Source organism: Taudactylus pleione, unplaced genomic scaffold, assembly GCF_031769625.1.
Source record: "Taudactylus pleione unplaced genomic scaffold, aTauple2 ptg000113l, whole genome shotgun sequence".
NCBI classification, from domain to species: domain Eukaryota; kingdom Metazoa; phylum Chordata; class Amphibia; order Anura; family Myobatrachidae; genus Taudactylus; species Taudactylus pleione.
In genome coordinates this window covers 14464906-14519005 of record NW_028284515.1, presented here as the reverse complement: position 1 = coordinate 14519005, position 54100 = coordinate 14464906, and the positions used below count along the sequence as shown (strand labels likewise).

Sequence of the window (54100 nt, the reverse complement as noted above, 5' to 3'; positions counted from 1 at the left end):
CGGCTAACGCTAAGGGCGCCCCGGACTTACCTCTTTCGGGCTGGCATCCTTCGGCGTTCCGGTGTTGGGATTAAGATATTTCGACGCCTATCGTAACTCCCGTGTCGATATTAAGACCAGCGGCATCGCGACCGCCAGTCTCATAACTACACCGCCTTTAATGATATCTTTCAGTGAAGTCATCCTGCCACATCTCTGAACAGGCAATTCTTGACGATATCGTCAGATTGGCCTGCATGTACAGACGACAAAAGACATCGTTAACGACCCACGGGAGCACACATCGTTGGTTGTTCACTGCATACACACTGAACGATATAGTTATCGTCCATATCGTTCATGAAAATCGTCTAGTGTGTATGCAGCTTAAGGATTCAAGGGCATTTATTAAACTTGAGTCATGGTCATCATAATGATATAATTTACATTTATGCTTCCACAATCTTTTGAAGCATATATTTGATAGCCAATATGCATTGAATATTTTACATAAAAAATATGTCTTGGATATCTTTTTTTAAACTTTTGCTTACATCCCTTAATTTTATCTGCATAGAAAACAATAGGCATACCTCCCAATTGTCCAAAATTGAGGACTTTGTCCCTCCTTCCTGATCGGGACAGCTTTGTCCTAATAAGGTTGGAATGTATGTTCTGTTTACTGCACCATCAGTGGTCTGCACAGATTGCAAATTGGATTTTCAGGGGCGATGTTGTATGTCAGGAGTGATGGTCACGCCGCGTGTGACCTCGTCCTTGTGACAGATGGTCATGACCCCTTTAATGTGTACGTGCAGCCTTGTAGCTAAGCACTTCTCCCGATTGCCAACATTAAATGTTGGGAGGTTTGCAATAGGTACTTAGCATCATCCCTAATTAAATGGTAGTGCTTTTTATGGCCTAGGTAGCGTGAGACAAAATGAGTGGACGGATCAAAATATTTCTAAAACTGAGACCTAATTTCTCATGTAGTTTTCATTTAAAAATACATGGGACTTTCAAAATGTTTACTTGAAATATGATTGGACTTGCAGTGTGGATGACCTCGCCTCACAATTAAGAAAGAAAAAATAAATATATATATATATATATATATATATATATATACACACACACACACACAGTCAGATTGCAATAAATATTGGGACATTGACAGAATTTTCATATTTTGGCCTCTATTCACCACCACAATGGCTTTGAAATGAAACAAACAAGATGTGCTTTAACTGCAGACTTTCAGATTTAATTTGAGGGTAATTACATCCAAAGCAGGTGATTGGTGTAGGAATTACTACGGTTTCTATATGTACCTCCCACTTTTTAAGGGGCCAAAAGTAATGGGACTATCAACTCAAAAGCTATTTCATGGACAGGTGTGGGCTATTCCCTCGTTATTTCATTATCAATTAAGCAGGTAAAAGGTCTGGAGTTGATTCTAGGTGTGACATTTGCATTTGGAATCAGTTGCTGTCGACTCTCAATATGAGATCCAAAGAGCTGTCACTATCAGTGAAGCAAGCTATATTAGGCTGAGAAATCAAAACAAACCCATCAGAGAGATAGGAAAAACATTAGGTGTGGCCAAATCAACTGTTTGGAACATTCTTAAAAAGAAAGAACGCACTGGAGAGCTCAGCAACACCAAAATACCCGGAAGACCACGGAAAACAACTGTGGTGGATGAGAGAAGAATTATTTCCATGGTGAAGAAAAACCCCTTCACCACAGTTGGCCAAATCAAGAACACTCTCCAGGAGGTAGGTGTATATGTGTCAAAGTCAATAGTCAAGAGAAGACTTCACAAGAGTGAATATAGAGGGTTCACCACAAGATGGAAACCATTGGTGAGCCACAAAAACAGGAAGACCAGATTAGAGTTTGCCAAACAACATCTAAAAAAGCCATTACAGTTCTGGAACAACATCCTATGGACAGATGAGACAAAGATCAACTTGTACCAGAGTGATGGGAAGAGAAGAGTATGGAGAAGGATAGGAACTACTCATGATCCAAAACATACCACCTCATCAGTGAAGCATGGTGGTGGTAGTGTCATGGCGTGGGCATGTATGGCTGCCAATGGAACTGGTTCCCTTGTATTTATTGATGATGTGACTGCTGACAAAAGCAACAGAATGAATTCTGAAGTGTTTCGGGCAATATTATATGCTCATATTCAGTCAAATGCTTCAGAACTCATTGGACGGCGCTTCACAGTGCAGATGGACAATGACCCGAAGCATACTGCAAAAGCAACCAAAGAGTTTATTAAGGCTAAAAAGTGGAATGTTATGCAATGGCCAAGTCAATCCCCTGACCTGAATCCGATTGAGCATGCATTTCACTTGATGAAGATAAAACTGAAGGGAAAATGCCCCAAGAACAAGCAGGAACTGAAGACATTTGCAGTAGAGGCCTGGCAGAGCATCACCAGGGATGAAACCCAGCGTCTGGTGATGTCTATGCGTTCCAGACTTCAGGCTGTAATTGCCTGCAAAGGATTTGCAACAAAGTATTAAAAAGTGAAAGTTAGATTTAGGATTGTTTCGTTTGTCCCATTACTTTTGGCCCCTTAAAAAGTAGGAGGCACATATAGAAACCGTTGTAATTCCTACACCGTTCACCTGATTTGGATGTAATTACCCTCAAATTAAATGTGAAAGTCTGCAGTTAAAGCACATCTTGTTTGTTTCATTTCAAAGCCATTGTGGTGGTGAATAGATGCCAAAATATAAAAATTCTGTCAATGTCCCAATATTTATGCACCTGACTGTATATAGGGTTATATTGTAAAATACAGTACATTATACTATATACACATATACTCTTCGGCCTAAGTTTGAACACTACATGCTCACACCTCATGTCATCTGTCTATCTCCCCTAGATTGTAAGTTCCTTCTGTTCCCACCGCCCTCTTCTCTAGTACTTCAACTTCAGCCTTCACCTTCTCATTGGCCATTTAGCCCGGAATTCCTCTCACTCATAGCAGTTTGTCTCTTCCAGCAGCTCTACTCCTCCCTTCGCTAATTACTCCTTCGCTCACCTTGCTACCAAGCTGTATTGTGTACTCAGAATTGTGGTGCTAAAGCTGGGTACACATTAGATGATGTGTACCTAGCACAATGTCAGCAGCATGGCATCGCTAGAGACGACCTCAGGTCTTTCTGCATATACAAAAGATCTGAGATTGCGACAGACCCGCAGGAGCGCATCAGCATCGTGTGTACACACTAGACGATATCTTGAACGATTTGACGTTCCGATGCATCGGAGACGGGCCAAATCGTTCAAGATATCGTCTAGTGTGTAAGGGTATTAACTGTAACTTGTGCTCTGTTTATGTTTTGATTACTATATTGTAATGTAATGCTCTGTGTACCCTGTACTGTCCTACTGTTGCTGTATGTACGGCGCTGTGGACCACTTGTGGTGCCTTATGAATAAAATGCAATACATAATAAAAAGTTATTGAGAAGGGTTGTTGAGCCGTTGCAGAACTTCCCATTCTAAGACACCAAAATCCGTTGCGTCTTGTTTTATGTGGTTATTCACTTGCAAGAAGTAACTGGCAGGGTACTTCTCACCACATCATCTTCAGTATGTCTGTTAAGCACTTCTACATGCCATGGTCAGTGCTGCAGTCCAGACACACTGGAGCGCCCTGACTTGGTCCCTTGGTCCTAGGTGTTGAGTTGCAATTTCAACTTTGGCAAGTGAACAAATGAGACATTGTGATGAGGCCCTCATCACAATGTCTCATTTGTCCATCCGCCAAAGTTGAAATTGCAACTCAACACCTGGGACCTAAGGACCAAGTCAGGGCGCTTCAGTGTAATAGATGCCCGGAGTTTCTGAGCCCCTACCAGTTGCCCACCCATACAGGCTGCACTTATAGCTACAAATTTGCAGATTTACCCTTCCCCACACCTATGACCGTCAGGCACCCTCTCCTGACAACTTCCTCTTTTCAGCAGGCCGTGTAGCTCAGCCAGCAGTTTAATCGGTTGGTCACATATCCACTAACTTCATCATGGCGTCATATTTGCAATTGCTCTGCCTATATGAGGCAGCTTTGTGCACAGACCAAGTACGAGATTTACTACCTGTGCTCTAACATTCATTGTTTTCTGTATGCACTTGCTTGTATATTTGATTCGGCTTACTCCTGACATCCCTCGTCTGCTGATTTGGCACCAATAACCATTTGGTTCTAATCTGACTTGTCTTGATGTTTCCTTCTTGCGAAGCTCCTGGCTTAGCCACAGTCTCTTTATGTAATAGACCTGGTTTGACGACCATTCTTTGTTCCTGCATCGGCACACTAGATCTGTAGGCAAGACAGAGGGCTGCGAGCCTACCAGGAGTAAATTTCAAATCCCCTTACAGAGGTCCCTGGGGAAGACCCATCATGAAGGCCATCATAGATTGAATACCTGCAGATTTGTGTCAGTATGTTAAAGTCTAATTTAAAGCAGAATTGTCTCTAAATCCCAGACTAGAACCTTATTTGACATTGCATTTGCATAATCAACTGGGGTGGGTAACTGGATAGATACCCCTAGGGGTTACGGCAAGGCACAGACTCTTTTTGTTTTGGTAGTGGCCGGTTACATGATTGCCGGGAGCTTCATTAGCAAAGAGACAGTGTCACTGGTATCCTTGAGTCTGGGTGCACTACATGCATCTGTTCTGCTACCTCAGTGCATCACATCGTCTTCTGCTGCTCTTTCTGAATCACTACCTTCCATCTCACTGGCTGACTCTGTCCCAGTGCATTGGGCTTAAGAGTAACAGCGCTGCAATCTCTGCAAGATCGCAATTTTCACACAACTCCCAAGTCACCACTGCAAATTATACATTTCTATACTGTATATAACTCACCAGTGTCTTTGTCTCAGTCACTTTGATGAGCAATCTGCTGAGCAATACTCATCACCCCTCACCCATGTAGTAGGGACTAAGGGCCTGATTTAGACGCGCTCGCTGCCGCTGCCCGCACGCTGGGATTGTGGGCATTTTTTTTCTTCTCCGGCCACTTGCAAAGCTGTGGGAGGCCACCCACAGCTTGTGTGAGCAGCCAGGAGAACATCGCGATAATCGACCTTGCGACGAGTCCCTAATGGAACACCTGCTTTTGTCCAGCCACCCCCCCCCCACAAAACAGGGCGAGCTGTCACTCACCATCGACAGCCGCCCCATCTTGTTGTGAGCCTCGTAGCGACTGAACTTCAGTCGCTCGACTGGGCTCGGGCACGCCGGACGCGGCGCATGCGCAGTGCCTAAACATCAGGCCGCTTGCGACCGGGTCTGAATCAGGCCCTAAGCTCAATCTCTTCCAACAGCCTTCACAATTCACTTGTGGCTACTCCTTGCCCCTCTGCATCTTCCTTTTACTGTGTCACAGCCTTTCCTTCCTCGTGGTCGCCACTGGTGAATTGGCTCCAGCACGTCTGTCCAGAACATATACATACCAGCACGTCCAGCCTACAAAGTGCTGGCAAACAAGCCTGGCCACATTTAAGAATGCACACAATGTCATACACATAGGCCTAAAACCATATTAGTGCACACATTCATATATAAGCGGGTCAGCAGGGGGGGGGGTTCCAGTCTAAACTTTTATTCGCAATGCATAACATCCCTAATTTTGCCACATGCAGTACCACCCACTGGCTTAAACCCATCTGTAGTGTAGCTTTTGCAGATTGGACCAAATGAGGATACCAGTGTCTGTTGCATATAATCTTACATCTGCGTCTATTCACTCGCACAAAGCAAGACATCTACTGGCTGCAAATAGATGCATATCTGCTACAGCAAAAGGGTATATTGCAATATACAGTATATGTAAGACGTACTTGTCTACGCTCCCGGAAGTAGTGCGAGACTCCCGATTCTTGGGGTAGTCCCCCACATCCTGCTCACAGTCTAGTGAAGTGGGCAGGGTGGGAAGAGAATACATTATATATATATATATATATATATATATATATATATTTATTTTGGGGGTGGGGATAAAGTAACAGTAATGACAGGAAGATATTGGCCCCACCCCCAAAATAGTCAGCTGCATTTCCTCTCTGGGCTTCTCCCAGAGATGCAACTAAAAGTCGGCAAGTGTGATTTACAAGAACAGGGTTATACAATACATACACATGTAGACATAATCATAGGCCTTTAACAGTATTAATATACAAACTGGTTAGAAGGGTGTGTCCAGCACGCTAAACCTTTATTTACCTTAATACCTTACACCGTTGATCTTGCCAGAAGAGGAACTAAGGGCCTGATTCAAAGATGGTTGTTAATTCAGACACTCACAATAGCAGTTGTGGGAATATGCAAATGCTAATCTCAGCCTTCCCTTTGTGCTCCACTGTGCGATGGGGTGTACGAGCGGCGAGTCACTCACTTTCAGGCTGCGTGCCTTGTGCATTTGCAATGGAGATCGTAAACACTCCAACAACAATGCTTCATCGGTCATACCATCGACATTTGAAGTAGACTAGGGTGTACTCCAGCTACTCTTCTCTGATCCAACTAAACATGGCCTCTGTATTGGATATGCGATTGGGAACACAACAGCATTCCCAGACGCTCACATAACACGCCCATGAAACTGCGGTCACTTGTGGTCACCTCCCTGTCTCCACGCTGACACGCCCAGGAATCGCAAACCCCTTCTAAAGGTGTAGAGATCTCTGTATATAGAGCCGATATCAGGCCAGCAGTGGAGGAGTAACGTAAACACAACATCTCCGTAGGAGTTAGCGGACGGTGGGATAGACTGTTTAACCTTGTTATGGAAGTTCCGGAGTTGTAGGTATTGGTAAAAATGTTTGGAGGGGACATGAAATTTAGATTGGAGTTCAGCAAATGAGGGAAAGGAAGTGTCACGGGTCAAATTATTGATGTATCTGATACCAGCCGTTAGCCAAGGAAGAAATGCTAAAGGAGTCATACCAGGAGGGAATTCTGAGGAGTTAAATAGTGGGATGATTGGAGAGGGAAATGGCGAGAGACCAAATTTCCGAGTAACTATATCCCATAATGACAGTGAGAGATAATAAGATGGTCACGCACTCTTTTAGGACGACGAGCTCTAGGGAGCCATAGGAGGGAAGCAGGGGAAAGCAGTCCCAAAGCCTCCGTCTCAATCTGGACCCAAATTCTATCAGAGCTGTTCCATAAAATACATTGAGCGAGTTGAGCAGAGAAGTAGTAGTATTTAAAATTAGGAATACCCAAACCTCCAGCCCGAGATGATCTCTGGAGAGTTCGGAGACGTACCCGTGGTGGCTTTCCTGACCAGATAAATTTAGTTGTCTGGGATTGGAGAAATTTGAAAACGTAAGGGGGAACATGTATAGGGAGGGACTGGAAAAGATAGAGGTCTAGGAAAAATATTCATTTTAATCGTATTAATACGACCTATCCAGGAGATGAAGTGACGGGACCACGAAGCAAGGTCTAATTTGATTTGGGAGAGAGTGCGGGGAAAAAAGTTGGCTTGGAAGAGTTGATGGTAACGTTTAGTTATAAAAATATCCAGATGTTTAATTTTTTGGAGGTGCCATTTAAATGGAAAGAGTTGTTCCAAGAAGGTTTTATCATTTTGTGGAAGATAAAAGTCAAGGACTTCCGTTTTATCCAAGTTAATTTTATAACCCGAAAAATAACTATAAATTTCAAGTTCAGTCAAAGTAGGGGGAAGCGAAGTGAGCGGGCGCGAAATGGACAACAGGATGTCATCCGCATATAAAGCTAATTTGTGTTCCGTGGACCCGACCAACACTCCGGATATATCTGAGTTTGCACGAATTCTAGCAGCCAGGGGTTCTATTATAAGGGCAAAAATAAGTGGTGAGAGGGGACTGCCCTGACGGGTGCCATTAGATATACTGAATGGGGTTGAAGTAGAGCCATTAGCAGAGATGGTGGCTGAGGGAGAGCGATATAAGGCCGAGAGACCTTGAAGAAATTTGCCAGAGAAGCCCATCGACCCAAGGACACCAAACATGAATGGCCATGAGATGCGGTCGAAGGCCTTCTCGGCATCTAATGACATCAGTAATGAGTAAGTTCTGACCTCATGAATGGTGTGTATTAAGTCGATAGTTCTCCTAAAATTGTCCGGGGCTTGGAGTCCGGGGACAAAACCCACCTGGTCAGGGTGAATTAGGGATGGCAGAAGGGGATTTAATCTAGTGGCCAAAATTTTAGCATACAGTTTTATGTCCACATTGAGTAGAGAGATAGGGCGATAACTAGAGCAAAGTGAGGGGTCTTTCCCGAGTTTTGGTATTACCACAATATTTGCTTGAGTCGTAACGGAGTCGAATGATGCACCACAATACTTTATTAAAGAAGTCTGTTAAATGGGGAGTTAAGTCTTCGGCAAATTTTTTTGCAGTATTGAGCCGAGAAACCGTCGGGGCCAGGGGCAGAGGAGTCTTTGATGGATTTGATGGCTGCCCATACTTCGTCCTGCGTAATGTCAGCATTTAAAGAGGAAAGATGAGGCTGGGACAGCTTAGGGAGAGGGGTGTCAGCTAGGTATGCCTCCAGGTCAGCATATCGGGGAGGGGTGTCTTGAGAAGGGGACGGAAGATTATATAATGAGGTATAGAACTGTCTAAATTCTTTAACAATTGCCAGGGGATCATAAATATCGGAATCAGATCTCTGGGAGTGAATTTTATCAATTAAATTCAGGGCACGTTTCTTTCTTAACTTTCTAGCTAGCATTGAGTCAGCCTTGTCAGCTTTGTCGTAGAAGCGTTGCTGATGTTTTTGTAGGATGGAGGCAGCTTTCCGAGAAAGCAGGGTATTTAGCTGGCCCCGGGTAGAATCAATCTGACGTAGTAAGTCAGAAGTGGGGTTGAGTTTATGAGCATCAAGAAGTGTAGAAAGTGAACAATTTTTAAACAATTGAACGATATAGTTATCGATAGTTAAAAAAAAAAAATTGTTGTGTGTATGCACCTTTAGGGGTATATTTACTAAAGAGAGTGTTTTTAGAACTGTAGATGTTGCCAATGTTTAGTAGAATCTGATTGGTTGCTATGGGCAACATCTTCACTTCTAAAAACTCTCACTTTAGTAAATATACCCCTTAGTGTTCTCTAACTGGTACTCCCGTTGGTGTATGCTGGGCAAACTTTGACCCATGAAGCCTGTTCTGGGACTTTCACTGGATGGATTTGGATAAAAACTTCACAGGGGTGGTAATTGGTGTGATGCCTAATTGAGTGATTGGGGTCCCGTTCGGATCTCACAGCGGAGTGCGCCGAGTAGAACATTCCTCATGGGAGTGTTGGAATAGCTGCTAATTATTTGTAAAAATGTTGACAGTTACATACAACTCATTGATAACTTAATAACTTGAAGATTTAAACCCGGGCAACGCCAGGTACTTAAATTATTAATATACATAAGGTATATGTTCACATGAAACATGTTTAATAAGTATAAGTGAGAATTAATCTAAGATCACTATACATCTTATGGGGATGATATTTCTAGTATATTTTCTTTTTATTTGATCGTACAACTAACTGGTATACCTCTGGTCTTCAGTACCTAACACAAATCACCTGAAGACAAAAGAATAGTGATTATACACAGCCTTTGGGGAATACTAACAAGTATGTGGGAATGCTATTTCTATTGTTTATTATTTTCCCTTGTAGATCACCTTTATGTATGGATGTTGTCATTTGACTGCCATTGAATGCATTAGGTATCACAGAAATCAAGATCCAGAGAGGTTTGTAGGTAGCTCCTCTTAATGTGGGGCTGGGTTCTCATGTGTTTCTTTAGGTTTGATATTTTTTATATTGACTTTTTATAATTAGTCAGTTGGAGAATTCTCAGTGTACACCTCCAATATTATCATCTGTGGCAGAGAATAATTAGCCACGTATAACAGTTAATCCCATAACATACTGTATTGTGGCAGTTATCGCGGCATTAAACTATTGCCCACCTACCGTTACCCTAATACATTTGTGACTATACAACGATTTAGAATTTGTTGACAAGATCAATTAAGATCCATTAGCCATTGTTGGTTTGAGCTGGTTAGGGTAATGTTTACACAAAAGAGGTTATGGCATATACCTGTATCAACCTTTAACGGTTAAGTATTTTTCGGTAGTCTTTATTAGGAATGCTTTTATAACTGACTCATTCTGTGCAACTCTGAGCATCGAGAGGTCTAATACCGTGGGGCTCTATATAGTGGTCGCTTTTTTTTTTCTCCAAACTGAACGGTGGTTTTATCACAGCATTTATACAACATTCGCTGTTCACCATTTATTTGGTATGTAGAGTTCAGTTATTCAACACATCATTCTTTTAACTCTAAGCTACGGAGTCAATTCAATTAGGAACGAGTTTGTATCATGAAACCCGAACACACTGCGTAAATGCGTGCACTACAGAAATGCAAGATTCAATTAGAAATGTTACTTGTGGCGATGTTGCGCTGCTGTCCCCCAAAAGTGCATGAAAAAGAAGGGATGCCATCCTGGACCACAAAAAAAATGCGACAACTGAGATAGCAGGACCATATAGATGGCTATGAGTGGCCATAAGGAAAGTACTGGAGGTTCTTAAATGGCTGTTTTTTGTACTTTATTAATGGTGGAAAAATAAAATTTAAGTACAGAATTTTTTTTATTTACTTACTTTTAGAGATTTTCAGTGTTTTATTACCATTTTGTAAAAACGTGGGGAAAACAGGATTTTGGTACTTACCGATAAATCCCTTTCTCCGATTCCACAGGGGACACTGGAGTTCAAGACAGTGGGGTATAGACGGTGGTAGAGCAGAGCCTGGCACTTTAAATAATTCAGAAGTGTGACTGGCTCCTCCCCCTCTATGCCCCATCAGCCGCAGTTTAGGAACTGAGCCCGAGAAGAGACGGAGGACAACAGGAAAACGAGGAGAAGGAGAAGACCACAGAACGGAACAAGACCGACTGAAGGAGAACCGAGGAACCCACTGCAGGGAACACATGTAGTCACACAACCATATAAGGAACGAAACACAGCAGGTACGCAGCGCTGGGCGGGCGTGCAGTGTCCCCTGTGGAATCGGAGAAAGAGATTTATCGGTAAGTACCAAAATCCTGTTTTCTCCTTCATCCACTAGGGGACACTGGAGTTCAAGACAGTGGGGACGTCCCAAAGCCAACCTCCCGGGTGGGAAGCGCGGAGGACTTGCAGACCCTTTGGCAAAACCGAAAACCAGGATCGCCAAGAACCGTAGGCCCAATGGAAAGGCAAGAGCCGAGGATCAAGTGTCGCAGAGCAGAGGAGACAATCAAAACTCCTTGCTAAACAGCCACAGAAATTCCACAACTTACAGCGTAATGCGAATGGAACAACAGCTAGCGAAAGAACACCCGCAGATGAAAACATCTAAAACAGCGTAAACCCAGCTGAAAACAGACCAAGTCCGAACCATAGTCGAACATAGGAAGCTGTATCAGTCGCCGACAGCAGACCTCCAGCAGTGCTGGACAGAATACATATAGATATACGTATAATAATACCAATTTACAGATACAGAGCTGATCCTGCCACAGACTCCTAACAAGAGTATACAGGGAGGAAAAAGTCAAGACCGAACAGTCGCCCTGGACCATTCTCGAGGCCCAACTACTACAAGGTTGTCAACCAGCAGAAGGAAGTCTCCAACAAATAGAGATCCCACTGGGTATGAGGCAGAGGCGGCTTTTAAAGGAATTGTGGTCTCAATTCTTTCAGAGGGTCAGACAGCAGTACCACCACTCTGAACAGAAAGATCAAACAGCAACGGAAACCCTGCAGTTATAAATCCCCATACCAGACCACTGGCAGAGTGTCTGGCAGCTCATCAGTTGCCTGCCTATAGAGACGTCACTACAGCTTGGGGCGGGTCTCAAACTCGTGTATGGGGCACCTCAGGCGGGGACTATACGGCACACGCCCTGTGCCGGCCTGAAAAGAAAACCACAGCAACGACCCCAAACAACAGACAACGTCCCTCATGATGGAAGTGCGTAGTCAGTACAAACTGCTGGCCCGAACATAGTATGAAAAACAACCCGGAAACCCTGGCAGTTAAAAAGCACGGATGCAACAGCCACCCAGGGAGAGCTACCAATATATATGGAAGCATCCCATACAGCAAGGCTACTAGGACAACCATAAAGGTACCCATCAGATACCTTTCAGTGTGATGAAAATATCCAAAGATACTGAACAGGAACCAGGCTCCCAGTGCAGAACATAATGACCGCACACTTTAATGTAAAGAAGTGCCTTAGTCCATAGAAGTGCTACAGTCCTTTATAACTCCAACAAATTCTAGTAGAATAAAGTGACAATTAAGTATGGAATGCTTCACGAAAATGCGTGTCATCCTTGCAAATCTTCTCTGTATCGTTCCAATCTTTAGAATATGTGCTGTCGAAGCGAGCACTCTCAATGTTGGAACTATGCACCCACACACCAGGAAAGCTCTAAAGTGTAGTAGAGCCAACTGATTACGAGAGCGGATGGCTGCTAGGACTGCAGCTAGGGTGCGGAAGGGAGACTTGTAATGCCAGGTTGCATGAAATAGTAGCCTCTTCTGAGGAATTAGTGAGGTACCGCTTACCTGTGAGTAACCAGAATCCCTCTAGACGCTATGTAGAATGTCACTGACCCTTTCCCTCTCACAGCAACCCGTCACGTCAGGTATAGAGAGTAGTTCAGTGGGCTAAAAACCAATGCTCTACAGCACGGACTTCAGTCTGACGATGTTGTCTTAGGAAATACTGTAGAAAACTAGCAAATTGTTAGTGGAGACAAGAAGGTTGTACAACAGGACTCTAAACCTGAGCTTGTTACATTAGGGATGTGTATACATATAGAGATTATACATATACCCCAAATACGGTCTGCTAGTGTATCAGTACATTCATACTTATAATGGTGAAGTGCATATTAGTTAAAGGCGGATTTATATAAGACCTTGTACCGGTAAAGATACACACAGAAATTTTACATATTTGATGATGGATCCCCACCAGTGACCCTTGAAAGTTATAGTGATCACAACGGGAAGGATTCAAAATTGAACCGCAGGTCCAAGGATTTACTTGATACTCACCCAGCTAATCAAGCCAGGCCTGACCCTGCCTATTCGGCGGGTGGCCCTAGGCCTTCAGGCACAGGAGCAGTAACTGCAGTCTGTTGTCATTTAAACAGTTAGGTCCTGAGGATGGTGTAGAACCTGGATTCCCCATGTACTGATAGGAAGTGTATCTAGGGGCCACTTTATAGCCTCATTTAATTGAGATATTGACAAACAATAATCTTGAGTACTAGAACCTATACTGAGAAAGGCACCTGTACATAGACATAGAGTGCCTTAATTATCCCAAGTAAGAAGGATATATCTGTAGCGATAACCCCATTTAGGGTTAAAAAACAGGTTTTCCCAATCATTAGTAAATATTCATACAAAGAATGTGAATATATCAGTATATATCCACACGTACACCCAGAGACCATAGTTGCATGAGAAGGCAATCTCTTTGAAAGGAAGAGTTAGTACCAATATAGGACACTTGTCAGACTCCTGCACTAGGAGATTATCATGCTATATTATATATACATATATGCACATCTTGCATTCTTAGAGTCCTATAGTTTGCTCCACAATATACAAGTGTGGACATACAAGAAGGCCCCAGGACATGCATAGGGTCCATACTAGAAGCAATGCCTGAGGGAATTGTGATTATCACAATGTAAGCTGCAGAACATGACTCTAGTCTATAGAGCCACCATATTATATATACGGTATATGGATGTAGTTATTGTACCAAACTACCGCATCAGGAGAGTCCAGTCTCCAATCGCAGGATCCTTCTTTTAAAATATGCTAGGTATCAGACAAAACTGCTAACAGATCCTCCTCTGCCTTTACGGTAAGGATAAAAAGCGATACTATACGCGTACCTACATCAAGATCAATAGGTGACAATAATATTTAACATGAGCAACAGGTAGAGCCATGGAATGAACTGAGCCAAGACCTTGGTTGAGCCAAGGACAAACTTCACTCCAGACATGTGTACGTTCTAAAGTAGGGCTTATGTATAAAATACAAATATATACATACATGTGGCTTACCTCCACGCAGGGAGACTGCTCATGTGCCGCGTGTGGCCATCATTCTGCTACGGCGTAAGGGGGCAGGATATTTTAACAGCGTGATGTCCCAGACTGGTTTCGATCCTGGGACCCTTCTGTCACTGGTGTACTCGCCTTATCGGGTGAGCCATTTGAGCTCCAGTTGAACCCGCTTTTTCAAAGTGGGAATCAAAGTGACGACCTCAGTGCAGTATACTGATGTATACAGGTCTATTTGACACAGATATAGATCAATCGGCAGATCATGCGGAGGGTAAGTGACATGGACACAGCCTATGTATTAGGCTGCGGCATGTTCCTCCCTGAGCTAGTGTCAGGGTACCCGGACACTCACTCTATAATAGTGGCGGCAGGACCCATGATATGTAGAGGTGCTGCTCTTTAATATGAGTACTGAGTAAAACTTAATCAAACAGACTCCTGCAGCCATTTTGAGATAGACAATCGTAAAATGGTTATAACTATCCTCTACACAGTAACATCACAATGACGTAGGGCAGCAGTTAGGATAGTTATGGGTCCGACTGTTTTGCAGTGCTCTCTCTAACAATTCATTGTGGAATCTGACCACAATTCAAGTTCTATATGGACCTTGCCGCTGCGTAACTCAGTAAGCAGGAAGACTGCTACACTGCGTGCATAGATTTGTAATTCGCTCAGTATGCCTCAGCATAATCTATTCCAGCAGTATACTATTAGAGACCAAACCAGGTTCTATCTAGATTCTGCCGCTGCCCATATATGCTACTGCTATGCACAGGGGAGTTATACATATATACATTTTGTTATTCCTTTAACAGATTCTACACTGCACAGCGTATTCCGCTGCACCATCAATTCAGTAGACAATACTGGCAATAACAGATTATATATATATATATATATATATATATATACATACATACACACACACAAATACATACCCACACACAAATACATACACATGCAGGAAGGCCCCGCATATACATACATGTATAAACACATACTTGCCCATGTAGGCATGTCATATTACATTAGGCTACCTTGTACTAGCTGCAGTAGCGGAATTGGTATTTAAGGTTACAGTGGGTGTAGCCTCTACAGGGGCCCAAACCTCTCTCTGCACTGCCAAGAGTGTAAACCTGCGCTGTACTGCGCGCCAACTAAGCGAGCGGCTTAGAAGCAATTGCGGCACCTGCTCCCCAGGAGTAGTAATGGCCGCCGGACCTAAGCCACGCCTCCGCACCGCGGGGAATAGCGCTAACTTCGTTACAGTTCCCGCTAATGGCAGGCATTTGGCGCTACACCTCCATCTTCATTTTGGGAGGGCTACTGCGCGCTCGACGGCCTGTCAGCGCTTCATGATCAGCGGTGCAGAGTCTCCTCCTCCACAAGAGGGAGAACATGGCTGTCCAAGCGCGCCCACAACAGCCACGCGGGAGACCAACCCGGCGCCGGCGCTTGCGCAAGCCCTGGCGTAGCGACAACCGACAGCCGCCAAGCAGCCGCCAGACCACAGACAGCCGCGCCGAAGCGGCGTCCAAGCGCGCCCGTCAATGCAGTCGCCGGAGCCTCCACGGCACAAGCCCCGACGCGGCCACAACCACTCCACGCAAAGGCACTCACAGTGACCCACTGCAGACGGTTCTCCCCTCATCAAACAGGAGGGGGCACCAGTGGCCAGCAGAGACCCGGCCGCCGACTACAGAGTGCAGCGGCGGGTCACGCAAGCAGCTCCGACACCGCCAGTTCACCGACAGGGGGAAGGAGGCTGCAACAGCCGCTGCGCTGTTCCTGAGCCCAGCGTTTTTGGCCCACCACTCCAGCTAGTCAGGAGTGGTGGGATATACTTACGGACTGCTGCGGCCGGGATGCTGGGCTGAGGGGGCGGCGAGGAACCCGGACACATGCCGGTGTCAGCAGTGGTGGCCTCGCAGAGTCCGATGACTCAATTTGTTATTGCCCCCTCCTCAGGGTCACCGGACACAGGCTGCAGTAGCCGTGTGGCGCCCTCCCGGCGGCTCCCCCGTAGCAGGCAGACTGCCACAGTAAGCAGCCTGCCTGTCCTCAATGCTTGTTAAATAAACATTAAAAAATATGAAAAAAGGCTGGAGACAGCCTGATGTGCTACCGGCTCTCTCGGGCACATTCTAAAAACTGGGGCTGATGGGGCATAGAGGGGGAGGAGACAGTCACACTTCCGAATTATTTAAAGTGCCAGGCTCTGCTCTACCACCGTCTATACCCCACTGTCTTGAACTCCAGTGTCCCCTAGTGGATGAAGGAGAAAAAAGCTTTTTAGCTCCAACTGCAAATTCTAAAACCACTCTCCCATCAATGCAACACCCTAAATACTTGTCCCACATCATGTACACCTCCAGATACCTGTCCCACATGTACACCTTCACATACAAGCCCAACATCATGTACACCTCCACATACCTGTCCCACATTATTTAACCCAGAAGTTACCAAACTGTCCTCAAAGCACCATAACAGTCCAGGTTTTAAGGATATCCATGCTTGGCCACGGGTGACTTAATACGCCAGTCAATTTGATTTAACTACTCAACCATGGATCTCTCTAAAACTTGAACTGTTGGGTGCCTTGAAGATCGCATTTGGGAACCTCTGACAACCTATTATTGAGCTTTTCAGATAAATTCACATGAACATGTGTTTATTGACCAAAGTATTCTATTTAAACCACTCCAAGTGCATGACTATACATTAGGAGGGGAGTGCCAGAGTTTATGCACCAAGTACAGACATTTGCACCTTAAAATAGTTTCTTTACCTTTTTACCTGCTCAGTGGGGTGTGCACGAAAAAAAAAAAACGGAAGTTTACTCAGTAAAAGCAATGCGCGTTTGGAATTGAATCGCAATACAAGGTATGAGTTTGCAGCGAGAAAGGCTTGCGGGACCCAATTCCCACCCATTAGGAGCGACCCTTATTGACAGAGTAGCCCACAGTGTAACTAGTGCTGATCTAGATAATTTAATTCACACATTTCAGTAGGCAAGCTGGTCAGCTGTGTACCCATACGACTGGACTATAAAGGCTAAAGACTAGCTACAGTACCTACTGAAATGATCTAGGTCAGCGCTAGTTACAATGTGGGCTACCCTGCAAGTCACAGCATAGAGTTAGAGATTTAAATTATACATTTCATAATAGTTAAATGAAACCTGTACAAAACAGGTCTCTGACAAATAGAAATAGCCCAATGCTAGTCAAAAATTATTTATTTGCACATAACAGCTCAACAATTGTAACCAGTCTTACAAAATTTTAAAACATACAATGGTGACAAAATAATTTGGCTATGCCAAGTACTAGAGACTATTTTACCATATTCCAAACAGACTTTACTAAAATAAAAACCAAAGAGATCTGTACATACACCTTTCATTTTCTTATCTAAGTACATTGTCACCCTGAGATGCTGCTCAATCCAGAACCAGAATAAGTGCTCAACATTAACAGCATTTCCTTATGTTGACCCTTAAAAGTAATAAGTCGGGGTAAAACGAAAACGAAAAAAAAAAAAGGAAATTGTGGGGAAATTAAAAACTGTATACCATAGAGGCAAGGATGGGATACTACGGTGGTTCTAAAAATGTATCGCATAAAAGGCTAGCTTTCAGTCATTTATAAAAAAACAAAAAACACAGTAAAATGCAAAGGATAACGCAAAGATGCTGGCATTTATGGCCATAGTGAGAAGTGTTAATTATCTACTGGGATCCAAAATGGTACTCTAGTTTAGCTATAAATGGATTCTTTAAGAAATCTATTTCTCCTAATTAACGTATATGGTGTGGTCATATTAAAGTATTAAAGCACAGGCTAGCAAATAAATGAGGCAAAGATAAGGGGGAAAAAATTAAATTTACAGTTTTATTTGAAGATCTTTGAGCTTACATCTGTTAAATTACCAAATTAGAAAATAATGCAAAAAGTAAAAGGAAAAAAAACAAAAAAAAAAAATTGTGCTTTCCTAAACAATTAGTACCACACTATTGTTAAGGCAGCACCATGTTCATCTACAGTCCACAGACCATTCATTTGTCAACGCCTTTTATCCTTCCTGTCTGATTTACGATCTCGCTCATTTCTTGATGATCTTTTGCCTGACCGGCTACCTTCCGAAACTGTTCTCTTCCGGTCAGACCTGGAAGAGCCTTTGTCCTTGGATCCTTTGGAGTCTCTGCTACTGATTTTCGAAGACTTGTGACTCCTTTCTACGCCCGACGCATCTCTTCGCTTTCGCTCCACACTTCTCCTGCGTTTTTCATCTCGGACATGCCCTCTATTTCTACTGCGGCTGCGACTTTCACTGCTACTACTACTGCTGCTGCTACTGCTGTCCCTGCTGCTGCTCCCACTGCTGCTGCTACTGCTGCTTGAACTGCTGTGACTGCTGCTGCTAGAACTACTTCCACTGCTGCTCGAGCTGGAACTACTGCTAGAACTGCTGCTGCTACTACGGCTCTTGCCCACTTTGTTCTTAGTTCTTCCCCTATTGCCCCTTTTCACTTGCAGTTCTGAGGAGAACATCTGGACCTGAACTAGTTGGGCCTCAGAAGCAGCTACTACTACAGTCTCCTCTTTTTCCATCACCTGCTGCTCTTCCACACGATAGTGTGTTTCCAGCCTTGTCTGAGGCTCGTAATTAGTTGGTGGATGGAACATCAGTTCCGTCAATCGTTCCTTTTCTTGTCTTTCTGTGGATTCAGTTTCTAGGTCAGGATCTGGTTCACTCTTTTGATCTGACTCGTCAAATTTATTTTCAGACTGATCAAAGGCTCTCTCCTCACTCTCCACTTCCTTACTATGGTTTATGTCATCTGCCAATTCAAAGACAATTGGCTGACTGGTATCCATTGCCTGTGGCTGATCCTCATCTACACTATCTTTCCTCTCCTCATCTTCCTTTACATCCTCCTCAACCTCAGCTTCCTGGTCTTCCCACTTACTGACCTGGGGCTCCTCCACCTCTACTCTACCTTCTTCTTCTATCTTTTCCTCAGCCTTAGAGTCTTCAACATCTTCTATAAGTCTACTCTCCTGCACCACTTCTAGGTCTGTTAAACTAACACTCACATCTTTCTCTTCCTCAAAGGTGTCCTCCATCTCTATGTCATTAGGCAGGTTACCTGTCTCCTCCTCTCTCTCATGCCGAGCCACCTTACCATCTTCTCGATCCTCCTTCTGTTCTTCATTTTCATCTTCGTGCTTCTTTTCTTGATCTCGCTCTTTCATGGAATGGCGCCTAGGCCTAGCTTCCATTTTATTTAATTGTTCTGCAAATTCAACGCGTCTACTTTCAAATATACCTGTAGTGGGAAAAAAATAGAATAGAAGTTAACTGGTTTACAAAATTCTAAAAGTTTGCAGAAAATATACGAACCACCACCCATGACAACAAGCAACAAAGGATACATGTGAAACCAAAACATGGTTGCGAAACAAGCGGCTAGAATAATTCTAAGGGGGCAATCCAATTAGGTGCGGAGCTGGCTTGTGTGAGCTGTTTCCAGGGCAAATTTTAAAGCTCTTTTTTTGGGTGCGCATCTCCCCGAGGGAGTGAGATGGTAGGGAAAAACTTTATTTTAAAAGGTAAAAATGTCGGTACAGTGCATAACCCCTTAGACTAACCCCCTAATGATTAGACATTTAGAAGTTTTCAATTAGCTTATTAATTACATGTCATTTTTGGGTGCTAAAAAATAAATTTAAAAAAATGGCTTTAAATTACCCTAAAAACAACTTTATCGTTCGTTTAGGCACACCAAATTTAATTACATTATTCTAATGGTAAGATAGCTTTTTTTTTTTTTAATAAAAAATTTAGATTAAAAAAAAAAAAAAAAAAAAACACCCGTAGTGGCCTTAAAATACTCCAAAAATCACCCTTTCCTATTTTTTTTTTTAAGCATTTCTCATTTAATCCGTTAAATGATTAAGTTTGTCTTTTATAATTTTTATAAATGCATAAATCAGCCATTTGACATTCAAAAACCTCCAGTACTTTCTTTATGCCTACTAACAGCTTCCTATAGGGTCCTGCTAATGAAATTATACATTTTTGGGGGGTCCAGGATACCCTCCCCACTTGTTCATCCACTTCTTCCAAGTAGCATGCTGTACGGAATTCGCACACCATCGCTTATGCTGTGTACACACTGGCCGATAACGTGAACGATTTAGTTCAATCGTTCACAATATCGTCCAGGGTATATTGTTAATGATGCGAGCTCCCGCAAATCGTTAATATCTTTCATTGCCTGAACATGCAGGCCAACCTGTCGATAGTCAGGTTGTGCACGTTCAGGGATACTGCTGGTGATGCGACTGAACGATATCGTTCAGTGTATAAGCTCGATGTCGTTAGACGACATTGAGCCCGGCAAACACTTAACGATATGGCTCATGGAGCCAATCGTTAAGTGTGTATGCGCCTTAAGACTAGTGCGAGTTGCCATTTCTAATTGGATTGCATGATTCTCAGGAGCGAGCATTTATGCGAAGTGTGTGAGTTTCAGGAGACAAACTGGCAGATGCAAACTCGCTATGACTTGGATTGACCCCTAAGTGGTCGTACCAGAGAAAAGCTACCCACCGACATGGATGAAAATTGTGTTCTAGTGCAGGGGTTCTCAACTCCAGCCCAAGCACCAACAGGTCATGTTTTGTGGATTTCTTTCATCGTGCACAGGTGAGTGCATCTATTTTGCTTGGTCAGTAATTATCTCACCTGCTTCCACAGACAGAAATCCTCAATACCTGCTGGAAAACTTGGCTAAGAACCACTGTCCTAGAGAATTGGCAGCCAAACCCCAGACTTTCTCCACCTTCATGCCTCAATACAGACGGCAAGGTTACAACGACTGAGTAACTTATTTTGGCTTTAGAAAAGCACATAGATAACGTTGTACAAAGTAACTTACTATTCATCTTTTTCTGTGAATCCTCTAACAACTTTTGAGTTGGTGGGGACATCCTGCCAGGTGTGTAAAACAGATGGGGTCTTGTTTTGGTCCTTATATACTTGATAATTTTGACATTGTGTTCATTCCACTCTTCTTGCTAGAATGGAGGTACATAACACATTAGAAACGCCACAAGTTGCGCTGCAAATGTTCAGCGTAGATACAGCTACTCACCAAGTGTGCCAGCTCTACTTTCTGCTCCAACAGTCGCAGCTCTGTTTGTTTGGCACGTCTTTCCTCAAATAGTTCTCGCCGCTCGTTTTCCACCTGTTTCTTCTCTTCTTCTGCCTGCACTTCAAGCTTCTGCTCAATTTCTTGCCGCCTCTTTAGCTGAAAGTAGACCATGACATTTTTCTGGTCACTAGGATCATTTTAAATGGAACGCAGTTTGCGTCAGCAGAAAATATGACTATAAAATTAACTATTTCCCAATGAGATGGTCTGTAGTATAAAGGTATTTAGCAATACATCATACATAATTACTTCTCCAAAATAAACAATTATAGTAGCCAATCGCCCAAGATAGTGAAGAATGATTAAGATCTAGCTGGATAAATCTGATAGGCCCAGCTTTACCCTACAGAATACTTGCGAATCAGGCAACTTCTCTTATCTACCATCTAATAAACTTCAGGAAGATATCTAAAATCTGAGCAGATATTAAACTTAATGGAAGTTGTATATGGGCCACTTACAAATATCAATTCAGGGACAAACTAGTTTAAAGCCCTTTGAGAGGAAATAAGCATTAGAACTCAAAGAGTAAAGATGATAAATGCTAATAGCAAACTATGAAACAGAAGCTAGTAATGTGTCTGAAAGAGGAATTTGCACATTCATCTGAATATTTCTATTTGACAAACACAAAGCAAAAATAGAAGGGATAGTGCAGATAGTTTAAATAACTTACTCTTTCTGTAGCAACATTTGATTCTTGCTTAAACTTCTGAAGGGTACCCATCAACAGGCCAAATATACGCCGATTTCTACAGAGGAAAGGGGGAAGAAACAATGTATTAAAGCTTAAGTAACATATGAACAGTTAGACTGATTTGCAAAGCGTGATAAATTGCAGGAATCTAAGGAAGAGTAAACATGAAAAGTGATGGAACGCCCATGCAAGTGTTTTGTAAGCCTTGTTAAAGGGATAATATATTACTGACTACAACAAGGCTGTACACTTTTAGGATAGCACAGAAAGTTCCAAAAGAAACATACGTGCAACGTTTTCAGTCAATGCCTTATCCTGCATTTTACCTGTGCTCATTCAACTGTTTATTAGCGATAGGGATCAAAGATTCTCAATGCATCAGATTGACTTAGTTATTGGTTAATCATTCTATTTAAGTGGGGTACTGATTAGGCCACTTGCTCCCAGAAGGCCTCAAAGTATGCTCTGTTGGATGGACTTGATAAACCCTGGAAGTATTTGTATAGTTATGAGGGGGATCAATAAGTTTCACTGGGCCAAATTCAATTCAATGCGAAGATGAATAGCTGCAGGAGGGAGCTCCCCACAGCTATCCAATACACCACGCTGTTTGGGCGGGCCAAAGGATTTATTCTCGCACCCCCCTGGGTGTGCGAGGAGAAATCCGACAAAAGTTGCGGGCGCACAGCTGTTTGCCGGCTTAGCGCAGTGCTAACAGCCGTGCGGCAGGTACTTTAGTCAGAGAATGCCGGTTCTCGTGACTAAATACCCAGGTTAAGTCGCAAGAACCGGCATTCGCTGACTTAACCAAATCCTGACCAGGCAAACAGCACGGTGTATTGAACAGCTGCGGGAGGTCCCTCCCACGGCTATTCATCATCGCATTGAATTAAATTCAGCCCCTTGATACAATAAACAAGCCGTTTGGGCACCAAAAAGACCGACTTTTTCGCACATTCCGTTTGGGCACCAAAAAGACTGACTTTTTTGCACATTTGAGCTTGCCACATCAGGAGGCTGAGAGCAGAAATGTGGGCACCCGCAAAATTCGTGCCTGGTCTGAGCAACAATCTACTTGCTTGTCAGACTTTCATTACTTAGAGCACCCCAAAGACAATTGAATCCCTCCCACCCCTCCAATATTTGCATTCAGAATAGACAATTATTGACCACTGCTTCTAATAAAAGGGCCCATGGTCTGAATGACAGTGTCTAGTATGGATCTCTTATAATATGAGCCTTTATAATGAGTGTTTAATCGTGAGCTATCCCGGCACAGTGATTTATAAATCTGTTACACTGTACATAATGCATCAATACTAGTGAACTCTGCATTTAGACAATGCACTCACCATCATATGTCAGTATGGGGAGAAATTACCTTTGCTTTCCTTTTTCATCCATGTTCTGATCCTGTATAAGATCTCGGCGTGTACGTTCCTTGGAGGTAGCAACAACTGAGGACTGCAACGCTGGCTGCGTGAAAAAAAAAAAAGCACATTAATTAAAACGCTTAGCTTAAATGTTTACATTTAAATGTTTACACACTCCCAAGGAAACCTAACGTACTTTTTTATCATCCTCCTCCTCAGCGTCGCTTTCCTGGCGTGACTCTCTCCGCTGCCGACGATCCCCACTCAGCCTGAGAAAAAGTAATGGAGGTTACAGAACACTGCACTTTCCTTTTAATGACAGGTAAATCTGGAAACAGTCAAAAACAAAATAAAGAGGAAAAAATTTAACCCAACTCAAAAAGGTCACAAAAAAAAAAAAAAACCTGCAAAACACAAAAACAAAGGGGGTGATTCAATTGTTAGTGCTAGGGGCTGTCTGTGCTGGGCGCCTGATGGAGCACTCATTTGATTTTTTAGCCATGCTAATTAATGGGCGCACGCCCATTAATTATTGTGCTGGTCTCACCCAATTAGACTGGGTTTAGTCAGCATAAAACGGTTAAACTCCATCTAAAGTCCTGGTTATGGCGCCAAAACCACAAACTTATCGCACATTTCTGCTTGCCACCTCAGGAGGCAGTGAGCAGAAGCACCTGCGGCTATTGCGCCCGAACAGAGCACAAATTAAAATTCTCTGTCAAGCAAAAACCATTACATTACCCCCCTAGAAATGAAAAAAATAGCTGCACACAAGCCGACAAACTAGAATACACATTCGCATTTAACTTTAACAAAAAATACTGTATGTGTAATAATTAGGCTAATGCTAAGCAGAACTAAATAAAAGTCCAGTATTTCATAAAACCAGGCTCTTTGGCTGGTAGAAAGTGCAGAAAATCAAATTAAATAGTCTGGACTCATTTTAATTTGGAATTTTACAGCCATAATAAGTTGAATAGCTATTTTATATTAAACTGTGATAAACCAACAAATAGATTAGAACATAAGCCCAATAATCATTATTCACAAAATAAATTAATTCTTCACCTGCTCAGTGCACCTTCAAAGTCCCGCTGTTTGGCTGGGGGTCCTCCTCCACTATCCGAGAGTCCACGCCTAAGGATGAGAAAAAATAATGTAACATGCTACCAGAACTGACAACTGAACTCGCATAACAAAAAAGGTAGACCCTTAAATACCAAGAGAAACATAACAGTAAAATCTTCAACAGATTTAGATACAAGAATTTGCTGTTAACATTGACAATAAAAAACACATACCGTAGCACAATGCCACCACGGCCTCTACCTCCAATTGCATTTGGACCTGAGATGGTCAGTCGTCTTGCCAGTGCAGGCCTGCGACACAAAAGCAAATACATAATGAACTCCATAGTTTCATACAAACATGAAACACAAACTGATAATTTAAAGTAGTGTTCATTCTAGCACCCTGCACCTATTAAAACCTGTGCAGTTCATCTTTCCTGTCTGGGGTGTTGCTCTCTGCTCTGGTGCTTCCAACACAAACTGCTATATTTCAGTACAGACATTCCTCACTTAACCTACTCGTTTAACAACTGTTCGGACTTACGACCAGCACTCTGACCAGCTGGAACCCATAGTACAATGACTAAAATGTTATTCTGAATGTCTTATTTTTTTATAACATTGTACTGTACAGTATGAAAGTTATGCAAAGTAAAACAGTTACAGTATCAAGTTCTTTATTCAGAATACATAAAAATGATTATCTGTATTAAATATATATGGCTCCTCGTTTAGTGACCAATTCGTTTAACGACCTAGTCGTAGGAACGGAACTCAGTCGTTAAGTGAGGAACGTCTGTAGTTTGTTGCATCAGCGGAGTGTGCTAGAAGCACCAGAGCAGAAAACGACACCACAGGCAAGAAAGAGGGACTGCACGGGTTGTGACAGGTGCAGGGTGCTAGAATGAAGACTAATTTAAGTATGTTTTTTCTGTATTTACCCTAGACCAGCACATAAGTGTCAAGTGTACTGGGAAAAAAAATAAGTTTTGCTGCAAAACTTATTTGTCAATGAGCTGCTCGACCCACATATAATATGACCAATTACTAGCGAGAGCGTCTTGTAACAATTTGACTGGCTGCTACAGTTTGTCCTATAAAGCATACACAAGCATTGTATAAAGACACTGATAGGGGAGAGCTTGAATAAGTAACCATTTAGATAGAAGATATAAAAACTTTTACGAGCAGGGAAAACTTGTCAAGTGGAAAACAAACCAATCACTTCTGGCAACAGATCACTTGATAAAATCAGAGACAAAAAAAATAAAAATGTTGATCTGTCTGAAACTGGGTACACACCTATACAATCCTCGGCCCGATCCCCCGATAGCGGGTAATCGGGCAGAGGATTGTATAAGCGAGTATGCAGGACCGTTCACCGACAAATGGTTTAAAATGCTCACTGCAATGGTCGGGATCAGGAGGTCGCATCTTATGTGCTGTGTAATAATTATCGGACTGACCTCACAAGCCCATAGAAGCCTGTACACACTGAGCTATTACTAGCACAGGACTCGCAGTGGGCTCACAGAGGGTCAAGTTGGGGACACATTACGCGGCTGATCGGGAGACTTTACTCAATTAGCCGAGTGATCACTGTGTACTCGCTTTAGGCAGGGGTATTCAACTTGCGACCCTGCAGCTGCTGTGGAAATACAAATGACCTGCACGAGTTTTGCTCTTGGGGAATAAAACAGTAGCAGTTCATGCTGGGATGTGTTGTTCCACAGCAGCTGGAGTGCCGCATGTTGAATATCCCTGGCCTAAGGGCTCATACATACACCACGGTAGCAAAGGTTTGAACTCTCATCACTAACAACAGAGCCTTAGAAGAACCTTCTTAATGGTTCACAGCTGCAAAATGTACCATATGTACCTAATAAGCATTCTCAGATACCTCCATCGTATTTTACCAAGCACTGACAGATCTCTGCACTGCAGGGAACACCAAAATCAATGCTATGTAATGTATACATACGTCAGTGTGTACACAGGTTCACTAGCACTAGATTCATATGTTTTATTGACTTTGAATGTTAAAGCACATTTAATAAGCAAGAGTTTATTGCTACAAATTAGCATCCAGTGTGTATGAGGATTAACTGTGCAAATTGGTTGCTGAAATAAGTGTTGTGTCTACAGACAGGGTTATTTAAATACAGTATTCTCATTAAAACATAAGGAAAGCACATTGCAAGGTGCAGCCATTCATACTATTAAGAGTGATACGTCTGATGGGAGCTTTAAGTGCCTATTTCATATTCTAGCCAATAAACTGGAGCGGTGCTTATACCCCTTTTACACCAAAGTCCCGGGTCTGACCCAGGATTTGGAGCACGTTTCCAACCCGGATCAGACCACCTTTTACACCACGGCGCCAACCCGCTATGCCCAGGTCAGCACCGTTCACAACGGGTCAACACTGACCCAGCTGTCCGGTGCAGGTGAGCAGCGCTTCTTCCCCGCCCTCCCCCTCCATGACCCTTATCTTACTCCGCAGCGGTCCGGAGGGTAGGTGGGGCGCGCTGCTCCGTTCTGGTCGGGACGAAGCTGGCTTCAGTGGACACTAGTATGCGGCGCGACCTGGGTTGTGCAGTTTACACTGCAGGGTGACACGAGAACGGCCCGTGCTCATCCCTGCAAGCAAGCGAGGCCGGATCCCCGGGTCACTGGACTAGGATTTCCCGTTTACAGTAACAAAAATCCCGGGTTGATGCGCGTTCACGTATATCACCCCGGGATTATTCAGTCATTGTAAAAGGGTGAATTACATGGAGCTTTATTCCTTTTTATTTTTGTTACTGCCAAGCCTATACCCGCTACAAAAAGTCCACAAACTAATAAATATGGGCCACAAATATAATAGCTCCTGATCAACACATGAATTGGATTCATAAAGTGTCGACATGTATTACTGACCAACCTATTTGGACGATGTCCTCTTTGAACAGTGTATGGCAGATATCGTCCGACTGTGATAAATGTGCCTTATATGATCTGACCAGGATTAATGTACCTTCTGTGACTTCAGATTAAGGTAACACACGTGTATGGTCAAAACTCATCAACATTAAGCTGCTGTACCCCAACTTCTAATTGCCAGAATCTGACGCAATAAAACTAAAAGGTGCATACACAGTCAGATTTCTTGGTCAATTTAAACGATAACGATATCGCTTGATCGTTTAAATTAACCTTTTTTTTGCCCCCTCATACGACCAAACAATGCGCAGGCACGGATGGTCGATATCGACCATCGTCCGTGCATGCAGGCCAACCTGGTCGATATCTACCAAGTTAGCCCGGTTACTATAGGGACCCTCGATCGAGGGTCATTATAGTAGTTGGGGGAATGGAGCATGTGTTGGATGTTCGATAACTATCATCCAGCACATGCTGGTTGATCAGACAACGATCTCTGATAGCTGTCTGATCTGACCATGTGTACGGTCCATTAGTTTATAGAAGACTGTCTTCTCTACAGAAAATTACCAACTGCTGCTTTCCTTATTCATACATGAGTGATTTGTGAGTATATTTAATAGTATGTTGTATAGACCATAAAGTATACATTATATTTTAACTAAGCAGAATTACCATTTACAATTCATACTTTAAGCCAAGGGTGGAAAAAAAATAAAAAATTTAAAGAGCCAGCATGATCTTGTAAAAACTGCACTACCTTAGAAAACATTCTACATAAAAACCATGTGGATGTAAGGGGATGTAGAAGTATTCACTCTAGGGCTGGAGTGGGGCAGGGCGCCTGTGTGTAAAAAGGGCACTAATGCGCATGCCGAAGACATGTACGCATCCAAAAAGGGGGCGTGTCCACAAGACGCATCCCCTTTTCATCACTGTAGGGGGTGTGCCGAGCACTCAAAGATGCTGGGAAGCCCCAAAGCTATCCCTGCAGTGTCAACAGATGCCGTAAGCATGCGCATGGCACCTATTCACCTGACGGCGATTGTTTCACGGCAACTTTCCCAACCCACAGGTGGGGACAGCAGCTAGCCGGCTGTTTCAGCAGGGAGCCGCCATAAAGGCAGGGTGCATTTTAGAGTTTTAAAATCGGGCAGGGCGTGGCACCCTACTAAAACAGCGGGTGCAGCACAGCTGATGGCAGATATCAGCCAACCGCCCATACACTTGCTTCAGAGGCCACAGGTTACTGATATCACAACTGGACAGGCACATGCAAATGCCTGCGCAGTAGTGACGTCAGGCACGACACATTGGGCGGACGATTGGTAAGTGTATATGCACTTACTATTATTTAGATAGGATGGCAGATTGTCCTAGTGCGTACCCAGCACATCCGTAAAAATAAATTCTAGCTGGTAGTGCAGCTTTTAAGAGGGCAGACCTGTGTAGTCAATAACCAGAGCCAAAAATTTGCACTTGTCCAGACCTATCCGATTTCAATCTGAACCCCTATAACAAATATTGCTGTATGCAGACTTTTCAGCTCATGTTAAGCCAGGGACAAAAAAGCGCCAATAAATTTGAACGTGAAAGTGTTTAAAGTTGCATTGTCACACATTCCTGCAGCGCTCCAATGGTCAGAGGAAGATTGTGATTTTACAATTGGCCCTAAATACTTATCAGTTATTTATAGAGCACACACATTTTACAGAGTGACTATTTCACTTAGATCAGTCTGACCCAGGAGCGCTTACAACCTATATTCCCTACCATACATACATATTACTGTTCATTCTTCTGTCAGAAGCCAAATAACCAACCACAGTGTAAGAGGAAATCCACAGACATGGAGAGAACATACAAATTCCACACAGATAGGTCTGTGGGCAGGAAAAGAACTCGACCTCATGGCTGGAGTGGCGCAATGTTGACCACTACACTAACCGTTCACATTCACACCCACTTTGCACTGTTTTACACCGCAACATACCATCTGCAATACATGGAAGAGGCCATAGCACAGGCATTCCTAACCCTGTTTCATTCAATCATAAGTTTACAAATGTGGAAAGCCACACAATAGGCTAGGACGGGTTATGCCACAGTAAAGGGACCCCACATAAGACAGGGGAAGGATATTACCATTACCCAGGCAAATGAATGAGTGCGCTCCGTGCGGCCATTCCCAGTGACTATCTATGGGACGCACATGTAGCAGCTGCGCCAGCTCCTGGGTCCGGCCCAGGGCTAGACTGGACAGTAACATCATAAGGGTTCACCCCCCTCATACAAACGGTGCCCACACCGTGCAGCCTGTGTCTGAGGTGCGGGGCCACGCGGCTCTGGTACGCCTGCAGCCAGGCCCGGGCCTCCGCCGCGCCCACAGGGGCCTCCTCCTCCTCACCTGGTGTCGCTGGGGTCCCGGCCGGTCAGCTTCCGAATATTTTCGTCGACGTTCTTCAAGCTTTCCTTCGCTTTCTCCAGCTGCTCCTGCAGGGTGCGCACGGCGACCGCCATCTTGTCCTCCCAACTCCCGTCTCCCAGTCACTTCCGGGTTGTGCAGATGAATTACAGGCGCGTCCGAGAGAAAGGGGAAATGGCGTCGGTGAGGGCATGACCTCCCGCTCCCACCGTGCTGACCAATCCGGGGGCGGGGGCGTGGCAGGGAGACCCGCCCCTAGCTGGCTAGACGTTGGAAAACCCCCACGTGTGCTAGTTCCCTATACCTATCATTATGACAGTACTGCTGTCACTGTTTATGGCTTTCCCACCAAAAGAGAGCACAGGGCCTGATTCTTTACAGATCACAACTGCGAATGCAATAGCGATTACACACGCAGTCTCAACTGCGATAGTATGCTAATCCATTGTGATCGCTATGCCGTCGCTGCACTACATAAGGATGCCCACTTTATCTTACACATCCGTAATGTTTAGCAAGATTGCAAAAACATCGGTACAGTCGAGTACCATCGCAGCCTCACGCACACTGGCACAAGTTCAGAAACTGCTAACTTCAGCACACGCTATCAGGCCTCAGGCTGCGTAGGACATCGCAGTGGATAATTTATGCACGCCCCTGCAACGGTGTTCAAACGCCCTGGCATGCCTGCGTTTTCCCACCCCCCAGTCGCCATCCACAAACGGCACTTTCTGTCAATCACTCTGCGATGGGTCTGCGTAGTCACTGCCATGCATACGCAGAACACAACAATCAGCCGATTGTGTGCGTATTAGCAACTGCGATCTTTGCTGAATCAGTCCCACAGTACAACGTTTTTAGTTCTCTGTGATCGATGCATATGTTAGTATGAGCTGATATTCTGTCTACATTTAGATATACTGACTAATATAAATATTAAAATTTTATACTTGAAAATGTTTGCATTTTGTAACTATGGGCCTGATTCAGACCCGCTTGCAAGCGAGTCAATGGTGGGGCACTGCGCACCCGCGGCGTGCGCAATGCGTGTGCGCGAGCCATGGAGCGAGTGAGAAATTCGCTTGCTCCGGGGATCGCTACACAAACGAGGCGGCCAGCTCGCCCCGTTTTGTAGGAGGGTCAGGGGGGTGGCTGGCCAAACGGAGGCGCCCCGTTTTGTAGGCGGGTCAGGGGGGTGGCTGGCCAAACGGAGGCGCCCCGTTTTGTAGGCGGGTCAGGGGGGTGGCTGGCCAAACGGAGGCGTTTGGGGGCGGTCCTATTGACATAATTCGTGCTGTCAGTAGTATGCTTCATGCTCTATTATAGCAGGAAGCTCACTTGGGCTTGCGGAAGACGAGACAATACCACAAGGGTCTCGTCGCAAGCGCGATGGTTGCAACCATCACCTGGCCGCTCGCAAAAGCTGTGGGTGGTCACCCACAGCTTAGCGAGCGGCCAGGAGGCTGGTATTCAGAAAAAAAGCGGCCCCCCTGATTCAGAGCGAGTGCTCGCTTTTTGCGAGCAGCTCTGAATCAGGGCCTGTGTGTTTGAATAGTAAAATCTATTTAATGTTTATGTGATTTTTGTAAGACTATTCATTATAATTTGCGGTGGCCCAGCGGAATTTAAGCTCTGAAAAACTTTCAGCTTGATGAATGGACAGCAGCTGCATCAGGACTCCGATGGTGAAGGGGCCTGTTATACCTCTTTTACACCAGAGCTAAAACCCGGGTTATTGCAGGGTTAACCCGGGTAGCTCCTTGGTGTAAAAGGGGAAAGGGTTGGATTGCCGGGTCAAGTGACCTGGCAATCCAACCCAAGTAACTTGCAGGGTTTAACACGGGAATAGCCCGTGAAACCCTACAGTGTAAACGGCGCTATCCGGGTCATGGTGACCTGGATCGTGCCGCATGACTGCCAATTGGCAGGCTTCAGTGGTGCTTGGAGATGACGTAATCTCTAAGTGTCCACTTCAAAGCCGGGTCTCTGCAGACCCGGCTCCGGTGTGAACGGCGCTGACTCGGGAATTTCCCGACAGCTGGGGAAATTCCGGGTCTGATCCAGACAGGAACCCTGTTCCAACCTCCGGGTCAGACCCAGAATTTCGGTGTAAAAGCAGTATTACATAGAATTGCAGAATCTACTGTTATTGCATCTGTGATGGGTCAGTTCACCTTAATGAAAAGGCCCCTTTGCAGCCTTGGTAGTCTCTTGTACTTGCAAATCAAAATTAAGATAACACATATTGTAATACAACAATTCTAATTGACGGTGTTGTAAACTTGTGTGACATGCTTATATGGACACAAATATGCTTTTTTTCCCCGCACAAAATGAATTGATATGCATCCATGCCCATGGTGCCTGAGAGGCATTATGACAGACTTGTCTACTTTTGGGGGAACGCAACACCTATATGCAGCACTGATAAGGCCCTGTAATACTCCGTCTGTGAGGCGTCATATATTTGATTTACATCTAACTGTAAGGAAGCACCAAAGCAGCTACATGGTTCTGCACATATAAACTATATGGTGCTTGATGAATTATATATAAACTATATGGTGCTTGATGAATTATATATAAACTATATGGTGCTTGATGAATTATATATAAACTATATGGTGCTTGATGAATTATATATAAACTATATGGTGCTTGGTGAATTATATATAAACTATATGGTGCTTGATGAATTATATATAAACTATATGGTGCTTGATGAATTATATATAAACTATATGGTGCTTGATGAATTATATATAAACTATATGGTGCTTGATGAATTATATATAAACTATATGGTGCTTGGTGAATTATATATAAACTATATGGTGCTTGGTGAATTCACCAATAAATTCAAATAATAAAATAATATTGCAAGTATCCGTTGAGAATCTTTAAAGTGCCTAGTGAGCTACCATTGAATTGAAGTGTCCGCACCCTATATAGATCACATTGAGACATAAAAAATCAAAATCAAGTTCGCCTCCTAGAGCAATACGGGTCTATTTACTAAGCAGTGTTAGGAGACAGAGTGAAAAGTGATAAGAAAGTGATAAGGTGCCAGCCAATCAGCTTCCAACTGTCATTTTTCAAACACAGCCTGTGAGATGACAGTTGGGAGCTGATTGGCTTGCACTTTATCACTTTCTTATCACTTTTCACTCTGTCTCCTAACACTGCTTAGTAAATAGACCCCATAATGTCAGCTGTGCACTGTGATATTGAAATCATAAGTAAATTGACCTGATTCAAAATATAAAAATAGTTTATCTGAACCATAAGGCAAGAGGCTCCAACAAAGATATTTGTCCAGTGAGATTACTCTTCTTTTTTACATAGATTATCTCTCAATAAAAGGGATGGAAGCATACAACATAGTGTAATCCTGTTTCACATGGTATACAAAAATGAACAATGCATAGGAAACGTTCCCAGAAAATGTAAAAATGCAATTATCTGAAACGTGAGTCGAAATTATATAATAGCTAAATAATGGGGATATAGTGCAAATATTATGGGAGGCTACACTTTAAACAAATTATGATGTCATCACTGTTGCGCAGACCCATTGGCAAAATTGCTAGACTCTCCAGGGTGTCAGGGAGATCACCACTATTATAGGAAGTCTCCCTGACATTCAGGTAGAATCAGCAAGTATGCATATTGGGTTTATGACCCTTGCACTGTGGGCGGGGCATATAAGAGCTGCCATAGAACAATAAAACGCATCCCATGCTGATAAGAAACACAGATGTGCCTATTTGGAGACAATCACTTGCATCTGCTCGTACCCTGGTACAACGTGCCAATTAGATTGGCTGCATGCTTCTGAATTCCTCCCACATATTCTAATATTACAATAATGTTTATGCTGCAATCTGTTCACAGTATTACAGTGTGATTAGCAATTGTGTGTGTATTTTTGTGAACCTATTAAAAACTTAATGTGTAATTTACGTTTTGGTCTAATTTCCTTTTGCATGACGAATGTGACTTTTATTAGATATTCATAACACTGTCATGTACTTGTGTATGATTTGTGTATTGTATTTGTAGCATTTACTACTACCACTATGAAGCCACACCTTTTGGTATAAAGCGGTCGCCTTAACGGGATGTAGTTTATAGACCGGCGGTCTACATGCTGCCGGACTATATCCTGACAGCAGAAGCCTGACAAGGGACTTAAGATAGGCGTCGAAATACCAACGCCTATCTTAATCCCAACGCCGGAATGCCAAAGTCCTGCTGTCCTTAGCACTTAGCCGTGTGGGGGGGGGGTTTAGGCACTCCCAGGGGGACTTAGGGTCAGACACCCCCCGGGAACAGTTAGGTTTAGGATGTGGGGGGGTAGGGTTAGGTTTAGGCACCCCCGGGGGGGACATAGGGTTAGGCACACTGCATGAAGGGTTAGGGTTAAGGGGGGGTTGGGTTAGGTGTCACTGGGGGGAGGTTAGGGTTAGGCACCCCCCCGGAGGGTTAGGGTGCGGGGCGGAGGGTTAGGTTTAGGCACCCCCGGGGGGGGGGAATTTAGGCACCACTCTGGGAGTTTTAGGGTAAGGCACCCCTTAGGGAGGGTTAGGCTTAGGGGGGAGAGAAGGGGAGGGTTAGGGTACTTACATGCTCCGTCGGGATTCTCCTCTGTCGGGCTTCCGACATCGACATTTCATCCCGGCGGCTATTGAGCCGCCAGGATTTTTTAAGTGTTAGTAAATGTGTGATTTAACCACAGAAACACAACAACAATGTTGATCGACTTTCAACGATGTTAAATCGATTACAATCAATCTTTAGTAAATATACCACCAGGAGTAACCCAGGCACATATACTCCCCATGCAGAGCTGGACACATCTTGGGTCTGATCTAGAGGAGGACGCAGTGCCGATGTTGGCGGCGTTGAGCGATTATTTGCTACTGCGCATGTGAAATAAAATCAGAAATCCCAACAGCACGTGGGTTCCACTATCGCTGGCATAAGGAACAGCAAGACAAAACAATGGGTGTTCCAGGCTGGTAACTGGGAGGTGGTCTGAAGTGAATGCAAAAAAAGTCTGTCTGATGAGCATGTAATGGGAGCGTCGCAGGTGTGTCTATGGAACCGGCTGCATGCTCATACGCACTGCCGCAGCCACAGAGGCCTTGTTTAGCCAGAGTTGAGAAGGAGACACTGCATATGCCATAGGCTCATGCAAGTGTTAATGGTGAAAGCAATGATGTACCAATGGTGGATTATTTAGCACCACCGGCATAATTACACCCTCCACAGGCATTGAAAGGGCATGCGTCGCAAGGCTTGCACCGTTCAGCGCATGCTAGTACAGAAGGGGAAGCGTACTTGCCAACTCTCCCTTATTGTCAGGGAGACTCCCTAAAAGAGTAGCAATCTCCCTGACTCCCTGAAGAGAATAACACCTGATTGCATCTTACTGGGATCATTAGTATCATGTCCCTGCACTGGTTATAAGGCACGATCGCTATGGCTGCATCCAAATTCTGAAAAGCATCAGTGTGTTTTCATTAACAAATAGATCTTATTAACTGCTTTTGGTCTCGTTTAAATTTGGATATAAGTAAACATTATGGCACACCTCTCAGATGTAGCAGTACACAGTGTAACGCCGCGCTCATAGGTGTTGCTTTCACAATCTCCCTGAAATGCTTTTTCAAAAGTTGGCAAGCACGAGGGGAAGACTGAAACTAGCATTTGCATATTACCGACTCTGCAACTCTGCAAAAAAACACAATCATGGCTGCAATAGCTTCCCCATCTGAATCAGGCCTCGTGTGTGTAGGGAAGAGAAGGTGTGCTAGTGTTTTACCAATTTGTACCCTGAATTCTAGATGGTAGCTATCACAGTGGGCTCTGCATCCCACAATAAACAATGAAAAAAAAGATCAGGAGTAGAGCGCCGTGTAGAATTCAGTAAAAAAGATTTATTTGCAATTAATACACTATGGCCCTCATTCAGAGCCGTACGCTCTGAGCAGAGCGCACGCTCTGAGCAGAGCGCACGCTCTGAATGAGGGCCGGGCTCCATGAAAATGGAGCGTCCTCCTGGACGCTCGTATAGCTGTGGGTCACCACCCACAGGCTATACGAGCGTGCATTGTGATGGCCGCGATGGTCGTGACCATCGCGACCATCGAAATTGCGAGCCGGAGCCTGCGGTTGAGGTTTTCAACCGCAAGCTCCGGAGTGATTTTGGCTCTATCACAGCCAAAATCACTCCCACTGACATCACTAGTGATGTCAGTGGGCCGGCTTTTGACGGGAGGCGTTCCCGTGGGAACGCCCCCGTCAGGGAGGCGCGCCCCTGGCACGCCCACCAAAGGGGGCGTGCTGTCAATCAACATTGACAGCACGCCCCCTTTGATCGGACACAACGAGCGAAGGACTTTCCTTCGCTCGTCGCGTCTGGCGCATGCGCACGACGGAGCTCCCTCCGTCGTGCGCATGCTCAGTCCATAACATCGACCCACTTGCGAGCGGACAGCCGCTCGCGAGTGGGTCTGAATCAGGCCCTATATTCCTATAATGGAATAGTAATATAAATCAGCTAAAACTGTTAATTAGCAATTAATGCAAGCTTGAGAGTGATATACTGGCAAGATCTAACAATATATAAAAATATGTAAACTATATCAATCTTTAGACATACAGAAAATACATTCTGAGAGGGATTAATCTATATCAAACAGAGATGTGGTTAAATCCTATGATGTTGTTAGGATGAAGATGGTAATCTGCCACACTATTGGATATATGACAACCCACAGTTCATTGTAGTAATACAAGTGGGAGAGTTAGGACAGTCACAAAAGCACAATATTAAGTAGTCAGAGGACTGGTTTGTATGAAGGAAGTGTCAAATGGTGTGAGATACTGATTGCTAGTTAATAACAGTGTGTATACACGGTTAAATATACTTGCAAGGATAGCGTATAGGTGGAGAAGTTTATTCACCCGGCAGGAAGCCCGATATACTCCTTTCCAGATGCTGTTTAAATGAATTCTCCAGTAGATTACATTGACCGGCGCTCCAGTGTGGGACCGTCTCTCTGCAATAGGAAGGGACCCGTCAGAGGCTCGGACACCTCTGGTGTGTGCTCCACTAAATCAGGGTATTTTTAACCTCGCAGTATTTTAACATATATACAGGGGTATTCAATATGAAACGTAAACTTCGCCGTCTATGCGGGTCGAAGTTTTCGCCGCACATCGGAGCTTTTGCCGGGGAAAAAGTATCGGGCGCGCCCACGATTATTCTCATATTCAATATGAAATCGTCGAAAACGGCACCCAGCGAATGTGAAATCAGCGAAAACTTCCCTGATTTTTTGGGAAATCACCCTAACACTCCCAAAAAGATGCTCTGACATGGGGATCACTCTGGATACCCCTGATTAGCCCCGCTGAAGGTTTTTGGGGTCTTTAAACGGGCTCAATAGCTGCTATTTTGGGGATTTGGGAAGGTGGTGAAGAATAGTATTTAGAAGTTTTTTTTGCAGAAAATAAGTAGTCCCAGCAAATTTGGGGTTCTTGAAAATGGGGGTGAGCATATTTAAAAGTTGCTAAAGTGAAGTTTTAAAAAACGTGAAAAATCCACCTGCCGCAAACACCTGTAATGAAAAAAACACCTGGGGCATACTTGGGGACCCCCCTAGATTGTAGTTCGCTAGTTTTTAACTTTGTACCCCCCAATTTTTTTCACCCCCAAAATGAAAGTGCTTTTTTTGGGGTCTTCTGAGGTATTTTTTAAATTTTTTTTTACACAGGTTACCTTTGGGGGACTGTCTGAAGGTTGCCGAAATGTTGCACCCCAAAACCCCAATTCTGCACTTTTTTTCGCCACCCATTCCTTGGTGATACTTTTTTGCAGGGTCGAATGCAATATACTTTTCGCACCGTCGAAAAGTTTTCAAATTGAATACGGTGTAAAAGTAAAACTGTTAGCCCACGCGCCTCCTTACCTACTCCGCTGGTAGATAATCCGGATTTTCCCCCAGGCCTTATGGCATCTAATCTATCTAGTTGGTCCACAAAAGGTATTACACGAATATCCCATCTAGTGACAGCTAGTGGAATACGATCCTTTACAGATCTCCAGCAAATATATAATCTCCCGGCTCGTTCCTTTTGGGTATTTCTCCAACTAAGACATTATGTGATTTCTCTTAAGGCTAATGAACCCCGCTGGACTCCAACTAAATTTGAAGTTTTATGTATGGCAGTAGACCCCCCAAGACACCTTATTTCTTCCATATATCAAATATGTCTTGAGTGCTCTAACCCATCTCTACCCTCTTATGTCTCTGCTTGGCATAGTGAATTAGGGAGGGACCTAACTGAGGTTCAGTGGTCACAAATATTTGATTTTACTTTTGCTAGTTCCTCTTCACTCCAAGTTCTAGAAACCCAATATAAGATTTTGGCAAGGTGGTATAGATGCCCTGTTCACATCCACCGGATGTTTCCAAATTTATCTGATTTATGCTGGCGTTGTCAACAGGCAGTGGGCACTCCTTTCCATATTTGGTGGCAATGCCCGGTGATAGCCGAATTCTGGAGGAAGGTTCGACAATTATCGGAATTGATCATTGGTCTTCCTTTATCTGATAAACCTGAATTTTGGTTGCTAAATTTATCTGACCTTCCAATATCCATATATAAAAAATCCGTGTTGCGTCATCTGGTGAATGCTGCGAGGGCTACTGTACCGTGTTATTGGAGGTCTTCGACTTGTCCTCCCATCTCTCGATGGTTCCAGAGAATAGATCAGTATATGCATATGGAAGATCTCTCATTGTCTAAATCATCTCCCCTAGATTTTACTGACATTTGGTATTGCTGGCTGAACTTTAAAGAAATGGCTGAGTACAAAACAAATACTTAAGTGCCTCTTAGGATGTGGCGACATCCTCTTTTACTTTTCCCCATTATTTTATTATCTTTCTTTCTCTCTATTTTTTTCTTTCTTAAATTCTTATGTTTCTTATTTTAGTTGATTAGTTATTTTGATTTTTGCTTTTATATTGTTTTTTGTTTTTCATTCTATTTCAGTTAGTAATATTTGACAGCACGTTTAAAACTAAGCGACTTAAGACTTATTCTTTCTTGCTCCTTTATTTTATGTTGTATGAGTATATTTGTCCACTGAATTCATATTGTTATTTGACTTTATTTGATGTCTCTGTGGGCCGTTGTAGGCCATATATGTACTGTGCTGTTTTCGTTTTCAATAAAAACAGATTACATAAAAAAAAAAAAAAAAAAAAGTAAAACTGGCGAAAATTACGTAATCCGAGCGAAAACCTCGCAGAAACGGCGTTTTCGCTCCATATAGAATACCCCTAATAATGTATACCCCAATGTCTTTTTTTTTTTTCAAAAAATTTTTATTGACAGATTGTAAAAAAAAGAACAAATACAAAATACAATGGGCCTGATTCAGAGCCGGACGCAATTAGCGCTCGCTCGTCCTGAAAATAGGGGTGGCTATTCAAATGAACCGTTCGCTGTTTGCGGTCTGTTCACGCCTCTAGGTCTGAACGAGCGAACAAAACTTGCGGTCATTTTTTGGGAAACTACGCCCCCTGGCCGCTCGCATCCTACGTCATGTCCGCTATTTATTAGATTAATCGAGTACATCGACCAGGGTATGAGCTGCTCGCTATTCTTGTGGTTGGTTTTTGCTACCACAATTTTGCGAGCAGTTCTGGCTATAAAATAACCCAGTGACGTGGTCAATGACGCTGCTGTTTTAATTATGCACACCCATAAAACGCCCGTTTTGACCTTTAAGCACGCCTGCGATCGGATCTCCACTCCCCGTTTTCAAGCACCTTCCCCTGTTACCACCCACATACGCCTCTTTCTGTCACTCAAATTATCAGGCATTCGCTATTTTGCGAGCACATGAATTTCGGCCACACTGACTGGTTTGCGCATGCGTATAACGATCCGTACGCATGCACAGTTGGGCAAACATCGCTCGGAGCGAACGAGCGGCCGCTTACGAGTGGCTCTGAATCAGGCCCAATGTCAGGTACAGATACTTGATATAAAATATCCAATAACATACAAACAAATGTAAATAAAATATATAGCAGAAAAGGGATGTAAACAAATATGTAAATCCCATATAAGAAATTTGGTCAAAAGGGCCAACCGCATCAATTAGAAAGGTATTCCTGAACTTAAGATTTCCGATTGATACCATTCCTTTAAACCAAAACATTTTCTTAATGCTTCTTTTAATACATCCGAAACTCTATGAACATAGGGGAGCCATGTTTCAAAAAAGGTTTTCGTCTGTTTTTCTTTATGTAAAGAAACTTCTGTCCAATCCAAATAAGATCATATTGTGCCTCTAAAACATCTACAGTGTTGCCATTGCACATCATTGCCCAATTAACAATGCTCATTCTATCTGGTGACCACACCGAATTATTTACACATGAAGGCATATATGAAATAATTATCACATGAATGAAATATAAGAGCTAAATATATTATCCCACTGTGACTCCATGGAACGATCTGACTGATTTTAAAACACTCTTTCATACTATCAGCACTTCTTTCTCCAATTTTTTTATTCTATAGAAACAACCTAATGTGAATATAAATATATGTGTTTTTTATACATAGAATAAAAGTTAAGTTTTATTATTTTTTGTTAATATACGATTTCCTTGTGTCTTAGGCCCTCATTCAGAGCCGTACGCTCTGAGCAGAGCGCACGCTCTGCATGAGGGCCGGGCTCCTTTTTCATGGAGCGTCCTCCTGGACGCTCGTATAGCTGTGGGTCACCACCCACAGGCTATACGAGCGTGCATTTTGATGGCCGCGATGGTCGTGACCATCGCGACCATCGAAATTGCGAGCCGGAGCCTGCGGTTGAGGTTTTCAACCGCAAGCTCCGGAGTGATTTTGGCTCTATCAGAGCCAAAATCACTCCCACTGACATCACTAGTGATGTCAGTGGGCCGGCTTCTGACGGGAGGCGTTCCCGTGGGAACGCCCCCGTCAGGGAGGCACGCCCCCGGCACGCCCACCAAAGGGGGCGTGCTGTCAATCAACATTGACAGCACGCCCCCTTTGATCGGACACAACGAGCGAAGGAAAGTCCTTCGTTCGTCGTGTCTGGCGCATGCGCACGACGGAGCTCCCTCCGTCGTGCGCATGCTCAGTGCAGACCATCGACCCACTTGCGAGCGTACAGCCGCTCGCGAGTGGGTCTGAATCAGGCCCTTAGTGTGCACCTTAATAGACTCACACTGTTTCTCTTCTTTTGATTTGATATCAATATTCATTGTGATAAGATTCAGTAGTATAGAGCACAAATGTAGAAAAGTGGTGAGACTTAGGGCCTGATTCAGACCCGCTCGCGAGCGCTCGCAAGCGGGTCGATGTTGCCCAAGTACGCATGCGCACGACGGAGGCGGCTCCGTCGTGCGCATGCGCGAGACCCGAATAACGACGGCCAAGCCGTCGTTATAGGTCTCGCACCAAAGGGGGCATGCTGTCGATGGTGATTGACAGCACGCCCCCTTTGGTGGGCGTGCCGGGGGCGTGGCTGCCCAGACGGAGGCGTTCCCATGGGAACGCCTACCGTCTGGGGCCGGCCCCACTGACATCACTAGTGATGTCAGTGGGGTGCTTTTGGCTCTGATAGAGCCAAAAGCACTCCAGGGCTTGCGGCAGCGAGACCCTACCGCAAGGGTCTCGTCGCAAGCCTGATGGTCGCGATGGTCTAGATGGCGACAGGATATTTAGCAGTTTGTGAGGTAGGATCAGGTTAAACACAACTGTGCGAATGGTTCCTATGTTACCGATGTCTTAGCTGACTTGCGGGGTGCATGTCATGGTAAGTGGGTGGCTTTATGCAGTGCTGGGCATCTTGGTATAGTACTGCGGTTGCCATGTGAATGCATTCATTAGCATATTTTCGCAGCTAGCGGGTGCGGGCGAATGCAGCTATGCGATCCGTGCTGAATCAGGCCCTAAGTTTTCAAGTTCCAGCTAACTGAAAACAAAAAAACCTTAACGTTATCTAGACCTAAATGAAAGTAATTAAAACAAATCAAACGTGTTAAAAAAAAAAAAAAAACAGAGTTGAACGCAAGTTTTTTTTTTCTGTCTTATCTTGCTTGTTTTTCGCACAGTGCATGCTATGTAGCTGATCGGACACAACTACGGGTAATGCAGAGTCCTACGCAGGGCCAGATTAACAATGGGGCAGGTGGAGCTGCAGTTCCATGCCTCCCATGGAAATAGGCCCACAGGATTCCCTGCAGTGCAGACAGTGTACACAGGATAAAAAAAAAATTCTGTCACCACCAACAGCCCAGCACATTATCCTCCCAGCCGCTTGAAGTGTTGGCCCCTCCACACTCCAAAGGGCACTGACCACTGAGGCCATCTGAAGCTCTGCCCCCTATTCGCGCTAAGCTCCACCCCCTGTCATCAGAAATTGTCACCAGTTTGGGAGCCCCCTGGTTGCAGTAAACTCCGTCCCCTGGTTGCGATTAGCTCTGCCCCCAGCCTTCCAAAGCTGTGTCCCTAGTGTGGGGCCATGGCCATCCGATACTGTGTCCCCAGTTTAGGATCCCCCTTGTCACACTAAGCTCTGCCCAGGGGCGTCTGAAGAGAGGAGGGAGCCCGTGTGCACTCCCTGTGCGGGGCCCCCTCCTCTCTTCCCGGTGGCCGGCAGCCGACTGACGGAGCTGGCCAGCCACCGGAGCATTAGTAGACTCCAGGCACTAGAGTGTGCCCGGTGTCTACTGCGCATGCGCAGAACACTGGAAAAATGGGACAGGTAAGTTTAAAATAATATGGGTGTAGAGTGTGCGTGGCAGCACAGCCCCTTAGCAATGGACACAGCACCAGCAGCACAGCCTCTTAGAGATGGACACAGCCCCAGCAGCACAGGACCTTGGAGGTGGACACAGCCTCAGCAGTACAGCCCCTTCGAGATGGACACAGCCCCAGCAGCACAGCCCCTTAGTGATGGACACAGTCCCAGCAGCACAGCCCCTTAGAGATGGACACAGCCCCAGCAGCACAGCCACTTAGAGATGGACACAACCCCAGCAGCACAATCCCTTAGAGATGGACACAGCCCCAGCAGTACAGCCCCTTAGAGATGGAGACAGCCCCAGCAGTACAGCCCCTTAGAGATGGAGACAGCCCCAGCAGTACAGCCCCTTAGTGATGGACACAGCCCCAGCAGTACATCCCCTTAGAGATGGACACAGTCCCACTTGGACAGCATGCAGAAGCGTGACTATAGGCCACACCCATACAACATTGATCACACCCCCACATCACTAGTCACACCGCGAGTGCGCTTGTCACATCCCCTGCAGTGGCACATGATAGGCTCTTCGAAAATTTCTGCTCCAGACCCATGTGGACATTAATCTGGCACTGGTCCTACGTAACTCAACCACATCTCTACTTGCGGCTGAGGGTATGTAAGTATTAACAGATTTGCAGAATTGTGTATACGCGTAATTTCACCTGTTTTCAGACTGATCTTTTGCGCCAAGGGTAGGGCTGGTGCAAGTGCACACTAGACCAAACATATAAATGGGAACTGTCCGAGTGCCGTAACTTTGCGTTATGGCGCCCGGTGACAGCCACAACCTCCTCAGCGCATGATGTCATGCCAGAGGGGGCGGGACCACAAGTGAATGGGACAACAGCGCTGCCCGGATCATCCTCAGGATGCTCCTGGGGGCTGTTATGGCTGCAGTCTGCTATTTGATGTGTCCAGAGGATGCTGCAGGTGGCACTGCATCTGTGATTATGGCTTCAGGGTGCCGTTCCAGGCACCCTGCTAGCAACATACAAGGGCCGTGGATGGTGGGCTGTGTGTGCGTATCTATAATGGGAGCAAGGTGTGCTGTGCACATGGACCCCTGGGTCCAGGGTGGCCCACACACCGCACACCCTGCACCCAAATTAAATATACTTACTTCTCCATCGGCACGGCGCTGGTTGCAGCACTGCAGAAATCACCAGGAAAATGGCCATTTTCCTGGTAATTCCTGCATGCGCAGTAGAGATGTCCCAGGAACGCAGCACGGCCGCCATGTTCCCGGAGACCTGCGCATGTGCAGTAGACTCTCGCACAAGGCCAGATTCTACTGCACCGCCGGAGAGGAAGGGCACGATCATAGCCTGCACACAGGCCCCCTCCTCTCTTAAAGCCCCTCTGGTGCCGCCCACAGAGCACTATGCTCTTTACAGCAGCACTGGTTACCCATAGCTAGTTACGGCCCAGTGCTGTCCCTCCTCAGAGACGCACCCAACAACTCTATGTTAATTTGGTTAATAAAGAAGAAACATGGCATTGCTATTACTCTTTCGAAGATATCAAATTACATCACTGAAAAATTTTATACTTCCTTGATTATTGCACTGTTATGAGGCTTTTTCTATTCTAAAACATCCCAAAAAAATAAGAATCTCCAGATATAATTACATTTATATATCTACTAGCTGGAGTACCCGGCGTTGCCCGGGATTTTAAGAATGTTTGTTTACACATCATCCTCCAACAATCCTCTCCTTAGGCAGACCTCAGGAAAAGTGTGACAAACTTCCCCATCAACAGTCCTAAGGTCTTCGAAAGAAGTAAGACCTGTAACGGTATAAAGCAAACTTCGGAGATAGAAGCATTAAAAATTTGTCGGATGTACAGTGTAAACATGGCCAAGAGCTTCTGTTGCTCTGATACCAGGATGACCATCTACAGCGACTCCGTTTCCTGCGCAGAAAAACTTTTTGAGAAGCATTCCATGTGTAATATTTTGGCACAGCAGGGTACTTACAAAGTCATCATTTTAACACAGTTCGAAGAAAGAAGTCAATGCTGTTGCGTAATTTGGTATAGTCAGAGAACTGAGAATGCTGGGAAAGCCTGCTAAAGCTCTCTTCAGTAATAAACATTAAGATCATGACAAAACATGACAATACAAAACGCTTGCTCCAAGGCTCTGCCCATATGCCGTGAGGCCCCACAATGAGCGTACAGCAAAAATTCTGCTTTTTTTTTTAGTTGCCTCGGCTGTGTTTTAATACGCTCATATGTAAAGCTTACAATCCTATAGATTGTAAGCTTGCAAGCAGGGCCTTTCTACCTATATATCTGTCTGTTATTACCCAGTTTTGTTCTATTAATGTTTACAATTGTAAAGCACAATGGATTATGCTGCGCTATATAAGAAACTGTTAATAAATAAATAAATAAATGTAAAATTTCACGATCTTGGATTTGTATGGAAAGACAGAAGGAAACATTTTTGCTTTTATATAGTAAAATAGTAGAGATAAGAAAGTTCTTAAATATCACCACTGGAGGCAGCAGACAGCAGTACTGAGTGCAAGGCCCCACAATAAGCGTTCAGCAAAAAATTTGGTTTTTAATGAATTAAAAATTAACAGTAATTCATTTTAATGTAAAAATTTTTTAGTTGCCTCGGCCGTGGTTTAATACGCTCATATGTAAAATTTCACGATCTTGGCTTGTAAACTGTGGATTTATATAGAAAGACAGAAGGACAAATTTTCACTTTTATATAGTAGATGGACTATAGTAAATGGCCAGGTGGACACAGCTTGGAATACCTCATGTAATTTATTATAAGTATGTTGGCAGTGTCTGAAAACTAATTTCATATTTCTCCTATTACGTGTTTAACTATTGGATCGAAATTGAGGCATTATGGTTAAATACACCACCACGGGTATATCTATAATGAATGCAGGGTGTGCTATGCACGAGCTCCTGGCTCCTGCGGCCCCATGTCCTATCCCCATTTGCAATACTTGCCTCTCCATCTGCGCCGCATATATCACTGGGAAAATGGCACAAGTGTTGTGTTTCTGGAGATCTATGCATGTGCACTATAGAAATCACCAGGAAAATGGCACTCACACAATTCTTTTAGATTGACGTATGCTCAGGAGACTGTGGCATGTGGTAGAGTCTTTAGAGGACATGTGCCAGGGAAAGAAGTATGTGTATGGGGGGGACTTATATGGAAGCTACATCCCTATCTTGATCCACCCTTGCACACCATCCCCATTTTTACATTAAATGATCTATTTGGAGAATATATATTGCTTCATTATTTGTGAAATGAAAACCTCCAGGGATGATTTGCTTTTTGTGTAACTGCTATTCCATGGGAAAGGTGTTACATTTAGTGTTGGGTGTAGATCACTATTATATGATAAAATACACAGTTGGGAATAAGAGAAGTATATTGTTGACCCTCCAGAATGAACAGTCACTGTTTATCATAGTGAACCCCTCCCAAAACTAAACTGTAAGGTTTGGATGGATTCATTCTGTATATATTAATAAGAATGAAGCTATTTTATTTGGAATGTACTCAAACCATTCAATGGATACAGTTCTCATTCTCATAGCTCAAAACAAACACCTCTTATTTGCAAATGAGATACTGTGGTTTATTTACTAAACGGCGGATTTCAAAGCCACTGATTATATCACCATTTTTGCCCGCAGAATTTAAAACAGCGATACTATTAAGGGCCAAACCAGGTGGGATTTTTACTTCATACCATTTAGTAAATAAACCCATCTGTATATATCCTCTAATCTATATCTCTTTGAATCTGTGTGCATGAAACTCATAAATAAATGTTAAAATTGCCTTTGTCCTGAACTTCCCATAAAAGATGGACAATAATCTGGGAGTACACCTACAAAACTTCAATTTGTACCAGGGCTGCCTACCATCAGCTCCCTCCTTCCGGGAGGGAGCTGTCAGACTTCACGGCCGGGGGGGGGTGTCGAGAAGATGATTCTCCATTCGGGGCGGAGAATGGGGCGTGACTGCATCATCGCTGCCCCGCCCCCTCTTCACAATGCCAAAATTAATGGCATTGTGAAAAAGGGGGCGGGGCCACGATGACACAATTCAGCGCGAATCGCGTCACCGTTCCCCACCGCTAAGTGGGTTTCTATTGTGATCGCGGGGCAGGTGGGCGGGCAGGTCACCAGGAAGCTTGCCTGTCTTTCCGGGGGGCCGTGAGCGGCACCCGATTTTCGGGAGGCTCCCGGCCGAATCGGGACGGTAGGCAAGTATGATTTGTACTCAACATAAAGGATGACAATGCAAGCTAAGACATGGGCCCTCATTCAGAGCCGTACGCTCTGAGCAGAGCGCACGCTCTGAATGAGGGCCGGCCTCCATGAAAATGGAGCGTCCTCCTGGACGCTCGTATAGCTGTGGGTCACCACCCACAGGCTATACGAGCGTGCATTTTGATGGCCGCGATGGTCGTTACCATCGCGACCATCGAAATTGCGAGCCGGAGCCTGCGGTTGAGGTTTTCAACCGCAAGCTCCGGAGTGATTTTGGCTCTATCAGAGCCAAAATCACTCCCACTGACATCACTAGTGATGTCAGTGGGCCGGCTTCTGACGGGAGGCGTTCCCGTGGGAACGCCCCCGTCAGGGAGGCACGCCCCCGGCACGCCTACCAAAGGGGGCGTGCTGTCAATCAACATCGACAGCACGCCCCCTTTGATCAGACACAACGAGCGAAGGACTTTCCTTTGCTCGTCGCGTCTGGCGCATGCGCACGACGGAGCTCCCTCCGTCGTGCGCATGCTCAGTCCATAACATCGACCCACTTGCGAGCGGACAGCCGCTCGCGAGTGGGTCTGAATCAGGCCCATGGTTCCATAAGAGAGCCACTGATTGTCTACTGTACAGTTTTATCTTGTATTATATTTTAACACGCAGAATTGAAATCATGAATTGTGCCGTCATTACTTTAGTTCTCTATAGGATTTATATCTGGCTACATTTTGGTGATAATGGCTGGCTGACCAACTGTGGCATCTTTGTTGCATATGGATTATTCTCGTTTAGATTTCTTTGGTTAGCTTGGTATATCATTTACTTAACAGTACAGAAGAAGACTGTAGTGCAGTGCTGGGCCTGGCAAGCCTTTACCTGTGGCCCAGCCAGCTCCTTCCAATGTGACTCATTCTCTGCTTCTTCCTTTGCCTCTTCCATCTGTAAAAGTAAGTATTACTCATTAGAGGTAGGGATGGCCATTGGAAGCCATTGGTTCGTAACCATCAATGTTTCTAATCCGTTGGAGATGCTTATGTTATGTGATGATGGTATTGCAAAGGTTACCACCACTGCGCTCTTATTTTCAATGTGCCCATCCTTTGCGCTTGCACAAACAGGTCTTCTGTGCATGCGCACGACTGCACCATTGATGGTTTGAACCATCAAATGGTTTAGAAACCATGGTTGCATACCATCACTATGTAAGTTGCAGTAGTGGCAGCCCCCCAACAATTCAATTTCGACCATCCGATGGTTATACCTAATGAAAGGCATGTGCAGGAGGTGTTAGTGGTATGCAGGAGGTCTGAGGGGAATGTGGGTAGGATAGGGGCATGTAGGGAGTTCTCAGGTCATGTGTCCCCTTTGAAGTATAACAAGCCGCTTATGACTGCCCTAGAGGCTGTGCTGATTAAGCCACAGATGTCACAAAACTTTGATGACATCTAAAGTTTCTACACTCCAAGAAAATGACCCAGTCTGAGCAATAATAGCATTTACAAATGAGAATGGATATGAAGTCCCGGCGGCAGCCCGAGTGAGAAGATCCCGACAGGGCAGGTAAGTACTCTATCCCTACCTCTCTCCCCCCCTTAGTGGTGCCTAACCCTAACCTACCTCCGGAGGTGCCTAACCCTATCCCCACCTTACCGCACCCTAAACCTTACCCTCCCGGGGGGTGTCTAACCCTACCCCCCCGGGGGTGCCTAACCCTCCCCCCTAGGGGTGCCTAACCTCCCCCCCCAAAACCTAACACTAACCCCGCTATGCTCCCTAAAGCTAATCCTCCCCCCCTCCCCGCACCTAGTGCTAAGGGCGCCTGGACTTACCTTGTTTGGACCGGTGTTCCGGCGTCAGGATTAAGCTAGGCATCAGTATTTCGACGCCTATTATAAAAATCCCTTGTCGGGATTCGAATGTCGGTATTGAGATTGAGGTCTCATAACTACATCCCATACAAATGGTATAGGCTTGAGCTTAACAGTTTGTAAAATTCCTATTTAAATGTTCTTATTTTGTCATGTTAAATGTCATAGCCTCCTTTTATGAAAACTCTATGAAAAAAAAGGAGGACCTAGCTTGCACACCCGCATGTGTCATGGGGTAACATCGCCGTGATGGATATGACAAACTAAGGGCCCGATTCTGAGTGCAAAGCATCTGCATCCGGATTACTGTACAGCGGCGGCAGCCCACTTACTTCCTTATCCCAATGTGAGCTTCCGCCCGTGTGTACTGTAAATCCATGTGACCACATGTGGAAGCCTATCCAGCTCACTGTCTTTCCGCCGGCAGCCGAAGCCGTCATCATCATCATCAGTATCCGGATTTGCATCTGCTCCATGCTGGGTGCAAAATATCCGTCTGAAACAGGCGCCCCATCTCCGTCCGCGTGCTACAATCAAGCAAGGATGCAGGTCTACACGCCCAGCACACGCCCACGACACAGATCAGTTTTCTGCGATAGCATGGTCGCCGTCCACTTACTACCCAGAAACGCCCATTTCGCGGACAGTGTGGATGCAGCAATCCATATGCACTAGCGATCTCGTTCATGTGCCTATCCCTGATCCGGCGGGTGTGCAGTCACCGATTTCTTCCTTTGGCGCATACGCAGTATGCATAAATCTGCAAGATCCATCCACACGATTCAGGCGTACTAATCACAATAGGAAACAATTGTGTTTTAGAATCAGAATCCTAATATTACTATGTAATGCAAGATTATATATAAACATGAGGTTTGATACAGGCTTCCACCCAAATACATTTGTGAAGAATATTTTGCGTAATTTCACACTGCGTGTGCTCCGCACCCTAGTGTGTTAACAATGGGCGATGCAGAGTAGTACACATCTCAGGTGCATCTCCATTTGTAACTGTGTAGGTGTAACTGGCTATAATCAGGTGTTCTCACATAGAACCTGATTCAGCCTGCAATGCTGATGCTTACGCAGTTGGCCGATGTTGGAAGTACTGCACATGCGTCCGAGTCTCCAGGAGACGCAGAACATGTTTTGATGCAAGAGCAGCGAATTTCAGTGGTCGTTCCTGGCTTGCATGGTGTCTGGAATGGATCCTTCCTTGACCCGGTGGCATTATTGCCCTGCTACTGCCCTGGTTGAGGATGCTTATGTTTAGAGATGTGCGCCGACCCCCGTGTTTTGGTTTTGGATCTGGATCTCCCCTGGTTTTGGATCTGGATTGGTTTTGCCAAAACCTCACCTCCGTGTTTTGTTTTCGTGTTTTGGTTTTGGTTTTGGATCTGGATTTTTTCTTAAAAAATAAAAAAAACAGCTAAAATCACATGAAATGGGCCTTTTTTTGTTCCTACAGTATTAATAACCTCAATAACATTTATTTCCACTCGTTTCCAGTCAATTTTGACCATCTCACAGCTCACAAGGGGACCAGGAAGTGTGCTTTCCAAAAATAAATAAACAAATGACTTAATGCTTTGCAAATCTTCTATAAACTGGCATTTCCCAACCTGTAGAGGGACATAAAAAAAAACATAGTTAGTTCAAACTGCCGTTGTTGCCACTGTCCACTTAACCATATGAGATAAATTGTGAACAAGCGGAACTGAGCAGCAAATGCAACATTTCTGACCTAAGGTTTAAGTATTACGTTGTGCGGCTGCGCCATGCCTGCTTGCTGGCATTTTTTTTTCATCCCATAAGGGGACCAAGAAGCGTGCTTTCCAAAAATAAATCTTCTGTTCTGTAACGGAATTTTTCCAACCTGTAAAGGGACATTAAAAAAAAAAAACAGTGTTAGTTAGTAGCCTTCAAATTGCCATTGTTCCCACTGTCCTGTCAAAGCTGGTTTAGTGGCTGAGACAGAATCAGTGTAAAATTAGCTTGGAGCGACGCCATCTTGCGAATGGCAACCAGACTCCATCTTAAAAATAAGAATCTGCACGACGCCATTTTTAGAATGGCCGTCCAGCGCCATTTTTAGAGAAACTCACACTTAAGTACATACGGCGATGCTATTATTAGCATCATGTGATCGCATATTATTAGCATTATGCGAACGCATATCTCCCCATATCCTTTATGCACATTAAATATGCACATTAAGCGAATGGATAATATCCTGCATGCAAACGCTTTTTATTAGCTGCATGCGTACACATCTGCCCCAAGTTAAAGGTCCTCACTACATAAATCTAACTAGCGTCTTTTCCCAAACCCCTAATACATACACACTGCACATTCAAGTAAAAGGTTCCATAGCTTCAAAGTGTAATATTCAAAGTTTATTCATTTATTACTAATGTTGTGAATTAAAGACTATTTAATATCTAAGGTTTAGTACATAATAAGCAAACCATGTTTGGTGTTGTACTGATCTACTCTGTCTCAACAGCTTTCCGGTATCATCGGTGAGAAGATCGCAACATGCATTCTCAACTTATGGACTGTAGAGAGTTAAAACACTAAAATGTACTTTGTGATGTTAGCAGCCTAGTTTTGCATGCGGTGGGAAAAAGGATACAAAGGGAGGTTGGAGACCGTTTGTATCCATTTGAAATTGTCCAATAAATGATCCTTTAACCAAGACAACTTTAAGAAAAACCAATAGAATCATGCCAAACTTATCTATTGTATTCCCAATCCCGGCAAGGGTATAAATGTGCGTACAGACTCCAATCTGGAGTCTTCTTGCTGATGCTGTTGACGGAGGTTTCTTGCTGATGCTAATGTCTGAAGGCTTTTATTTTGCTGTATAACTGCGTACGCAAATAGCGTCAACTTAGAAGGTATAGGCAGGAGCGTATAAAGGTTTAGAAGGCATAGACAGGATTGTACAAGGTTTAATTACGTTATAACAGTTGGGGGCTCATCGAGTGAAGTCATGATACTAATTCACACGATAAACATATGGTTATCAAAGTGTGGAGTGGCCACACGCAGGGTTTACCTGCAACCCCTTGATGGTGAGAGATCACTATCCGTTATCAGTCAAGGTACGCTAACTAGAATCCAGGGACAAGAAAGGAAAAAGTTTGTTTTCCTTTGTTGATAGAATTGCATTCTAAAAGGGGTGCCGCCGTATTGTGTACACGGCTAGGTTGCATTTTTGCGTACACAGCAGAGACGCATTTTTGCGTACGCAGCTAAGGGTAAGAGTCATACGGTTGTGTAGTAGTCGCATTATTGTGTATGCGACTAGTCGCACAATAGCGTATACGTATTTCCAGTCTTGCTGCCACATGTTTTAAACAAAGCCATTGAGATTACATTATCAATTGTTGCCAATAACTGGGTTAACGTGTATTTTTCTGCGCAGGAAAAAAGTGTGTAACTGTGAGTATTTGTTTAGGGTGTAACACGGGACCTAAATGTTAAGGGTATCATGGGACCCTTAAGTGCTAGGCGTAACGAACGGCCTAGTGACTCGGTAGCAGCTTACCGTTTACTTTACACAAGGCAGGGTTGTTAGTTTTGTTAGGGTTCGGCTCCCAGTGTGATTGTAGTATTCAGTAATCAGTGTGTGATACTCTGTTAGGCTTATTTGAGCAATATAATTGAACCGCATAGTTTTCGGCTAAACTGTGAATGTGAACTGGTGAGAGGGTGGACGAAATTAACTGGAAAACAAAGGGTACTTTGTTGCCCCCTAGCAGTTGAAACGTAGTCAAAAAGGGATTTCTGCGTGGGAGCAGCTTTTTCTTCCATAGGTGAGTGGAGGCATCTAGAGGTATTCCATAGGGTTCGTGGATACACCCTTTTTCCAAGGCGTCCGCAGATAAGTGAAAGTATCTTGACTGTCTTTCACCAGTTTAAATCTTTATTGAAAAACTTAGGATTTGTCCCAAGTTGGGAGCCACGCAAACGGTAGAGATGTTAGACAATGAATTGCTGCTAATGGAAGTGCTGCTTGGATCGGCACGTCGTATTATGCATACTAAGTATGGTGCTTATGCAATTAGGTACTGTGATATATGGTGTAAGATGACGATAAAGAGTGTAAGGCCGTTTCCCAGAATTGGTAGTTTTGATAAAGATGTATTGAACAATGGGGGTCATTCAGACCCGCTCGTGAGCGGCAGTACGCTCGCAAGCGGGTCGATGTTCCCCACTGCGCATGCGCACAACAGAGGGAGCTCCGTCATGCGCATGCGCGAGACCCGGCGAGCGACGGGCTCACCATCGCTCCGGGTCTCGCACCAAAGGGGGCGTGCTGTCAATGTTGATTGACAGCACGCCCCCTTTAGTGGGCGTGCCGGGGGCGTGGCTGCCAGACGGAGGCGTTCCCATGGGAACGCCTACCGTCTGAAGCCGGCCTCACTGACATCACTAGTGATGTCAGTGGGAGTGATTTTGGCTCTGATAGAGCCAAAATCACTCCAGGGCTTGTGGCAGGGAGACCCTACCGCAGGGTCTCCGTCGCAAGTCCGATGGTCGCGATGGTCAAGACCATCGCGACCATCATCATGGTCGCTCGTATATGCTGTGGGTGGTCACCCACAGCTATGCAAGCGGCCAGGAGGCCGCTCCATTTTCATGGAGGAGGGCACTGATTCAGAGCGAGCGCTCTGGTCAGAGCGTCCGGCTCTGAATCAGGCCTAATGTCCGAGATCACATCAGTCTGGTGCGTTCTCCAGTGAAAAAGGTAGAATATAACGAATGTTTAAGATTGTGGCAGCATGAGGGGGATGCGTGGCTTAAAGGTGTGCAAGAGACACAAACTAGTGTATCGAGCATGTTACCTGAAAGTACACCCACGGCACTAAATTGCAATGCGTGTGAGCCGCGAAATAGCGCACACATGCAGCAAGGTAGTGTTGTGGAAGGTATTGCCAGTGGTTCACGTGCACCACCGCCACCTTATGTTGATGGTGGTGTAGGTACAGTTATTGAAAAAACCCATAAAAATTGAACAAGTAATTTGTACCCTCTCTTAAGTACCATCTCTAAAAAGAGAGAGACCCAGAGCAAGAAACTAATGGCTGTCAGTATTCAAGCTCTAGAAAGAATGACGGTAACATCACAGCCAGCAGACACACCTGCATCCACACCTGCACCTAAACAGCTATACGTCCTCACTAATCCCACACC

General features: G+C 44.5%; 1 protein-coding gene and 1 pseudogene across 1 annotated transcript; both read right to left on the bottom strand.

The window, feature by feature from the left end:
* Window positions 1-12380: 12380 nt before the first annotated feature.
* On the bottom strand, window positions 12381-12475 carry LOC148525115 (U6 spliceosomal RNA; annotated as a pseudogene).
* A 5583-nt stretch (window positions 12476-18058) lies between these two features.
* PNN (pinin, desmosome associated protein) lies at window positions 18059-30044 on the bottom strand. The gene is made up of 9 exons (XM_088471334.1): window positions 29879-30044; window positions 24778-24855; window positions 24545-24613; window positions 23673-23745; window positions 23485-23579; window positions 22083-22158; window positions 21347-21502; window positions 21131-21269; window positions 18059-19516 (listed from the first exon to the last, which is right to left on the bottom strand). The coding sequence occupies exons 1-9, from the start codon at window positions 29989-29991 to the stop codon at window positions 18249-18251; spliced, it is 2067 nt and encodes a 688-aa protein (XP_088327460.1). The 5' UTR covers window positions 29992-30044; the 3' UTR covers window positions 18059-18248.
* Window positions 30045-54100: the final 24056 nt, after the last annotated feature.

What these genes read in the sequence shown, in the direction of transcription:
- PNN (XM_088471334.1), bottom strand. Translation starts at nt 29,991, where the DNA reads ATGGCGGTCGCCGTGCGCACCCTGCAGGAGCAGCTGGAGAAAGCGAAG. An exon ending in AAGTAGAGCTGGCACACTTG is followed by an intron (nt 21,270 to 21,346) that starts GTGAGTAGCTGT and finishes CCTCCATTCTAG; the next exon opens with CAAGAAGAGTGGAATGAACA. An exon ending in TTCACAGAAAAAGATGAATA is followed by an intron (nt 19,517 to 21,130) that starts GTAAGTTACTTT and finishes TTCCCACTACAG; the next exon opens with GTATATTTGAAAGTAGACGC.